Source organism: Dipteris shenzhenensis, chromosome 26 (genome assembly GCF_047967505.1).
Source record: "Dipteris shenzhenensis isolate YYH24624 ecotype China chromosome 26, Dip_SZ_1.0, whole genome shotgun sequence".
In the NCBI taxonomy this organism is placed as follows: domain Eukaryota; kingdom Viridiplantae; phylum Streptophyta; class Polypodiopsida; order Gleicheniales; family Dipteridaceae; genus Dipteris; species Dipteris shenzhenensis.
In genome coordinates, this window is record NC_141621.1 from 21,025,909 (window position 1) to 21,097,997 (window position 72,089).

At 42.2% G+C, this 72,089-nt stretch overlaps 1 protein-coding gene and 1 long non-coding RNA gene across 2 annotated transcripts; both read right to left on the reverse strand.

The window, feature by feature from the left end:
- Positions 1-22,688: 22,688 nt before the first annotated feature.
- LOC147884801 (uncharacterized) lies at positions 22,689-28,958 on the reverse strand. Its single transcript, XR_015543576.1, has 3 exons — positions 28,922-28,958; positions 28,620-28,831; positions 22,689-23,292 (listed from the first exon to the last, which is right to left on the reverse strand). It is a non-coding gene; the product is annotated as an uncharacterized LOC147884801 (long non-coding RNA).
- An 11,975-nt stretch (positions 28,959-40,933) lies between these two features.
- Positions 40,934-42,415, reverse strand: LOC147884802 (uncharacterized). Its single transcript, XM_087397948.1, has 2 exons — positions 41,879-42,415; positions 40,934-41,667 (listed from the first exon to the last, which is right to left on the reverse strand). The coding sequence occupies exons 1-2, from the start codon at positions 41,946-41,948 to the stop codon at positions 40,973-40,975; spliced, it is 765 nt and encodes a 254-aa protein (XP_087254074.1). The 5' UTR covers positions 41,949-42,415; the 3' UTR covers positions 40,934-40,972.
- Positions 42,416-72,089: the final 29,674 nt, after the last annotated feature.

Sequence of the window (72,089 nt, forward strand, 5' to 3'; positions counted from 1 at the left end):
TTGACAGGTAGACTCTGGATCGGTTGCAAGTATGATGGTGTGGTCATACATGCAGCATAGGTTTGAAAGGATCTTTGATAAAATGAAGTTTCAGGGAGTAGGTGCTTAAGCCCTGTGGGAGGATCGTGGTACTGCATTGACAGACGTACACTGCCTGCCTGCCTCCATTTTGAGAGAATCTAGGCCGTGTGCAGGTTGAAAAATGCTCCACTAACCCCTGGTACAGGTCTGTCTGTAGACTGTATAATTCAAGCATCTGCGAAATGTTTGCACAGCAGGACCATTTCGCCGCCTCCACCGTTCTTACAAGGCTTGCACGGGGAACAACCCTAGCTTGCAGTTCACCCAGCAAAATTTCAGCAGGGCAGTTGTAAGAAATCCTAGATTTACTATATCTAGAAATGTGCTAAGGAACAGAAAGGAGACTGAAATAGCAGAGAACAAGGAATAATTGTATTGCTTGAGTGTCTGTAGTGAAGCTGTAGTGTCATCCATACAGTTTGGCCTCTCTTATATAGAGAGTGAAGAGTCACACATGAAAAGGTGTGTACTCCAAAGTGTCTGTGCATGAAGAGGTGTGTACCCTTGTGAAGGGTATGACCCTTGATGAGAGGGTACATTACAATAGGAATGTCTCTTGTGAAGGGTTGTGCCTCATAGGAAGTGTCCCGTCGAAAGGGCATACCCTTCCACAAGTGTCGATTCATCAAACCATCCATAAGTCTAGAAATAGAGAAAGGAATATGTCACAGATTGTGACATCCCCTGCCACTCAAAAGAAGACCCTGGTGGAGATAATGAACTGATGTAGAAAATATCACAGTAGATTTTGAAAATATTGTTGTAAAATGTCAGGGTACTGCTGTAAGTCTTAATCAGATTGCCAAGTAGCGTCGGAGTTGTCCAGATCTCGCAAAAGAACAAGGAATTCCGCGATAAGTCGATGTCGAGTCTCTCGTTGTCGATGGTCCAAAGTACGCTCAGGAATAAGAACATAATTGTCTTCAATTTCCGGAACATAATCACCTGCAGGAGGAACTGCTTCATCGCTTGGACTGTACGTCTTTAGCCAAGAAATATGAAATGTCGGAGGGATTTTATCCCATGATGGTGGTAATTCTAATTTGTAACTTAAAGGTGAATTTTTCTTGACGATTCGGAAAGGTCCATAGTATCTTGGTCGCAATTTAGGAAACACAGACTTAACTGTCTTATAGCGATGTGGGGCTACAAATAATAGCACCATGTCACCAATGTCAAATTCCAGGTGACGTCTATGTTTGTTGGCAAACTGTTGATACCGCTCTTGCGCTTTTCGCATATGATCCATGACTTGGAGTAGAATGTCTTGCATTTCTTGAACCAGTTGATCAGTTAGGGCCACTCGATGTTGAAGTATAAAATTTGTTGGTACAATCGGAGTGTGTCCATAAGCTGCTTGAAATGGAGTCATGCTGATGGCACTATGGAAAGAGTTATTATAATCAAACTTAAGGAGTGATAGATACTCTTCCCAAGTTGTTAGGCATGATTGAATATAATGTCAAAGCATTTCTTCCAGAACTTGGTTGACTCTTTCAGTCTGGCCATCTGATTTTGGATGGTAGGTTGAACTGAACAGTAGAGTTGTACCCAAAGATTCAAATAGTGAAATCCAAAAGTGACTGATAAACTCAGGATCTCTGTCGGATATGATATTGGGTCTTGAAGAACTCTCTCTTCTTAATGTTGATGTAGAGAGAATTTGCGCGGAGAACTTCAAAAACTTGGTGAAGATGTTGTTTGTGCTCATGTAGGGATCTGCTGAAAATGAGGATGTCATCGAGGTAAACGATGACGAACTTATCGAGGAAAGGCCTGAAGATGTCGTTCATTAGTGTCATGAATGTGGTCGGGGCATTGTTTAGCCCAAAAGGCATGACCAAACATTCATAGTGGCCATACTTTGTTCGAAAAATTGTCTTGTACTCATCGCCTTCTCGTATGCGAATTTGATGATAACCTGATCGAAGATCAATCTTTGAGAATTGTGTTGCGTGTAGAAGTTGATCGAAGAGGTCATCGATACGAGGCAATGGATACTTGTTTTTGATAGTAAGCTTGTTGAGGGCAGAGGGGCATCGACGTATTCTTTTTTCCACAAGTAGTACAGAGATCTGAAAGGGCTACGACTGGGCCGAATGTGACCTTTGTCGAGTAGTTCGGTCACGTGGCTTTGGATTTCTTCATTTTGAGTGTAAGAAACCTGATAAGGAGGTTTTGACGGTGGGTTACTGTCGGGACTAAGTTCGATTGGGTGATCCACTGGTCATTGAGGTTGTAACTGCTTTGGCAATTCCTGTGGAAAATATCCAGGTAAGGTTGGAAAAAAGGTTGGTTGAGGTATTCAGGAGAATCCTTAGTTGGTGTCTCCTCTACTGCCATAACCAATAGAAGTGAAGTCTTTACTTGACGTTTACGAACCCACTCCTTTACTTATAGGGCAGAGGCAACTGGGGTCGAAGGAGAGTCCCTAGAACCAGTTAGCTCAATAAGTTTTTCCTGGTGGACAAACTGGATAGTATGGCTGCGAAAACTGATTGATGGATCATAGTCGTAGAGCCACTGTTCTCCGAGTATGACATCGTACCGAGAAAGAGGCATGATGTCGAAGTTCAACTTGTCCGTATAATGTTGGATGCAAAAAGACAAGTTTTTGATTTTGGTATTGCACAAGAAGGTAGTTCCATTTGCGAGTTCAATCTGATAGTCCATGAGACTAGGACTGGTGGTCAACCGAAGTTGGTCAACCATAGAACTAGCTAGGAAGTTATGAGAGTAGCCATTGTCGATGAGGATAGTGACCATTGTTCCATGAATCGATCCTTGAACACAAAGTACTTGAGTGGCCAGGGAAGGTTCGGGGTTGCTGGCAAGGCTCAGGTGGATAAAGTTTGATGTCAAGTCTTTTAGTTTTGGAAGCTTGGAGTAAACGGTAGAGGGCACGGAGTTTAATGTTTTCTACCTCAGGTGGGAATGAATCTGCATAGTCGTCTAGTTGCATCACGTCATCCTCTGTATGTGTGGTACTGCGAGAATCTTGGAGTTACTGGACTTTTTGGACCAAGTCGGAGATGCTGTCCTGAAGCTGGGAAATTTGAAGTTGCAGTAGTGTTTCACTTTGTATGTTGACTTCGGGGGTCTTTTTTGGACTTGAGTCTCTTATTTTCGGAGAGGCTGCACGCGAGCGTTGTGACATATTTGAGGTCCCTGTGAGAAATGCACGAACCTGCGCTCTAGTTTGTACCATTCTTGGAAGAAGATTCGGGCTGCTCCCTGAGGTTGCTCATGTTGGAAGGGAAAGGCGAGGCAGGATGGAACCACCTGTGGAAATCTGGTAAAGGAGGTCCTGTCTGAGGTAACACTGGTGATGCCGAAATGGGTGTTACCGCTCGTGAGAGTACAGGAGTACGTTGCAGAGTCCACGGATCTGAGAAGGGATAAGGAGCTGCTGTTGGAAGTGGAGCATATCCAGGAGGAGTGCCTTCAGAGTGTAAATACTGTCTTGGGGAAAGTACAACCTGTATAGGAGGATATCTGGGAGCTGAAGGAGGTGGAGAGTACCCTGGAGATGCCGAAGGTGAGGGGTAAAATTCTCTCCAAAGATGGATAGCAAACTCGTGAGGAATATCGGGTTCTGGGTATCTTCGTGTCTCGTGGAACACAACCTGGACTGTGCTGAGGAAGTAATGTAACTAAGGTGTCTCATGCAAAAGATATAAGATGTCCAAATCACTAGGAGGGCACGTGACACAGAAGACCCAAGATGCCAAAGCTCCGAAATGGGTTGGTTGTGCAATCTGAACACGATATTGTGTGGTAGATGATGCCTGAGGTGTCCTTGAAATGCCGAGTGAATTACCAGGGGTTTCATGCTTTAAGGAAGCGTCTTTCATTTGCTGAAATTTGTTAATGACAAGAGAATCCTTAGAAGTAGAATGGAAAGAATCCACCTGGCATTGATTTAATCTGCTAATTTGTTGCATAAAAAAGGCATGCAGATTTCTGTCCGGAGGTCCATGTTGTAGTGGGTTGCGAGGAGCAGATCGGGGCCTAGCTGGTCCAGATTGGAAAGCAGGAACAGGGCGCATTTAACAGGTAGTCTGAATCGCGTTAAAAAGGGGCTGTACCGCTGTTGATCTCACAGGTAAGGTGGCGAAACAAAGGGGGGGGAGGGCAGGCTGTCAATGGCGAAACAGGCTACTGGTATCCAATGCTGTATCGCGATAAAGGGCTTCCAAGGTTGCAGGGTGGATCACGATAGAGGCTGGCGAAACCAGGCTGTTGGTTTCCAAGGCCGATTTGCAGTAGCAATGGCAGGGACTGGCGCTGATCTAGCACTGCGGGCTGGCAGGGAACCAGCGCCTAAAACTGACGAGGGCAGGGAGCAAACCGGCGAGGGGCAGGGGCTGCATATGGCGAGGGACAGGGCAGCAAAATGGCGAGGGCAAGGGCTGCATAGGGAGGCAAGCCTCCTTGACGAAATCTATACGGGCATTGAAAATGGAGCGTCCCTTTTGTTTTTCATTTGTGGCTGCCTATGGTGGGTGGTTGCCCAAAAATATAAAGGGTGGGTTTATTTCTAGGTCCCCTTTTTATAAGGTGCTTAGTTCCAAAAGGTGTGCCTATTCGAAGGGGTGTGACCCTTGGAATAGGTGCACCTTTTCATGAAGGGGTGTGTCCCTGTTTTTAAAAGGGGTGTCCCCACATGAATAGGTGTGTCCTTTTTTCCACGATGGGGTGTGTCCCTTCGGTGAGGAGTCAAAACTCTTCATCAAAAGGTGTGTCTGATGGTGGAAAAGGTGCGTCCCTTGGTTTTGGGACAGAGCCCAAGGACATGAAAAGACACGATTTTTATCGTGTCCATTCACATCAACTCGTGATGTGTGGGAGATGGAGAGGCCATTGATGACTTTAGGCAGGATTGGCGCTAAAAATTTTTGCGCTCATTCTCTCTATCTCTTCCATGCACACTGTGCACGGATATCCTTCTAGCGGAAAGAGATGTATCAGATAGGCGCTAGAAGGTGGGGGGCATTTCCTACAGGCAGGAGCGAAATTTGCTCTGATACCACTGTAAGAAATCCTAGATTTACTATATTTAGAAATGTGCTAAGGAACAGAAAGGAGACTGAAATAGCAAAGAACAAGGAATAATTGTATTTCTTGAGTGTCTGTAGTGAAGCTGTAGTATCATCCATACAATTGGGCCTCTCTTATATAGAGAGTGAAGAGTCACACATGAAAAGGTGTGTACTCCAAAGTGTATGTGCATGAAGAGTTGTGTACCCCTTATGAAGGGTGTGACCCTTGATGAGAGGGTACATTACAATAGGAGTGTCTCTTCAATAGAATGTCTCTTGTGAAGGGTTGTGCCTCATAGGAAGTGTCCCGTCGAAAGGGCATACCCTTCCACAAGTGTCCATTCATTAAACCATCCATAAGTCTAGAAATAGAGAAAGGAATACATCACAGATCGTGACAGCAGTGAGCTGGGTACATTCTCTAATCCCAGCCCTCACCGCTCTGCACTAGTCCAGTAGTTCAGCTGCCTCTTCCAAGTTTCTATCATCATCCCCATCAAAAGAATTAAGCTCAACTAGTTTGAGAGACCCCTTTTCCTACGCAACGTTCAAGTACTCCCCTCCAACATGGGTCCATCATCCCTTTGGAGATCGATTTGTTAATAAGTGACAATCTGATGAAAGAAGAAAAAGTCCTTGGGATGGAGGAGACAAAGAGGAAAGCCACTATGATTCCACTAGATCTCTCTGTTCAGTTGTGTTAAGAGGTTCCTAGGCAGCTGCTTCAGCCAAGTCAAAGAGGTTTATTGAATTTGTTGACATTGGAGACAATACCGATGAAGACAGTGATCATGTTTAAAAGGAGGCACAAGAGAACAAAGTTTATATTGAGGATAGTAGATATACATAGAGGAAGATGACTGCGAGAACCTTCAATTATGAATATACATATTGCATGTACGGTGTGGTTAAGCTACTGTGTGGGAGCATTGGAGTGCCACATAAACAATTGTTCTTATTACATCAATAGTAAGAAATACAATATTTCTTTCTTTAAAGGATCTTTACTACATCTTGTGGTGCCACTGTCCTTTGCATGTGTTGATGGTTCGGTTAACTCACCCCTAGCTATCTTGAAAAGGTGTGTGGTGTTAACCCAGTGGTGTTAACCCAACCCGGTGTTGTGCTTGGTGAAGATGCCCTCTCTTGCAACCCAAAGGATGGCTTGCTCGGGTGTTAGAAAAGATCACAACATTCACACTCGGAGTTCGAGGTTGCAATTCATTAAGAGAGGCAAGTACATGGACAAACATCATCAAATTGCATTAAGGGGAAGAGAACTCGGCACATTGCTCAGTGCCCTCTTGTGCCCTTCTCTGCCTGTTACAACCGTATCATCTACCTAACTTAATTGCCTTATAAGTGTATACGTGCTCGGTGCAGCATGCCACAACTGTTGATTGGTGGTAACGTTGCAATCTTCTGTAGCTCTGTTGCAAAACAGTGCTTAATCAGGACTCCACCGCTTCCGAGGTTGGCACTCAGTGATCACACTTCACATGTGGTTCCATGTTAGCCTAATCTAAGGGCTAACATTTCACCTCGACTAACCTTAGCCGTGTCCTCATGGATTGGCAGGGACCAAGTTGCCGTTGCTTGAATGTGGAGGCTCTTGGGTTGAAGACACACAATCCTCGATGGAAGTGCCTTTGTCGTAGTGGGGGAGTGAATGAAGTGGTGGCTACGAAGGGCGATCTTCATCTACTATAGTGGTTCGGTGAGGGGAACTGAGCTTGGCTTCATAATTTCGTAGCTCTTTGGGTGGTCACGGATACAATGAACTAATATCGATGGGAATCCGTTGGGTTGATAAGCCAATCCACGGTCCACGCTTCGGTCACTGGGTCTTCAAAAGGATCAGTGATGTCCAGTGCCGTTGTAAAATTTGTAGTGTAGCATTGGACCTAGGTTACCCTCTCCTACCTCTCTGTGTCTGGATCTTTACATAGCTCTCGTATATTATTTCGCATTGCCGCTGCCTCAGTCACATGACTAGTATAATAAAAAGGGAGCTCAGGCATTGTGGGCTTAGGCAATTGGTGAATCCGAGCAACTATCAACTGATGCTCTGTTTTGAAGATGTTATGCTGGCATTAGGCGAGCTCTTCAACACAATGGTTGAAGCCTTGATTGCTCAGTGTATACTAAGGTTACGGGCATACTAGTTTAAGAACACCTTGATGCATAGAGTGTGAGGAAGCATGGAACTCCATTCCTTCCATCTGCTGATAGACGTGGTATCATATAGGCATCTCCTTTCGACGCGGAACTTGGCGCAAAACTTCCAAAGCTGGGATGGCTATAGGGAGATCGTATGTTAGCAAAATGGGCTCGACCTCCAAAATTTGTTCGGTTTGTACACCCATTTCACAAGTTTTCACCATAATTTTGACATGTACTACGGCATTCTGCTAAAGTGCTAGCATCCCCAAAATCGCAATACATTTGTGTGGCTATCTCCTTGCACTTTGCTCGACCTTCTAGATTGAGCATTAAGAGTGCCTGGGCCATGATTCCTCCCGCTACCTTCATTTGTGAGCCACCTCCGCTTTCAGTTGCTTTTTGTTCCGAGGTGCCTACCTAAACACTCGGCTATGATAGTCCACACACACCAACCTGACCATTCGAGCTATCATGGTCTGGTAGCTGTCTGTGAGGCATTTTGTTGGGGTGCTCGTGGAGGAGACGGACTAGTTGCTAGAGTTGGGTATACTGCTCCAAATTACACATGGGTTTTTAAAGAATGAGTCCTTGCATATTTTATCCTCTTTTTCTAGAGAGTAGTTATTGAATACAAACTAAGATTTAGCTAGCTCTGAAGCCAATGCCCAACCGAGATCTTAAGAGGTCCTCGTGGCAATCAAGGAGCCTAATGAGTCTTGCCCACTACAAAGATAGCACATGTCTCCCAAAAGGGCAAGGGCAAGGAGCCCATGGAGGAGAGTGGATTTTGTATAAAATTTAAGAGCAAGATGATCACAATTCACGGCTTCTGATAGTAGTCTGCCTTCGAAGGATGACTCCACTAGGATAGCATCAAAGAGTATGCAATGTCCATCGATACCAGTGGATCCTATTCCATGAACCCAAGTCCACTTAACCACTATTTGACATTTTGGATGTGTAGTATGCGTGGGGTGGCAAAACAACATCCTCTTGGCCCATGTTGCTATTTTCATATACACATATAGTCCTTTGTTCATTGCTTCCAAACCAATTGTATCCATCTTGAATCCCATTGTTGTAAGAGGTTCAATCTCTTCTTCTGTAAGGCATGTTCCTTCCTGCACATGCCCCACATTTGGGATGGCATCTAGTACAAAACTACTATTGGAATCAACATTCCATGCATACATGCATGTGGTATTGCAAAAGCTTATCATTTGAGATATTGGGCAACCATATGGATGTCTCCTTGTAGCAAAGAACCATGGTGCTGGTATTGCATGGCCAGTTTTGGAAATAATGGCATTGTAAATGTTATACCTTAGACCATAGACATGGTAAGAAAATGTGCTCTAGCCAACCACTCTTTTTGTGTGATCAAACATTTGTCTTGAGATCACGAGAACCATCTCAATTTATGCAATTAAATATATCAACCCTTCAACCTAGACCCCTTGTAGACGTTTTGAAAAAAAAACTTCTATCCTTCTCAAACCCTTGACTAGGGAATCGACTATAATGGAAGAACTCATACATGCATTTTTATTTGAGCTCCAAGATATTATCTAGTTCGCCACTTCCAAATAAACTAGATCTCTTTTCTTTGCCAACAATGTCTTGCAAGCTTATTAAAACAATAATAACAAAATCTTTAATCCTCAGCACCTTGCAAGCATCACTATATCTTAAGGGATTGCCTCTTGCATGTTTTTGTTAGGGACTCCAATTGTTCAAAGATGTTGCACAACTTAGCATCACCATAATTACTTAAGTCATTTTGCCTTCAATATTGTTTCTTTTATGAGTCTCTATGTCACATTCATGAACTTTTCTAGTTTTCACATTGTGATTTGATCGCACAGCTTCCTGCACCAGCAATGTGACCTTCATCAAGTACTTCCTTGATGTTCCAAGTTGTACTTTGTGTGCATGACTACTCGTATGTATCATTAATTGAGCACATCATGGGGCATCACATAATGAGTTGTACTATTACACACACTTATACACATGGGATAATACCTTTCAAAAATGACACCTCAAGGAGGTCCCTCTATCCTTACCAATAGCCTCTAGCCAATATCACTCTTTTTTCCTAGTAGACCTTTGAAGAGTGCATCATTCGTCATTCTAGTATTTAGTAGTCTACGGCACGATGCATTGCAATATTCAAACACACTTGCACATGAACTCTTGCAAATGGTGAACTCAAATGCAATACTGCATGGGTTCTATCCACCATAGATAGCCATCATATTTGAGCTCCATTCCCTCCCTTTGTTGCTCCCTCCTTGGGGGGGCTAGCTCAAAGATACAATCCCTATCATACTTTTGTGGGATCTTCTCCACTCTCACAACATGCTTGATCCTTCTCACTTAGGTGCCTAAACTTGTAATTGCACATTGAGAACATATGTAAGCTACAATACCCAAGAGATATTGCATTTCTTCTTTCTTTACCTCATACATTATGCACTTGAGGTCTGACAGAATCTTGTCTAGAGAGCCTGAGCTCCAGGTCAACATTTCGAACTACATGTCGCCCACCTCCCACCCTAATTTTGGTTTAGCTCGAATAGGGAATTCAATTCCCAACTCTCATTCAGTATTAGGGCCCCGCCATAGTGAGCCCTCCAATTCAGATGAGATCGAGAGCTTGAATGAGGAAATGCAAGAACCAATTGGCTTGAGATCATCTAAAGCCCCTCACACAAGCGTAGCTCTATCTCACTCTCCTGCTCCTTCCGTAGCCTTCCAATTAAGGAAAACTATATCCAACATGTTTGGATGATTAGGTCGGAACGGATTCAGTGGGAATGGAGAACCCTTTTGCCAGTATGCCCACGAAAAGGGAATGCCAGCAACAACCAGCCCTTACACCATAGACAAGGACTAAGGCCATTTTTGTTGACTCAAGACCCACAGCCTTCACGAGGCACCTAACCTAGAGCGCATGGAAGACAAGGACCCATGGATGAGGTACTTCACTAGACAAAACTTCGGGCTTGAAAACTCACAAAACTTCCAGGATGGCCCCCCTTATGGGCCCCTGACCTTCCAAGTGCCCCCAACATTTGCCACTAGGTCACGAGCCACAGGCTATGTGCCTTTTCAAGTCCCACCCTATAGCCAATGCAAGGGGTGCCCATGCAGATGCCTAGTGACCCGCTCCCTCAAGGGGTACGATAGTTTCACCCCACAATTACAACCCTAAATTTTGGGGGAGTTGGATTCATAACCCCAGCATCAGTATTGGCAAACCAATGGACCCCTGTACCTGGGCAGAGCATAAGGTTGCCTATACATCCTATTAGGCCCACAACAATGCAACCTACTCCAGCATCCCAGACAATGCTATCAGATGAGGCGATGCGTATCCTCATGGACACGCTAGGAAGGAGTCGACCCATAGCCATCTCCAAGCTGATATCTAAATTTCTGGGAGAAGGAGATCCAGTCTCCCACATGGAGTGGTTTGAGCAAATATGCAAAGCATTTGGTGCTCCTAGAGATCTAGAAATGGTTAGTGCCTTCAGCCTCAACCTAGATGGCAAGGCAAGACAGTGGTATAGCATCCTCAGCCCTAAGGAGGAAGTCAACTGGAAGACATTGTGAAAAGCCATCATCATCATAAGGTTTGCTCCCAATGGCCATAAGTGGAGTCCAATTAATAAGTTGTATGAGGTGAAACCTAATGGGAATGAGTCCTTTCACGACTACATTGCTAGGATCAAACACTTCAATTCCTGCTATGAACCACATGAGAGGATGAGTGACAAGCGGCTTTTGCCACACCTCCTCATCAGATTGGCGGATCCAAAGCTGCTGCATGACCATTTAATGGTTATGAATCTAACTTCTTTTGAACATTGTAGAAAGGTAGCCATCTATATAAGCGACGACATGATGGATAAGGACACCAAGGACAAAGATACAACCCCGTCCAAAGTGTCACATGCAGTAATGTCTTCTACCATGGAGCCTACCAAGAATGAGGATAAGGAGTCTAAGGGCTTAGACATGGGAGAGTTGGTTTCTAACCTACTGAATCAGCTAGGCCAGTAGTGGAGGGTAGGAACATCCAAGGAAACACCGAGTAACCCCCACTGACTCCCTAGAAGAGATAATGCTTGGTGTGGGGTATGCAATGGCAATCGTCCCTCAAATGAGTGCCCTCACAAGATAAAGCAAGACTAGTGCTCTATTGTGCACACTGCATTAGATGGGGGAGCCACTAGACCTACCAGTGCCGATTTCCAAAGGCCCTCTCCCAACCAGTCTACCAACCAAGGCCCCAATTGGCCTTAGCAACCCTACCCAACCCGATGAATGCACAAGGATCCTCGCTTGCCAATCAGGGACAATATAGGGCACAACATTCTCCATTACTACCACTTGTACTAGGCTCGCAACTGCCCCCCCTCGTATAGCTTCGATCAACCAAGAATTGGTGGTGTCGACTCACCTGGCACTTTCACAACAAAAATGAAAATTAGAACGATACATTTTTGTTATGGAAGCTAGGCTTCAATGCCAACATACAATTGTCATCCATGTCACTCTATCTAGATTAGCAATGAACAAATCTTGGCATTCATACATTTAATAAGTAATCATGGTTGGCATTTATAATGAAAATAATGAAGTACTATCTTATGCTTGAAATGCTCGATTCCCTATGCAGGGCAAATTTCAAAGATATGAAGATGAGCAAGAACACTCCAAGTAACTTCTCTTCGAGAACTAAACTTGTTCATATCCAGCTTGAAGAATGGCATCAAGCAAAGAAGTAAGAGGCATGAGATGTTACTTGACAATGAAACCATGATTACCAAAAAGAAATCCCAATTAGAAAACAATGTAAATACTCCAAGTGCCCATTCCCTTTTTCCATCCTTTTTTCTACAGCTGAGACAAAATCACCCTTCCTTGTTAAATAACTCTCTTCAAGAGATTGATAAATTACTAATCCAATATATATATGTGGGAAACCTTCAAGGATGAAGAACGATCCTACCTTTCCTATTAGTTATTCATTATATAAGGTAATAAAGTAGCATGAAAGATACAAACTACGTAGTTGGTGCCCATGATATCTCTTTTAACATTATCACAATATAGAAGGTTCCAAGTAATGAAGTCAAAATTTTCTATCTATATAGGTCCTCATACCCAAGTTCCTTCATTATGAAGGAAGACAAACCATCAATGGAATTTCAATACTAATCATCAATGAAGTTTCATTCCTCTATAGGAGTATCATGGAGCCCTCTTGGATGACCAAGCCCATGGGAGATGGCCATAAACTAGCGATCCAATCGTTGTCCAACTGTAGAACCAACTTGAGCTAATACTAAATAATGGACCATTGAACTCCATCAACCTCCACAAGCTAGAAAAAGGTACCTCCGCAAGCAGGAAATGTTTATCATGTACACAACCTACTATACTATAACAGAGGTATGGTAGACACCCCTATTATAGGGTATAGCCTACCATACTCCTAGCACAGACCTTCTTTAAAGAGTGGGGACAAGAATCATACCTAAACATCTAGTAATGGCACAAGTTCTTTAGTACTCACCAATCATCCTTCTAATTTGTTTATCATCAAAAAATTATTGACCAACCTAATCAATCTTTGTCAATGGAACCCATTGTTAACAATTATTTGGACTGAGTCCAAAATAGTTGCCTTAGCTTTGGAAGGTACACTGAATCGGTATGGAATTGGGAAAATTTGGGATAACATAATTTGGTAAGATTTCCCAATTGGTATATTTGATTCAAAATGAATCAATTTGAGCATTTTTAAGGGTGAATTTCTAGTCTATCATATTTTCTTATGATGCACTTTCCATTGTCCATAAGTTCCATATAGATATTCAATAAATTTGGTAGCTGCAATGAATCAGCCTGCAACAAATCAGTCCACATCATCATAAAGTAGGTTCTTAACCGGAGCTGGATATTGGCATTCTACATAATGGAGACCATCTTGCCACCTCTTAAAATCTTAGAGGGTCTTACCTGATAATCACAAGTATCTATGTGGACCAACTCTATGAGCTAGGTTGCCATTCAATTCTCCTTGATGATTGCTTGCTGCAAATTTCTACTTCTTCCATACCCAACCTCACCTCTTTCTTATAATTTACCCCTCTTTGATGAGTTTCTTGCTCTATGTTGCGGGTATCCTGTCCGCTTACTATCCTTTCACCATATGAGCATAATCTCAGGGAAGGTTGAAGGAGTAAAGGCAAAGATGGTTTGCATTATTTTATGACCTTGGGCATGCTTGAATTGGTTAGAGAACCCACATTTATGACTTACTTGGAGTTGAAAAAGGCACAGCTAGAAGGTACTTGGGTTAATATTGACAAACTAAAATTTTATGGCTTCTTATTTATATAGCACTTTGCTTTTTATAACCTTGAGCTACTACCTTAAAAAGAGTTTTCCTTAAAAAGAGTAGAATTTTGAAATTTCTTTAGAGTCCAAAATAGTTGCCCTAGCTTTGGAAGGTATACTACATCAGTATGGAATTGGGAAAATTTGGGATAAGATAATTTGGTACGATTTCCCAATTGGTATATTTGTTTCAAAATGAATTAATTTGAGCATTTTTAAGGGTGAATTTCTAGTCTATCATATTCTTATGATTCATTTTCCTTTGTCCATATGTTCCATATATATATTCAATAAAATTGGTAGCTGCAATGAATCAGCCTGCATCATCATACTTGCAATGAATCAGTCCACATCATCATAAAGTAGGTTCTTGATCGGAGTTGGATATTGGCATTCTACATAATGGAGACCATCTTGCCACCTCTTAAAATCTTAGAGGGTCTTACATGATAATCACAAGTATCTATGCGGACCAACTCTATGAGCTAGGTTGCCATTCAATTCTCCTTGATGATTGCCTGCTGCAAATTCCTACTTCTTCCATACCCAACCTCACCTCTTTCTTACAATTTACCCCTCTTTGATGAGTTTCCTGCTCTATGTTGCAGGTATCCTGTCCGCTTACTATCCTCTCACCATATGAGCAAAATCTCGAGGAAGGTTGAAGGAGTAAAGGCAAAGATGGTTTGCTTTCTAGATTTCTATGGCTATAAGTATCAATTCTTTGATGAACATGAAGGTAAAAAGCAATGTGGTCTACTTCCATATATCTTGGTAAGGATACCAAAGTTGTCCAAAAATGGTATAAAAGAGTTTTTATTTTTTTTAAAAGAAGTCTACTACTCCAAACATCTAACTCTTTGCTTTTCATGGAGATTAAGAGCAAGTCCTACTTAACAAAAAGATGATTTCTGCATAGAGTCTTTGAAAAGAGTGCGGTTCAAAAAAAATTCAAAGTCTATTGCTCCAAACATCTAACTCTTTGTTGTTCATGGAGATTAACAGCAAGTCCTATTTAGACAAAAAGATGATCTCTCAATGGAGTCCTTGCAAAAGGATCCCATTATATCATCACCCTTGGGGGCCAACATCCAGCTCATTGGTTGCTGGTGTCAAGTAACAAAACATCCTCATATACCAAAATGTTGAAAAAGGTGGTCGGAATCAACTGCATCAATCAAGATAAGACAAAAGTTAGAACCTTTACGATATACTTGTAACCTTAGGCTTCAACATCCAACCATGGGAGTTATCCCATGTCTATTTCAACATTTCAGCAAAAGGAAGGAGAAGCATCTGAGAGGAATCTTAAGAGAAGTATCCATCTTGAGTTCTCATTAAAATAAATCCAACTAATTTCAAGCAATCAGGGAAGGGTTTGGTAGGGGGTTCCCATCATCGAATGCTACTGTCTTTCTTATCTCTTATAACTGCCAATCATCATCCTTATTAGTTTCAGCATCAAATGTTAGTGCATAGTCCTAATAAAATCCTTTGTGAAGTTATAGTAATCACTACATCATCATACTCAAGGTATGAGGGTTTCTCCTGGGGCACTTGGTAATATCTCTCCAAAACCTCTCTCTCTCTCTCTCTCTCTCTCTCTCTCTCTCTCTCTCTCTCTCTTTCTCTCTCTCTCTCTCTCTCTCTCTCTATATATATATATATATATATATAAACTTCTAAGTTAATCCCATGTTCATGCAAAGGATTATTTCATCCCATACTCAAAGGGGAGGTTACACTGCATATGCTTTGGTCAATAGTCAAAATAAAACGGATCCAATAATTGGGTCTATCCTTAGGGTCCAACAGCCATAGCCAAACATTTAAAACAAACTCTTAGCACGGGTGGCCATAAGGGTCATCCCATTTTTAACTTTTGTAGTAGAATTTTTAGGGGCCATCATAGTTTGTGACTCCTTCTTTTGACCATGCACCATATTGAAGAACCAGAGTAATGTCCTCCATCACCTTCAACTTCAATGGAGGCATGGAGTGAGCGTGAGTACCCAAGGGGCTCTCCCATCCCCCGTAATGTTTCATCACTTTACTCGTAGACTGTTAACTGAGCTTTCAAATAGAGGGGGGGTCTTCTGCATAATGGAACAACATGCCAAACAATGGTGCATCGAACCATTAGCGTCTAGACAATAGGCGAGGCAAAATGTGCATCGCACATTACGTAAACATCTTCATGTGGCTAGCAGTCGTCGTGGCAGCTAATACGTTCCATGCTATATGCTTCACTTGCTAGGTGACTACTCAGTGGTTGTTTGCCTAAGATAGGGAGAAAAGGCCAAGGTATGAAGGTTGTGTAGTGTAGAACCTTGCCATCCCACTAGCCTTAAACTAAACATCGTGGATCTCAAACCCGTAGGCATGTATGCATCAACCCAGCATGAACCAAAACCATATGTAGTCTGAGTAACTTCATAATGAGCCAAGATATTGTATTGCCACAGTGAAACGTGAATAACAATTCTAACAGGTACAATAGCACCAAAAATCAAATATGCACAGAAACTCATGCAAGACGAGAGGCAATCATTGGGTACAATCTGCCCCCTCGAGGTATGTGTCTCATGATCCCACACCAAGAGTATTTATAATATTGAAATAAGAGCATGAGCCATTGATACAAAGTCACCTATTCATCATCCGTTTTCCATACTTTTCTCTTGAGCATCCTTTTACCATATTTTTCTCTTTGTCACTCCTTTACTCGCGTACTCATCCAAAATTTTCCAACCATACTTCGTAGGGGATACCAAGAAATTATCAAAACCAGTGTTCTTGTCGCAGTTACAAGGCTCCAAACATGCAAATGGCTACTAGGGGAGGAGGGTCAAGATAAGAAGAGGTTTCCAACTAGCAAGTCGTGTAAGAGTATACGCCTATAAGATCAAGCCGTGGTAGTTCTATAGGGAGGTCGATCATATCCAGTTCAAGTGTTTGCAACCGTGGGCTCTTAGTGCATGTAAGGATGAAACTACGAAGCTCATACAGCACATGTAGATCATTAAAATTCAAGGTTGGCTTGGAGAGACCACCATGCTGATTCTTAGCATAACAATGAGACACAATCTATCATTCTAGACACCACCATAGTGCAATCTCTAGCCTGCTGACCACCTGTCATCGTGCAACCTTTTGCCGTAGCTTTGCCACCTGTCACTGGGCAATGCATCCATGCAGATCATAAGTTGGATTGCATAAACCACCACGCTAGCTTTTGGCATAGTAATGAGATGCAATCTATCATTCTAAACATCGCCTCAACGTAGTCTTTGGCCTGATGACCTATCATCACCTAGAATTCAAGGTTGTCTTGGAGAGACCACCACGCTAGTTCTTGGAGTTATAGTTTCATTGCCTATTTTTACGTATTACAGGAGGAGGGCTATGACAACCACTGCGCTAGCCAATAGAATGATATCTATGATAGCCACCATGTTGGTTCTTAGAGTTATATATTTGTGTACCAAGGAAAATGCAATTGACGATATAGCCCTTGAGGGGTCCCTTTAGGGTCAAGGTCCTTATCCACATGCCATATCTGTCCAATGGCATCCTGGATATTGTATAATGCATGTGGATATGGCCCTTGCCCCTAGAGGGGACCCCTCAAGGGCCATATCGTCAATTGCATTTTCTAAAAGTTTAATTGTATTTTGCTAGATGTATCAGACAACTGGTCATGGGGAATGACAGTATACTGGATGATCTTGGCAGACCACTTGGTGCTTCACTCTACATGCAGTGGTCCAGATGGGAGAGGGGGCCTGCCTCATCTCTGGAGTCATGGAAAGCTTTCCGGAAGCTTCCAGAGGAGACTAAATCTCAGTTGTAGGACATCAAAGAGGGAGTGTAGGGAGGACCTTGCAGATTGAGGCAACCCTTCCAATGGATTGGGTAGACACAGATGATATCCCTCTCACTTGCTCCACTTGGGCAGGTGCTTTTACGAGAGGGGGTATTCCTCTTCAGGTTTTGGCCTTTCGAGATGCACATGGGGATGCCTTGGTTTTTGATGTGCATGATAGTGGCAGATTGTTCAGGTCCACAGAGCACATCTTGCTTGAGTATACCTTTCAGCCTGTCAGGGTTGTAGGTATTTTGGAGTAGGGATCAGATTCAAAGTGGTTCCTTGACCCAAACCCCCGACTTCTCTCCACTAAATCTTGGAGACTTTGGCTCTACGGGGGAGTTCCCATTAGGTATTTGCAGTGGGACCCTGGAGAGTGGGAGTGGATTGACGCAGGGCATCGAGAGAAGAGCATCCCCTTCTTTCGCTACATGGTCAGTGATGCCACGAGATTCCAACTTAGTAGTAGAGGTTGGAGACCTTCTAGAGTTCCTCATTGGGAGGCATTTGATATCACTTCGGATTTGCATAGGTGCTTCTGGAGGAGACTCTAGAAATCCCACAAGAATAGAAAGATCACTCTTTTCTTTTGGCTTTCTATCCATGGTGGGATTGCAATGAACCTTTGGAGATCCAAATTCGGAGCCGACCCTACTTGCCCTCGTTGCCTCTCTGCTTTAGAGATGATTCAGCATTGCTTATGGGATTGCAGACAGGTGAGGATGATTTGGATTGGGGTAGCCAGGATTTTCAATCACTTTGTGCACTCCCCATTCTTTATGACATGGGGCTCAATGGCTAGGCTTTCTCTTACTGGGCCTCAAGTCTTTTATGAGAGACATGACTCTTCTCGGGCCATTTTGATTCGACGTCATCAGGTTGAGTTCTATTCTTTGGATGTGGTACCACACCTTCCTTTTGCAACTGTACATGCCTATGTGGATACCTCTTGGGAAATACTGGTGAGCATAGCAACCTGGCATATCTAGAGAGCCAGATGCACAGAGGCATTGGAGGGAACTCAGGTTCATCCCTCGCACACATTGGCTAGTATCTGGACTAACACCATACATACTTTGATGGCCGTATGGACGAGCATGCAAGGAGACTCCCGTGCAGCCTCAACTAGGAGGGCTTCTTTCTTCAGGGAATGGAAAGATTCTCTTTTCTTCTCTAAGACTCTTACAAGGTTGAGGTGGCACTTTCAGCCTCAGTCTTGGTTGTTTTCTACCTCATTTTGAGGGGGTTTATTTATCCTCATGGTTTCATGATGTATTCCGCTTTGAGCTTGCTCTCACAGGTTTTTTCTCTTACTTAATCGCAGTCTCTTTCTTGAAAAAAAAAAAGCCCACTACGGATGCAATGTTGGGAATTGAATCGTTATTGATGGTTCTCAGAGTCGAGCGTAATAAGGAATTTTTCAACTATCTCTTCTCTCGGTTGATTTGAGTTTTCATTGTTCAATTGATTGGATCTTCTATTACATGCATGTATCAACTCTAAAACCTAACAGTGGTATCAGAGCCTGGTTTGTGAGGATTCTGAGTCTCTGAATTTGCATGCCAAGGAGTAAGAATTGTTGTAGAAGAAGGTTGTCAATCGACATATTGGCTGAAGCTTGCTTCCAAGCATTCTTGATTTACTCTTCATTTACGTGATCATTATGGATTCTCTCAAGAAGAATAAGGGAGAGGCTAGTGTTGTGACGTTCAACGGAAAAAACTTCTCCAATTGGCAACTATCAGCTAAGTTGTGGTTCATGCACAAGAATCTCTTGGGCGTAGTATCAAGAATGGAGAAGAAACCCAAGAGTAGTGGTCACGAGGCAAAAAAGATCCCTGTGTGGGAACATATTTCTTTTATCATTTGGATACTACGAAGACAACTACAGAGAATTGGGTGATACTCGAGACCCTATTTGAAGTCCGGATGAAGCACTTGAAGGTTGCTCTAAAGCAAGAGCTATATGATTTGCTGATGGGCGAGACCGAAAGTCTGGGAGTGTTTCTAAATCGGATGTAGGCTCTATTTCGACAGCCCAACAAACTTGGTCCAAGATTGAAGAGGAAGATCAGAAGGCGATTTTGATAAAGAGCTTGCCTCCTAAGTATGTTGACACCGTACGAATCCTTCGTTTGGATGATGAGGTAGATTTTTTAGATTGTGTGGCGCTTTTGTTGAGTGAAGAGAAAACAGAGGAGTCTCTTCAACCAGCCATACAACTGGCTTATGGTGTGAAAGCTTCAAATAGTACCAAGAAAGATAAGTCTTGCAATTATTGCAGCAAGCTTGGACACGTTGAACATTGCTGGAAACGACGTAAGGATGAGAAAGCAAAATCATGCATGACTAAAGAAACTCCTTTAAGTGAGAGTGCTCATTTTGCTGCACTCATGGACGATGACTGGGCATTTTAGATTCTTGGTGACCACCTGTTTTGAATCAAGGTAGCTAGGTCATCGAAGTTTGGAGTTATCTGTAGCAATGTGTGCCTTTTGGTTATCTTCTACAATGTTTTCCATGAATTAGATGATGCAGCATGTGATTGTTCTTAATCCTAGTCTCCTCTCTGTTCTGTTTTTGAGGGGATCATTGGAGAAAAACTTTCGCGAGGTCTTGCTGGAGGGGGGTCTCATGACATGGCAAATGAGAGATGGGTCCATCCAACGTAGGCAAAGTCGATTGGCTTGAACATGTGTATGGCTGGTGGTTTGTTTACATGAATGACACATGGAGCTTGCTATGGGAGGTGTCTCTACATCCTTCGGATGTTGCGCATGGTTCAATGTCAAGGCAATCAATCTTTTTGTTCAGGCTTCGTGCCTTTAGTCTAGTCTGTCTACAGCTGCTCTTAGGGTCCATAGTATCATTGATCCTTTGGATCATTTTGAGGTTGTAACACAACAAAAAACCCAATATGGATGCACTGTTGTCGATTGAGTCGTCATTGATAGTTCTCAAAGTCGAGCATAATAATGAATTTTTCAACTATCTCTTCTCTCGGTAGATTTGATTTTTCATTACGCACTTTGCTTGGATCTTCTATTGCAAACATTGTCCAAACTTGATATATAAACTCTAAAATCTAACAAGTGTGAGTTCCATTTATTACCAACATATAATGATAAAGCACAACAGTATCATCAAAAGGAAATCCTTTTACTGCAAAAGCATCCAAGAAGTGAACACAATCCTTGTCTTTGAAATCCATGGGAAAACAGCTTGACCTTTCCAACGAATGTCAAGCTCAGCACATAAATTGTTCCTGCATATTAAGGTAGTCATTCTTTTAAGCCAATCCATGTCTCCTACTACATTGTATGCCAGATTTAGTCGTTTATGCTAGCTATAGGGCGTGCGTGTTGCTTCCCTGTGCCTCGTCAGGCACTCACCTAGTCCCCAGGATTTTGGGTATGCGTCTCTGTACAAACCTAGTCCCCAGGATTTTGGGGGGGGGGGGGGGGGGGGGAGGGGGGAAGAGGGAGAGCAGGGAGAGAAGCTTACGTGAGAGGGAAGGGAGAGAAGCTTACGTGGGGGACCACATGAAGGGAATTAAAGAGGGGGAAGGGATGAGGGACCATTATATAATATTACAGGTTACGTGATATTTCTTTAGAGCTTAGTGGTAGGGCTCACACGTGAGAAGAGGAAGGTATAAGCTAATCAAAGCAAAAATAAATTAAGCCTTCGATAAACATAGCTTAATTAATCCTCTAAACTAGCTTATTAATTGGTAGGGAGCATAGACAGCAGGAGCGAATTGTGAACTTTATTTCAGAGTATTAATCGTGGTTTTTGGTCAGTCAGACCAGCTTTTCGTCCAAGCTTGCAAAGCGTTTTAGCATCAATTGACAACCGCTCAAGGAGTGAAGGTCTGGGATCCTCTTATGCCAGTTTCGCTGCTTGCTAGCACTTCCACGAGTGTTTATCGTTGTCATTTCAGAGCCATAGACCTGGTGCACATGCTAGTAACGTGCGGCTTCCCAATGCTACTTCCAACACTCGGCCATCTCTAGCCACGGGCTCATCAACGCTTCTGTAGCAATTTTGTGAATTTCAAGTGATATCGGGTATCGAGGGGAGAAAACTCCATGCAAGAACGTTGTTGTCTATCGTGTGTGCTCTCTTTAGTGAGCATCATTGAGCTTGTGCATAGGGATCCTCTTACAGCATAAGCAGCGCTCGGCCCGCCTACCTATCACAAAGGTCTCGGGACGTATTTAGTTGTATATCCCCTTCATGCAGACAAGGTAACAATTATGCTATAAACTTCAGGCTCGCACAACTCTGAGTAGCAGACGATGTATCTGGTGAAAAAAGGAAGAACCACAAGATACAAGTACTTGTTCGTTCCTACGGACGATAGCAGTTGCTCCTGGGGCGCATCGCGCCCCCCCGGATGTTGTAATGTGATCTATAGACACGGTGTAGCTTTGTCTGCTACCTAACCGGTTTCTCTACCATCTATGCCACAAAGTAGAGTGCTTCCCTTGCTTCATCATATAAATATGTGTCCTACACACACACACGGACGTTTTGAACTTTGGCAACCCTCAGCAACGACACATTTTGGCAACGATTGGATTGGAACAACATCTCGACACATCTCAATATGGTGAAAAAACTTTTGCATGACACGTGGCTATTCCCATCTCCTAGCTTCCACGTGTCATGCTTTTGTCAATTGTTACTAAGTAGTAGGGATATGCATTACTTCTCTTTGGTTTTCCTAAGGGAAACAATAGCAAGCCTAATTTCTCTACATCATAAGCACATAACCTGACCATCCAAGCTTTGACTTTACCTCTTGATCTTAGCCTCTGACTTCATAATCTGTTAATTGAGACTCTGAACAAGCATAAAAGCCCCGCCCTTTGTGTCATGCGCTACACTTCGGAGTCAATTTGCACCCCCTTCACGTTGTTTTATTGAGCTTTCGTTATTTTGAGTTTGGCGCTACCTCTACTGTTCTGCAGTTACACTATTTGTTACTGCCTCTGAAGCCTTCCTAGTAATTTCTCTAACTCACAATATCCGGGCAATACATCATACCTTAGGCCATTGTTCAACATTGAGATAAAAAATGAAAGACCTTCAAGTGGATATTCATGTATCTCCCCGTTTACAATGCACTTCGGTAGCCTTAAATCTGTGTCTTTGAAAGCGATTATTTGAAATGAAGTTTTTCTACCACCTCTTGAATCTTCCTTGCCACATCAATAATGATGAAGGGTTAAAGCACACTGGCCATAAAGACCAGGCTTTATTCCTAGCAAATTTGGACGACTCAGTTGTCTATTTCACAAAGAATCCAGCATCATTAACCCAAGCAGCTCTATTTCTCACCATTGACCGTGTAGAACTTTATATGTTTTCTCCAAATTGCCATTGAAGATGCCTTCAGACACACACCTTGCTTCCTTTCTTCCATATTTTAACTTACTTTTTCTATATTGGTTTCATTGGTGAACCATCACGTGTGCATGCATGTCTATTACAATATATTGCATCATTTTTGTAAATATATTACAGCTTGCTGTACTATCTTTGACAGAGACCACTGTTCATTCCTTTCCAAGCATTTAATCCCATTCTGTTGGCCAGTCAATTGCAATCTATCCTCTGACACTCTTGTACCAACCGTTCAAGATGTTGCCACCAGATCATTCCCATGCATGACTCAATCCGCAGCATGTTTTTCGATATTTAAGCTGCCATTATCTCCTTGTGAATCCATCAAACCAAAAAGAAACTTCAATCCTTCTCTTATTGTAGAACTGGACAATTAAGCTTTGTACTGTGTTTACAAATCATCCATCAATGTGATGCATTTGAAAGAAATCCTAGTTCATTTAAAAGAAATACAACTAGCAGTACATGAAATCAATTCAATGAGAACTAAACACTCAAGTGAACACAGACCGTAGAGAGAGAATTAGATTCAAAAATGGTGCAAAGAGACACTCAGAAGTAGTTTGTCACTTGCTTAGGCAAAGATTCGAGACTTTCAACTAGGCAATGGGTGGTAATCCCTCAGGCAGTCGTAGGAAACTTCCACTCAAGCAGACCTTGTAAACTTTAGCTCAGACAATGGTTGTAGAGAGATGGAGTAGTTTGATGTTTTCTCAATAATATTTCAATAAGAAAAGCTTCCCGGATTTTCTAAGAGCATTGGAGGTTTGCTACTGCAAGCATGTCAGTGCCTACATTCCTGCAAACTTTGTGATAATAGAACTAAGAGAAGCCAGCAACATGATTATACTTTTTTTTAAAACACGGGCTCTTTGTCCAGAATGCATATTATTCATGGCTACCTAACCAATGGTACAAGCCCTCACATTCCGAGCATTGCCGTGACCCGACAATTGGCAGAAGAGTATATCAGATCAACGTAATGTGTCCCACACCTGCTCCCTTTTCCGCTAGGTAGTTCAACGTAATGTGTCCCCCACCTGGTCCCTTTTCCGCTAGGTAGTTCAAAGGGCCTACATTTATTGGGACAGGATTTCCAATTTGATAGAAGGCCCACAAACTTCAAAAAAGTGTCAAACAAGCAGAAGAAGCACCCTTGCACAAGAGATGCAGATGCCTTGTAAGTTTTGAAGACGAGGTGCTTTCAATTTCAAGAAAAAAGGCGCTCATCCAAAAGTGGCACAAGAAGCAGGCCCACACAATAGAAGCAATGCCTTTAAGAACGGCTGCATGTGTAGCTTTTTTGTTAAGATAAGTTACCTATGACCTCAGGCCGCCTCTATCCCATACATCCAAATGAACCACGCTGATGTCTACTCACCTTACACAAGGTGATAAGATGAGAAGTCAATCACTGATATGACTACTATCCCACTACTTGGGATGCTTGTCTACACACTTGGTCAACGTGGTGGATGGTTTTCCATTAAATCTCTTCACTTGTCCATTGCATTAGTTAGCTGTTTTCAACCTATACATGATGTCAACAAGTATGTGGAAGAGTTTCATTGTTTCAACCTGTGGTCTTCATTTTTTAAACAGTATGTTATTTCTTATCTTTGCATGCAATATACAAAAGGACATGTCCTCAAGTGTTGTGTCTATTTTGCATGAAGAAAAGTGTTCTGCATCCCTAATCTATCTATGCATGTGGCATGTCTGTAGAAGTTGGCTCAAGCAACTTGTTGCCGAAGTCAGAGATTGGCCAACCTGGCCGCCATGTTCAAGGCACTAGGAGACATCATGAATATGCAAGAAATCCCGAGACCCTGAGACAAACAGTAGAGAAGATATTTCAAGATGCAAAGGGCTTTCAAGAGAAAATGTGCTACTCGGAGCCCAGAAGCATGCCTGAACTCATCATGTAAGGCTTCCACCTTATGATAACCACTCACAATGTTAAAAACCACTTATGATCAGAGCCCAAAAGAGAACAAAACAGAAAATATCTGCTCTCCACAGAACATAGCACTAAAAATCACCCATAAAAGCCCCGGTAGGTCTTCCTTCAGTGTCATCAAAACAGCCAGCATGGGAATTTTATGTAACAGCATTAAATCTATTTCTCATTTAAAAAAGAGCAAGCACATGCACACTTCACAGCACTCAGCTTTCAAAGATACTAAAGCTTCACAATCAGGCCAACATCGACAACAAAATAGATCATATGATGTGTCAGGTCTCTACAAAGAAGCATGCACTCAACCATGCATAAAATGGCTCAATAGGTCCCATGATGTATGCACTCACAAGAAGCTCTGAGAGAGCTTAAAAGCAGATAAAAGATTTTAGCATATATGGCACACAACACAATATTCAAAACGGGCAGGAAGACATCTATTTGTGAGAGACAACAAATGCACACTTCACAGCACTCCACTTTCAAAGATTAAGTCCTCCATTTTCCCATGCATATTGCACATTACAAGTTAGGAACCACAAACATATTTTGAAAGTCTAGGTTGAATAGACGAGTAGAACAGTCCCAAATATCAAGTGCAGAGCACTGAGCCAAACATAGGGATGTGATAGGGGATATGAGGTCTGTGGCCAGGGTAGCTTTATGAAGGGCAGGACTTGTTTTCAGTTATGTTCCCGTGCAGAAAATGCTACTCCCGAGTCACTTTCCCATTAAATAAGCCTGTAAGTGCATGCTCAAGGTCCATACACTTGAGATATCTATAAAACAATAACATAGTTCTAGATTCACTACAATAACATAGTTCTAGATTCAAAAACAATAACATAACTTCCAGATTCTAGACCAAGACTTGTTCGCCACAGGGCAGCACAGCTAGGATGAAGGGCTTTGGTATGTGACGCAAGTCTGGAGTTTGAGGCTGGCTAGCTCTCGTGTCCAGGTGGTTTAGACCTCTAGCTCGGGGGTGGCTCGAAAGGGCCTACAGCTGGGAGGTGAGCTGCTAGTGCCAACCCTTATGGGTTTGGTCGAAGATGGATACCTGACCTGGATGGGTTGTTTGCAGGTTTGGCCTGTGTTCTGATAGGGATCCTACCAAGGTCTACATCATAGATGACCCTGGGTGGTCTGCAGTAGTATGGGATGCTGTAGATGCCATTGAGAATTCCTTAGTGGCAGGGAATTCAAAACCTCTACCATTGGGCCCGCACTTGGTAGATGAAGGTTCATTCTCTGGTGATGAGGATCACCTGAGAAGTCCAGGGTTGTGACTCCTAGTTGCCAGATACCATGGTCTATCAGGCATTCAGCCATTGGTGAGTGGGTGTGGCCAAACCTACCCAATGGGTTACCCTAAGGGAACTGGGTGACGGATGACCCCAGACTTGCTGACGAGCGAGTGGGTCACTGCGGCGGATGGAAGGTTGAGGGCTGTAAATTGGTTAAGGCTCGAGTTCCTTTTCCTATCCTGACTTATACCAGTAAATGTCTTATTTTAAGGGAAGGAAAATGTTACATCCACACTAGGATGTAACCAGCTATGAGTTCGCAAACCCTAAACTGAGACTGACATGGTCTTGGACTAGACGTGGGGAGTCAGCGTAGGGTCTAGCTAGCTAAGCGTTAGGACTAACCTAGGACTAAGACCTAACTAGCAGAAGAGGTCTAGAAGAGCTGGCTTAGTTCAGGTGTGACTAAACTTAGGTAGAGTATTCCCCAAGCTAGGGCAGAGCCAAATATAGCCTAGGTAGCCCTAAGTAAAAGTTGCTGGCTATAGATGGAAGTCACATAAAGCAGGGGGCCTAGCCTATAAGTATAGGCTACGGGCTCAATTGAGGCGGTCCTGAGGATGCTTTCCTCAGTGACCAGGACCTGCTGGCCAAAGGGCAGCAGCTAGGGTGAAGGGCTTGTGGTATGGGATGCAAGTCTGGAGTCTGAGGCTGGCTGGCTCTTGTATCCAGGTGGTTTAGACCTCTAGCTCGGGGGTGGCTCAGAAGAGCCTACAGCTGGGACAGCTGGGAGGTGAGCTGCTAGTCCCAACCCTTACAAGTTTCGTCTAAGATGGATACCTGACCTGGATGTGTATTCTGATAGGGTTTCTGGTTATGGAGCTGACGTGGATACCCCACCAGGGTCTAGGGTTGACTAAACCTGATGGGGTTGTTACACATGGTGTGCTGCAATGCTAGGTGCTGTCTGGCTGCTTCATCAGGGTGGCTGCTTTTACACCATAATGCTGGTTGCCCTAGGGTGACAAGTAGTGATGCCGCATTGACCGCCCGGCAGGTCCACGGGCAGGAGCTTGAAGTGGCCCACCAACCTCCTGAGCAACTCATTCATCTGGGGAGAGCCCAATGGTGGGAGGTCCACTGAACCTCCGCCAAGATGGGGTGCCTCCGCCTTGCAAGCACCGGGCAACGTATTCAAGTTTTCCATCCCTGCAACCACCTCCTTCATGCTGCCACCCAGGCTGGAACCCATAGGTATACTTGGTCTCTTGTCATGGATATCCTATTTTGGCGTGGTTTGCAGGCTGGCACATTTGCTAGTCATTGACCTGGGGCCGGCCTTATCCTTACCATGCATAGATTGCATGATTAACTCTCACATTTCTTGTGTGTGTTTGTGGCAATGCCACAAACTGAGGTTGGCCTCTATCAAGTCAATCATCTCCCGTCTGGGTGGGGACCCGCTATGACGCCTTGCACAAGCAAGCGAGTGGGAATGCAATATCTGTGCATGAGTATGGCATGCAGGCTTGCCAAAGAAGGGAAGAGAAGCACCTGCAATCAGGTATCTGAGGCTGCAGAAATGAATGACAAGTAATGATTCAAGCACATGCAATACGCGGAAGACATCCCATGTGAATTTACCTTTGGCCCGAGACCTGAACCTGGATCTGTTGGTCCATTTTGCTGCCGAATTAGGAGGCTTTTGGTGACACCTTAGGTGTCAATGGCGAGTCACAGGGGTCTAAGGGATCCATCTCTGCAAGCAACTCTCACACTCAAGATGCCGGGAAGTGTTTCACATAAAGATATACTATTGGAAATAAAGAAGACAAATATGTTCACCCAGTGCTCTCTTTACCAGCCACATTCCCTAGGATAATGCAGACATTGAGGTTATCCATGTCCTTATGCATGTTTCTCCATGGCCTTATGCACATAGACAAGTTGAAATGTACGATAGTAATGTAGGGCTTACCCTGTGTGACCCTGGACGAAGCAAATTGATCATTTCTGCCACCTTTCCTGCTATCCACTCTTGAACCCCTTTGTCAATGCAAAGAATGCAACATCACAGGTAATAAATACTTTGAAAAGACATGCACTTGTCTAGAGACGGGAAAGATGGACCTTTTCCTTTGTCTCGTGCGGTGAAGCAAATGACAGGTCGGTTGTGCTGAAGCAAATGTGGGCAAAGTGGCACACAATGGACATACATGTGGACATTTGAGCACATGCTGATTTCACATTAGGAAAAGCAAATGTAAGATACTAAGGAAGTCATCATCATGCACATGCTCATGCTTGCACATGTGGACATTTGGAAACATTGGACGTTTTGGCAGGCTGCATGCACCTCTTGTCTGACTATGTGTTTCTCAGAACAATCAATGGAAAGAAGCTACAAATGCACAGAATTAATGAAAGCACACATTTTACATCCAAAGTGGAGAAACAAATCTTGCCCTGCTTCAAATGAGGAGTAGATTCTGTGAGAAGTTCTGAATTGCAGCCACCATTGCCTCAAGGGATTTCTGCAGCTTCGTCCTCTCCTTCAAGTAGCCTGGCAAGGCATCTTTATCCAAGGATACTTCATTCGTCCTTGAAACCGCTTCAAGCAAGACTTGGGGGGAGTGTCTGCCCACTGGAGCAAATGCCAAGTTGTTGCAAATCCAAATGTCAATGACGTAGAAGCTGCCTATCTAAGGGACATGTCCCAAAGTCACATACATACCTGGAGAGGAGAGTCCGGGCTTGTCACTGGCACCTCCATGTTCTAGATTTCTATGATCTACTGCTGCAGTGCTACCCTTGGTTTCTGCACAGGTACCTGCAGCTGTTGATGGCTCTCAAAGAAGGGTCTGTACATCTCCATTCCGAGCTCCAAAAAGCCTTGTATAAAGGCTCTCTTCTCGGCAACAACCAGCAAAGCCAGACATGGGAGGCTTTCCCTCCCTTTTGCCGACGCGGAGAGCCATCCGTGGTTGCAAGGACAGAATTTTATCCAGTCCATGGCACCACATTTTGTGACTATCTAAAGCAGTCTTAGTCCTAGCAAGCAGACAATTTCTGACTTTGCAAAAGAATTGGCGGCCCAGGGGCCCAAACACATGCTCCACAAACTGCAAGGACATGGAAACACGACCAGACTTTCCAAAGCTCCTACAGCCCCGAAGAACAGCCCACCAATACTTGAACTTGACTTTTCTAGGAATTTCACGCGTAGCTACGTAGCCGCGCAAGGCAGATGGGGATGGTAAGGAAGAAATGCTAAACAAAAACATTTCAAAGTTGCTGGAAGCTGAAAATTTGCAAAAGAAATCGATACTTCCCGTCTGGTCCTACCGACCCCCAAGTGCTGCTCCATCAAAGACAAGAACACAATCGGGGTGGTTAGGGACATCCGTGATCTTTATTATGGGTTGGTGGAGTTCATGGAAGACCAGCAACAATAGACAAAGGTCGAGTTAGTGAGTTTGAAGGCATCAAACGATGACCTATATAGGTCGAGTATGTACCATTGTCATGTTAGTATCAGGAAGCAAGGGGTCTGCTCTACACTTCTCAAAGTCAAAGTGCATGTAGAAAATGTCGCAACAGCCGACAAGTGAAGGAGAAGGATGCAAAACTGTCGATCCTTTAGTCTAAGCTTGATGAATTGAGATTAGAGCTTGATAAGCTCCACCAGCATATACACTCAATGAAGAAATTGATTAGTAGCATGAAGTTTGTTTCGGATATATCAAACGTTGAACATAGTGTTGTATCAAAATATAGATACTTCTTATTGTTGGTATTGAACTTTGCACGTATTGAATCGAAGTCAATTTTTGAATACTAAATCGTGCTACTTTTCAGGTGGAAGGGGGTTAGCGAAGCGCTTGAGGCAATTCCCCCATAGAAAGCACTGGGTGGATTTTCCTCTTAAGGTCTCTATATAGAAACCGTTGCTCTTTGTTGTGTATGTCAGTTCAAGCAACTCTGGGTACCTCTCACTAGTATGATTACACAATCCCCTCGGATTTTGCCATCTCAGACCGTCACCTTGAATGACAGCCTTGACAGAAAGACATGACATGAGCTGATGCACATATGGCCCTAGGTTACAAATTGTGGGGGAAGGGGGTGAGGACAAACTAGGGTGGAAAATAAAGGCACTGGAATCCCATTTTGGATGCAGTATTTTAGCACACATCTAAATGTGGGTCCAAAGAGCCCTTGTTTTGAGGTTATTACAGTGGATAATGGCATGTTTTGGAACACATGCAAATATGGTTCCAAAGAGCCCCTCTTTTGAGGAAACTATGCATGTTTTTGCACACATCCAAAGGTGGCTTGGAAGAGGGGTGGAAAATAGGGGCTATCCAAAGTCCACTTTGGATGTGCACTGGTGCACATCAAAATGGGGCTTTAAAGAGCCCCCATTTTGAAAAAAATGATTTTGAATAACGCACATCAAAATGGAGCTCCAAAGATCCCCCGTTATGAGGCCCAGTTTTAAAAAATACATTTTTGAATAAAGCATTTCAACGCATTAGACTAATCTATGCAAATTGTAATCTACAACATACAAGAATTTTCAATGTGCGAGGGCCCTTGATTTCTACATATAATATTAGCATTGCATATCATATTAATGCTACATATATGACCATACATTATGTAAATTAACGCTACCTATTTATATTAACAAACTTTACTATCTACAAGTTTTGACTTCAAGCCCCCCACATATTTTACAAGCTCACATATTCTCCAAGCTTCCCACTATTCCATTAACTTCTCTATAACAAGCACTCACCAAATCTATAGGTCACTTTCCAACATCGTCGCAAATCTCATCACAAACTCTTTACACCAACTTCTTGCTATTCTCTTGTTCCTTGTACTGCATAAGTAACTTCTCCTTACAGGCCTCATTTCCTCGTCTGTCTTTGTGATCAATACAACTTTGAGCTTCCTCCCCTCATTGACACAGGAAAACAATTCTATTCAAGCAAGGATCAAATGTCAAATCCAAAAAGGGAAATGATATAGAGTGGAATACCCTCTCTGCCTATTGTAGGTCCAACAAGCATAGTCAAAGAATGTCCTCCTTGTACCTTAACTCATCTACCTTTTCCCTCATCAATTCTACTATGAGCTCTTAAAAAAGCACTTTCAAACAAAGCATTAATTCTTGGAAGGCTCGAGGGTAGGTTCTTTGAACCCAGCCTTCTCCTCTATCTTGTCACCTAAGCTTTGAAGTCCTACTCCTAATGGTGTCAATTGCAGAGCTTTCGGCTCAAGTGGATATCCCATTTCTATTTTCTAGAGCTTTTAGCTGCTCCTCCCAAAAGTTTCGTTTTAGTTGGAAGCATTGCATCTAGTGTGTCCCAAAGTTTTGAGCATCTTATCTAGTGTGTACTTGGTCCATTTAATCCAAAACAAGGACTCTTCGCAACCCTATTTTGATGTGCACTAGTACACATCCAAAATGGACTTTGGAGAGCCCTTTTTTCTACCCCCTTTGAGCCCCATCGCCCCTATGCTCAAGACCCAAGGCGAAACAATCCAAGGCCCCCTTGAATCCAAGCTACTTTAAAATGGGACTCTCAAAACCCATATCTCGTTGTGTTTGAGGCTCAAGGGGGAACAATCCATAGTCCTATAGGGCTAAAGTTGCCTTAAATTAAAGCCCCATTTTGGTGTGCACTAGCACACATCCAAAATAGGCTTTGGAGAGTCCCTATTTTCCAACCCCCTTTGAGCCCCGTTTCCCCCTGCGTTTGAGGCCCAAGGGGGAGCAATGTAGGGTATCCTTGGGTTCAATTTGCCTCAAAAAATGACTCTTTCAACTTGTGTTTGAGGTACAAGGAGGACTAATCGAGCATCCTCTCAGGCCGATGTTGCCTCAAGATAAGACTCTTTGAACCCATAGCCCCTTGTGTTTAATGCCCAAGGAAGAACAATCTAGGGTCCTCTACCAAAGTTGCCTCAAAATGGGACTCTTTGAAGCCTTGATTTGATGTGCACTCGTGCACATGCAAAATGGGCTTTGAAGAGCCTCTATTTTCCACCCCCTTCAAACCCTTTAGCCCTTGTGTTCAAGGAACAAGGGGGAACAATGCAAGGGGCCCAAGTTGCCTCAATGTGGGACTCTTTGAACCTGTATCCCCCTTTGTTCAAGGCCCAAGGGGGACCAATCTAGGGTCCAATCCAACTGAAGCACGTGGAGGAACCATTTGGTGGTTTGATGTCATTGGGGTATGTTATTATGTGGGACTTGACATAAAGCATGATTTGGCTATTTCAAAATCTATCCACGAAAATATGAGCTTTAATCTATTTCAAAATCTATCCATGAAAGTTTGAGCTTTAATCTATTTCAAAATCTATCCATGAAAATATGATCTTTACTCATCACGTTCAAAACATCCCTCATGAGAATGGGGTTAGAAGACGTTTACAAGATTAGCTTGTCATTCCTGTGAGTCCTAGGACTTGTACTATCATCTTATGGATATGGTGCATTGGTATGATTACACAATCCCCCCTGGGATTTCTCCATCTCAAACGAGCCATCTCAGACCGTCACCATGAATTACCGACACCCCTTTGAATGACAGCCTTGTTAGAAAGGCATAATGTGAGTTCATGTACATATGACCATAGGTTACCAATTGTGAGGGACGGAACAACTTAGGGTGGAAAATAGGGGCTCTTGAAGCCTGTTTTGGATGAAGTTGCACTTCCCCTTAGCAAAATTGTATGAGCGACGTTTTATGAGCGATTTAAGGTACACTCAAAGAGTGTTTAGTAGAGAAACTACCTTGGAAATTCATTCTATCTATTCTATCTGTTCATTTTCATTATGGAGTGTTTAGTAGACCGCAGCTATTCCTAGAGTGTTTAGGGGCATTTGTAGAATGAATTTTACAGATTGTCTCTTCTATCAAGTATGTACAATTAGGAAGCATGAAAAACCAAGACAAAAACAATGACCCAATAATGAAATACACTGCTTCCATCAAACCATAGTTTATTATACAAAGTTTTCTTATCTCTTTTTGTGGCTCTCGTTAGAGGCTTCATCAATAGTGAAAAATCTACTAAGACTAATTATGTATTATTTAAGACTCTAAATGGTATTATTTTATAACTTATAGCCTTGTAGATGTGCCTTTTTTGTTCAATTTGAATGGCTAAATGACTATATATTGGACATTGGATGTGAACGTTATGACATTTTAAAAAATCTTATCCTACAAATGGCTTTCTTTGGAGAAACCCCCATGAAGAGGCAACGAAGGTGTTTCTTCAAAGTCTAAGGGAGTTTCACGACGAAACTGCTTTCTTCAAATGAGTTTCTTTGGAGAAACCCCCATGAAGAGGGGTTATGAGAGGTTTTCTTTAAATAAACTCCCCTATCAAATAGGAGTTATGAGGGGATTTTCTATGAGAAACCCACTCTACACGTGGGTTTTTTCAAAATCCTTTCCATCCCAGTATCCGTGATGCCTAACATCATTGTCATTGTAAGATTAAGTTCTCCATCTTTGTGCCAAGATCTATGGACATAATAGACATTCTCATTTGAAGTGGAAATGTGCTTTGTTTGTAATTAACTATAAACATATAGTTTCTCTAAGAAACATTGTTTTAGTGACATACCCTAATATGGCTTTTTTTCAACTAGAAATGTGAAATTGTTGTCCTTCGCTTGAACGCTTGGAGGTTTTTGCTTAGAAAAGGGCCACCCCTGTTTTAGATGCACCCGTTTAGTGCACATCCAAATGTGGGTCCAAAGGGCCCTTGTTTTAAGGCAATTATCCCTGTTTTAGCACATAGTGGCTCGTTTTGGTGCACATCCAAATGTGGCTCCAAAGAGCCTCTGTTTTGAGGTGGATGTGCCCATTTTAAAGGTCTACACATGCACTTTTCAATGAAAACCTAGGTGCATGCACTAGGACACTTGTGGACTTGCAAGGATGGCTTTCCAAGCACAAGTTGGGCATCAATGGTCGAAACAAGACAAAAATGGTGGGCTTCTAAATAATGACAATATGAAGATTCTTGCTTGGTGTTATTGCATTTGGAAAAGCGTGAGGGCAGGGTGCGTAACCCTTTTTTTTATGCATCCTGAAGTGATGAATTTTTTATAGATAAGGTTATATCCAAAGCTCTATGTCTCATAATGGCCCAAGACCTGGTACATCTTTAGGCCACTATGGGCCCAAGCACCGTACAAAATCTTGTTCCATATCAATTTGAATGCATGCACTTTTCAATGGAGAACCCTAGGTGCATACACTAGGACGTGTGTGGGTTTGCAATGTTGGTTTTTCATACCCATGTCGAGCATCGGTGATCGAAACAAGACCAAAAAATTTGGGCCTCTAAGTAATGAAATCATGAAGATTCATGCTAGGTATTATTGCATTTGGAGGAGCATGAGGCCTTGTTTTAGGGTGTGTAACTCTTTTTTTACCTCACCTTGAACTCATAAATTTTTGATGTGGTAAGGTTTAATCCATGGCTCTATGTTTCATAATGGGACGAGAGTTGGTACATCTCTAGGCCACTACAGGCCCAAGCTTTCAACAAAACCTTGTCCCATGTAAATGTATACCCATGCACTTTTCAATGAAAAACCCTAGGTGCATGCACTAGGACACATGTGGGTTTGCAACGTTGGTTTTTTATACCCGTGTCAGGCATCGACGATCGAAACAAGACCAGAGTTGGTGGGCCTCTAAATAATGATGCTATGAAGATTTGTGCTAGATATTATTGCATTTAGAGGGGCATGAGTCCTTGTTTTTGGGTGCATAATCCTTTTTTTACTACACCTTCACTTGGTAAATTTTTTATAGGGTAATGTTAAATCCACAACTCTCTGTCGTAATGGGACAAGACATGGTATACCTCTAGGTCACTGTGGGCCCAAGCTCTGAAGTGATCATTTTTTTATAGGGTAAGGTTAAATCCATGGCTCTATGTCTCATAATAGGACCAAACATTATTTGTCTCTAGGCCACTATGGGCCTAATCACTGAACAACATTTTGTCCCATATAAAGGTCTACACATGCACTTTTGAATTAAAAACCTAGTTGCATGCACTAGGACACGTGGGTTTACAATGTTGGTTTTCCATATCCATGTTGGGCATCGATGTTGAAATCAGACTAAAATTGGTGGGCCTCTAAATAATGATTATATCAAGATTCTTGGTAGGTGTTGTTGCATTTGGAGGAGCATGAGGCCTTGTTTTAGGGTGGGCAACCCTTTTGTACCACACATTGAACTGATACATTTTTTATATGGGAAGGTTAAATCCATGGCTCTATGTTTCGTAATGGGACAAGACCTTGAATGTCTCTAGGCCACTAGCAGCCCAAGCACCATACAAAACCTTGTCCCACATAAAGGTCTAGATATGAACTTTTCAATGAAAAACCCTAGGTGCATGTGCTAGGGCATGTGTTCACTTGCGACATTGTTTTTCATACTCATATCGAGCATCGATGGTTGAAACAAGACCGGCCTCTAAAACTTGATAGTATAAAGAAAAATATTGCATTTCAAGGAGTGTGAGGTCTTGTTTTGGGGTGCGTAATCGTCTCTTCTACCCTTCCTTGAACTAATAAATTTTTGATAGGGTAAGGTCAAATATACGGCTCTATGTCTCATAATGGGACAAGACCTTGTATGTCCCTAGGCCACCATGGGCAGAGCACCATACAAAATCTTGTACCGTGTAAAGGTCTACACATGCACTTTAGAATAAAAAACCCTAGGTGCATGGACTAGGACAGGTGTGGGTTTGCGATATTTGTTTTTCATATCCACATTGGGCATCGATGGTCCAAACAAGACCAAAATTGATGGGCCTCTAAATAATGATGATATGAAGATTCATGCTAGTTTTTTTTTGCATTTGGGGGAGCTTGAGTCCTTGTTTTAGGTACCTAACCCTTTTTTTACCACACCTTTACCTCATAAAGTAAGGTTAAATCCATGGCTCTATGTCTCATAAGGGAACAATACCTCTAGGCCATTCTATGCCCAAGCACTGTACAAAATCTTATCCAATATAAAGATCTATACATTCACATTTCAATGAAGCCTTCTAGATGCATCCACTAAGACAATTGTGGGTTTGCGATGTTTTTCATACCCATGTTGAGCATCGATGGTTCAAACAAGACTGGGCCTCTACAAAATGATGGTATGAAGATGCATTTTTTGCATTTCGAGGACTCTAAGGCCTTGTTTTAGGGTGAGTAACCCTTTTTTACCGCATCTTTAACTGATAAACTTTTGATAAGGTTAAATCCACGATTCTATGTCTTGTAATGGGAAAAGACCTGGTATTTCTCTAGGCCACTGTGGGCCCAAGCACCACACAAAATATTTTCCATATAAAGCTCTACACATGTGCTTTTCAATGAAAATTCATACCCGCCTGCACTAGGACACTGATAAATTTCTGATACGGCAAGGGTAAATGTCACGGGGACGTGAAGTTATGAACCGTGACTAACTTTGGCTTAGGGGGCTAGCCTAGGGGAAGCGACACTTCCCAGAAGTCCCTAGGTGCACACACTAGGCCTACTTGCTAGGGGCAAGGCAAGGTTTATAGGGGTCATAAAGTTAGGCCCAAGGAAACCAATGTTTCATTGGTTAGAAGGGTTAGGACTTTAATGTGAGGGGCAAACCAATGTTCCATTGGTTTGGGAGGGTTAGAGCATTAATGAGGGGCCATGTGGCAATCCCCCATGCATGCATCTCCCCCTTTCATTCCTCTCTCACGAATCTTGAGGTGCCATTAATGCTTGTACAGGCTTTTTGACGTTGCTAGTTTTCTCTCCCTTTTTGCACGCAGCCTAAGGTCCTCTCTCTCTCTCTCTCTCTCTCTCTCTCAGGCTTCCGTATGGCTATACGGAAGCATTAATCACGAAATGTACGAGCTGTTGCACGGGATTCAATATGGGATGTACGGAATCCTCTTGCTGGCTATACAGAGGAAACACGCATCGCAAGGCTAATTGCATGGACCCTTAATCGCTGATGTTTGGATTGTTTCACGACTCCCAAGGCTGGCTGTATAGGCTTAAGCAGACACTCAATTATAGAGGGTGTGCCTGGGAGAGTGCCAGAGGGGGAGTGTGTTGCATTTGGATGCCTTGAGGCCGCTTGAGCATTTTGGGAAGTGTATGGATGCCTTGTCATTAACAGTTGGTTACAGTCTTTGTGGAATGCTTGGTCACCTTTACAGTTGGTCATGGACAATGGTGAGTGCCTTAGCCTTGCCTTGGCAATTGGGTACCAGTGTGTGCACTAGGATGGAATGCAGGTTATAGCCAAGGTTTGGCTTGCACAGTGGAATTGCCCGTGGGTCAGAGCACAAGGGTGAGCCCTTGTTGTATGTACCAATTTCATTCCTAAAGAAATAAATAAATACCGGAAGGGGCGCCAAGTGTTTGGGGCCAGTGTGGTGTCTTGTACTTGGTTTCATTGAGCAGGGGCACTCTAGCCTCCATCCAGTTATTTCTACAGTTGTTTCTAGGTGGTATTTTTTAAAGTTAAGTGGTTGGAAATGATGCAATGTGGCTCTGAATAATGAATATGCAATGCAAGTTATGGTCTATTGCCCTTTAGGAAACTGAAGGCCGGGATGGTGCTTAAAACACTATCCGACTCAAAGATGAAGTATTCAAGAATCATGTTGAAGCAAGAACTCTTTGACTTACACATGGGAGAAGCAAATAACCATCACATCTCAACAGGAGGCAATCAATTATGAAGCGATTGCAAGCTCTAGGATCAAGGGTTGATGACAATCACTCCAAAAGCAATCCTATTGTCGAGTTTGCCACCAAAGTATGAAAAGTTAGTGACCATTAGCAAGGTCGGTTCTGAAAGTGAGGAGCGTAGACCATTCGCAAGGTCGGTTCTGAAAGTGAAGAACCGAGAAACTAGTACCAGAGCTTTCCTATGTCGTGAACAAAGGGTAGAAGAAAGGCATCAAGAACATAAAGATTCAAGGGAATAAAGACATACTGGTGTGCAAATACTATGGGAAAGGACATATGGTGAAGTTTTGCTAAAGAAAGGCATTTGATGCTCAACACAAAGGAGAGAAGGCATGTTGATCAAGGATATTCCACCGACACAAGAGTTTGTGGGGTTAGATGTAGCTGATGGAGGACCAAGCATTGACCATGATTGAGCGTTATGAGATCAATAGGCCTTTCCCTGTATGGGGTAGAGAGAGAGAGAGAGAGAGAGAGAGAGACCTCATCCTCCTCCACATCCTCTTTGCTTGACATCATCTTCTTTCCCTTGCAAAACTCTTTTCCCTGCTACTTCTGGTTCCCATGTAGAACTATTCCCTAGTTGATATGATACAAACAAAAGTCATATTCAAACAATACCCTCTATCATTTGTCCCATTTACCATGTCAAGGGTTACCAGCTGGGGAAAGGGTGAAATTGAAAGTTTCTGGTCCAACAGTATAGCCAAGAATCAACCAGGTGATATAGAAGGAACTCCGCCCGGCACTCCACCTCCTGCCGAAGTAGCAATAGAGGTGCTCATGATGAGGCATCCTGCATGTGTCTTTATCTGATTCTTCAACCCTTCAATTACTATCAAAGTCTACCTTTGACAGAAAATAATCCACCTCCAATATGTCTGAGCTGCTGAATCGCGCAATTGCAATGGCAGGACTGTTCTAAGCTCCCCCCGCTCCTCAAGCCGTGGCCTTGCAGCCGTCAAGAATAGGCCTGCGGCTGCCACAACTCCCCCTTCAAGTGACCCATGTGCGGATCCTAGGTGCTGGATCCTGCCAAGCAGTCCTCCCATGCAGCTAATCCTGATTCCCTACTCACTGTGGAGCACACCCTCTTGATGCGAGTGACCTGCTCATACTACATTCCCTCTTCTTTTCAATCCTGTTGCTCCCTGGAACAACCAAACAAGGTCTTCTCTACTTCACCCAAGTTCACACCCACACTCAACCATCACCAATGCTTTTTAAATACAATACTCAATCAGAAAACTAAGAACTGGATACTGTATGCCTTCAGCTATGAGATAGCTCCAATACCACTGTCATCACAACCCACTCAGGGTTGACCCTCTGTACTACCCTGCATCGCTAGGTGTCGAAAGCCTTCACACGCAGTACTAACGTAAAAGAGACGCAAGGGCTAATTCGCCTCCCAGCCATGACAGTCCATCCAAGGGATCACCTGAACAAGCTAGGTTCTGGCAGCTCTGACAATAGTCCTAGATCATGAGCGGACGCGCTCCTGATATCACTGATGGCCATGTGGATGGTCAAGGCTAAGCTTGGATGAGCGGGGCGGTGGTGAAGGCATAAAAACCAAGCATGTAATTTGTATACAACACATGCAATGTACTGTGATTTCTCTTTCATGAACTACGCTTCTCTCCAACGTACTCAATGCAATGCAACTTGGGAAGGACCAGCTTGAAAAAATTTACAATGACTGGCCTTGTGGATGTAAAGAATATACTGAAGCAGTGGTGGGGTTATGCAGATAACCACAGCTTACGCGTATGCATACCATCTATGATATCACACAAAAGGTAAGAAGGCAGATCACCTTCAACATCTACAGCCTGATACATGACTTAATGACATCAAAGCCTTTTCTTTATCAAATGATCTACCAAATGAATACAGGCGGTGGCAATACTAACTGCCAAAAGTATCTTTTGAAACCCATCTTGGGAGTGCACTCAAGTAGCTTAGCTGAGCCTGTGATAATCTACAAAAATGGGGTTACTTTTACTCGAGCTTTTATTCTCTGTTTGTCTTCAAGAACCACAGATACAATTGCCACAGCCTCAATCTCGCAAGGCAACAGCATATATTAATCCAGCTTGAATGTGGGATCATTACTCTTTCTTACTAATGAGACCTCTATCCAAATGCAAAGTGCTTTTAACCGCCGAAAAACAATCTTTTTTTAGTCAAGGCAGCTCCTTATTCAGATTACAACTCCTTATTTGACTACACTATGTGTGACATTTCATCAAATACGGCAGTACCTACACTTTGGATAATACATTTGGCAGCAGTAATTCGATTTCCAAGGTAGGAGTGGTCAATTAGAGTTCTTTGGACTTAAAGGGAAAGGACTCGATCTTACAAACTTAGTAGCAAGTCAAAGAGTTGATTAAGTGTCTCTGTCAAGAAAAAGTTTTTCATAAAAATCAACAAAGAATAAACCTTCAAGGTTTTTTGTGTGCATGCATGCATAAACACTACCTTGCAATTTCTAGTCTTGAAGCTCGGCCCAACAGCAATAGGCACACCTCCCACAAGCAATCGTCATAGCATTTGTGTATAAGGAAAAAGACAATGTTAACCCATTTTTTCAAGTTGATTCTCTCTCTCTCTCTCTCTCTCTCTCATATATGGATGAAACCCCTTTATCTAATTGGTGCCAATCATATTTCTTTACTCTGCAATACCTACATATTTTTACTCCATAAAAGAGGAACAAATCATATATTCAAAAAGTGTAACTGTTGCAATGTAAGTAGTTCAAAGTTCCCGTGCCTCCTCTGCACACCTGCACTTCTGTTCTCAATAGTTTGCTCACTCTACATTTTGCAACATATTCAGATGAATACTCTACATATTCAAAAAATGAAGTAACAATTGTAATACTAAGCAGAAACAAAGAGATTGTTTTTCCCAAAACAAATACTTCTGTTACCTATATTAGATTCTCTTTATCCCACTCAAACTAAGAGCTACCCTTCAAGTTGCTGTAACTGATGGACTGAATTGTGCAGTGATTGCCTCAAAGCAAAGTGCCGAGCCAGTGCTGAGATCTACCAACCGAGGCGCTGGGCTTTGGAGGGAAGGTTGGAGCATCCAAGCCATTCGGTTGGCTGTGAAATGATGCCACTGCAAGCCATGGTTTACCATGAGCTGCACTCTATATTTCTGTGGACAAGTCTTCAGATCACAGTACAGTTTTGAAGCTTGTGACCACCATCTCCTTTTTTTTCTTATGGCAAATTCCCCAAGGTCCCTCTGAAGACTTACCTCATGCGTTTCAATTGCATTTCCAAATAAGATGAACGAGCCCTCCACGTGAAGACTTGCAGATCTGCCTCTAGAATCCTTGATTAAAGATCCTTCTTCAAGTTTTGGATCAATCATGTACGTTGACAACGAAGGCGAGTGCTCCGCTGTATAGCTCATCAATTCTAGATAAGCTCGACTTGTATTAGATACGATAAACCGAGAGTTCAAAAGAACCTCTCTACCTTCCACTACCGAAGTTTCATTTAACTGCTTTGAGATTTTCTGCCCTTTGAGGCCTACTTTAGCTGCAACAGGAAACTTACGTCCTGTTCCTAATTCTGCTTGGATCGCCCCCAATTTGCCCTTCAAAGAGGAGTCCTTCTCTCCCAACGTCAACGGCATCCCTCCCAAGCATTTGCTGCCTGACCAATGCCATAGCAGATACTTTCAAACAACTATACTCGACTGACAAATTATCATGATAAGTTCCTACACTAAGATCATTCCGTGAAATCTTACCCTCTAGCTCAAAACCTGAGTGAACTCCAACAGTGAGCTCTTTATACGTGCTAAATCTTTTCTGAGAAAAGTGGAGTTCCAAAGAGGCACCTAAGTGGCATTGGTTATGCTTACTTTTTGCCAACAGCAAGGACGAAGTGTCCGCAAGCCCTGTCCGAACACAAGGCTGCCGAATTAGAATCATCAGATCCTTTTTACCTTCGGCGTCTTCACATACCCAGCTAGCATCAGCTTCAATCTCCCATCACCTTCAATCTCATCAGGCTCTTCATCTCCAGCACCGGCTCCGTCCTTGCCTCACCTTCTTCCTGATTTCCATTACCTTGATGCTGCCCTGCATCCTCGCCTTCTTGACTCTGGTCTCCAGAATCTGCTGTTCCTACACCACCTCTCTGCCCATCACCGACATCACCCTCAGTGTCTCCATCACATGCCTCAACTTCTCCCTGATTTTCATTACCTTGATGCTGCCCTGCATCCTGGCCCCATACCAACCCTGCGTTGTTTTTATATTTCAGGAGATCACTATTGAGGAGTACTTATTCAGCTTCAAAGGTGCAATTATAAGACCATGGGCAGGTTTGCCATGTGGAAAAGAGGTAAGGCACTCAAAATCATCTTTGAAAGCCGAGTGGACATGGCTGCGTTGTGTGTGGTGGAGTCCCACATTCGGTGTTAAGCATAACAAAGAAATTTGCCCCCGTCTTGATTATCTTGGACGCTGTTGAATGGCGACATATTTGGCATGCTGTTGACAAGAAATGTGTTTCAGAAATTTGGAATTCTATGTGATGGAGACACTGAGGGTGATGTAGGTGATGGGCAGAGAGGTTGTGTAGGAACAGGAGATTCTGAAGACCAGAGTCAAGAAGGCAAGTATGCAAGGCAGCATCAAGGTAATGGAAATCGGGGAGAAGGTGAGCCATGTGATAGACACACTGAGGGTGATGTAGGTGATGGGCAAAGAGGTGGTGTAGGAACATGAGATTCTGGAGATCAGGGTAGTTCTACAATAGGAATAAGAACTATTGGTCAAACCTTTGAAGAATAGGTGGAAGGTGAATGTTGGAAGGTGCAGCGAGAAGATCTAAGAAATGCGGACTAGAAGGAAAAATATCTACAAGGGGTCCTTGGAAGATCATGTTGTCGTGGATCCTACATAGTTAAGCTATGGCTGGCGCTTAGCGATTCTTCAATCGGGCCAATGAGCTGCGGAGCCTCATAATGGTGGGAGGGCCTCAAACATTGGGCCAAGCCAGTTCTTCTAAGAGAACGAGAGGGCCTCAAACATTGGGGCCAGCCAGTTCTTCTAAGAAAACTTGTAGATTGGCACTGGAAGATGGATACCGGCTGCAGCCAGTTTGAAGACCATAGATTGATTATATGCTTGGTATATGTAAATTGTTGTGGGAGCGTTTTGTGTCACAGTCTGTAGGAATTAAGAGCCGTGTAAAGAATTCAATGCAGGAAATAACAAACAAACCTCAAACTCCAGGTACCAAAGGGGAATCGATGTCGATCTTTTGCTTTATAGGAAGGCCACGTCCTTAAGCCTTGGGTCGAAATCTCTTCAGACTGGTATCGTTATCCACTCAGGCTTCAGTGATGAACGAATTAGGAGTCTCAAAAGCTCTTCAAGCAGTCTCAAAAGCTCTTAAAGCAGTCTCAAAATCTCTTTAAGCTCCACATGGGACTCAACATGAAACCTTGTATGATTTAACCCACCAGGACATGGCATGCCCCATCTTTTATGGCTTTTTTATAAAATAGAAAGCCACATCACTTGTTACCCCATCTTTTATGGCTTTTTTATGAAATAGAAAGCCACAACACTTGTATATTAAGTTTTATTTGTCCATATGCACACAAAACGAGGAGGACATCCTATCAAGGGCCGAGGTTGGTGGAAGTGAGATCTCCATTGTCCGATCAAAGGCCCTTCTAAACCAAATGAAGGGTAGCATGGTAAAAGCTTGATCAGAAAACTCAAACTCAACGAAGCAACAAAGGCCAAAACTCGATCTCAACACAGTCTGATCAAGCCACCCTACCATGCCACGCCACTATCTCTCTTGGTCACCACACAGTCTAAACAATGCTATCTCACAATGCCACGTCAATTCTGGCTGTGCACATCATCCCACATGCACCATGTCAACTCTGACTGTGTGCATCAAAGCATGCCAAAATTGCAATAATGTTGCATGCTGGCACACAGACCACTAGAACACCTCCATGTGCCACGTCAACTCCTAGTAGTCTGATTGTGGAAACCAGAGCAAGGAAACAAGCAAACAGATGGTGACATGGTGCTTCCATTATGGTGTGACACAAGGTGATGATTGTAGTGGCGCGGCAATAGCAAGTGGCAGAGGCTGGGCACGTCAACACATAGTAAAACTCGAATTAATTGCCCATAAAAGCCTCGATCCCTCCTCCCTCAAGCCCTCAACGACCGGGAAAGGTCTTGGGAGGCCCTTTCTGATTGAGAAGCCCCCAAAAAAGGTGGCTCATGGCTTATTGACCGCTTGCCACCTTCTCAGGGCTTCCTTTCGAGAAAAGGCTCCCCAGGCCCTTTCCCTCCAACCATACATGTGGATGGTGGAGTCACTTCATTATCTGATCTTGTTTTTTTAAAGCTATACTAACCGCTAACTTTGTAGTGTCAAAGAGAACCCTCCTCTACTAGTAATCTAGCCTACTACATTTGACCCTCACGTGAATAGTCTCTCTTTTGTTTAATCCTGGATGCATAGAGTTTCCCTATGCATGCTAGAAGGGCTATGCCAACCCCACTAGCAGAAAATTTTTTTTAATAGTTTTAGGCTACTAGCCCAACAAGGCTATTTGTAGGCATGCTAGTTCAGCATTCCAATGCCTAAAGTCTTTGATTCGACGAGATCCTTCTATCCTCCATGCCATTTGTTAAACTAGTCTACAAAACTTTCGTCTCACTTTTGTCAAGGTGCATTTAATATCCAGCAGCATCATGTGGGGATGGAGATCATGCTAAAGGCCTCACTTACTGAATCGGTAGCCTACCTAGCCTCAATAACAACACAAGGAGGCCCTCCAAGGGCCATGCCATGGAAGTATTCATGTTAGGTTGTTTACACATTGAGAGAGCCTGCAATGGATGCTCGTTTGAACCCATAGCATGCGTAGCCCTCTCTAGAAATCTCCTTTGAGCCCAACACATGCCAAGTGGCTTTTTCATAGTGCCACATGTCCCACCAAAGACCTCACCATTCTAGCCCTCTCACAAGCTTCCCTTTGCTCCTCTTCATTAGTGCCTAGGCTTAGGAATAAACCTAGCCCCAATTCTCAAAGCCCCTTTAATTGCAAGTGCTATCAAGCCCTCTTGGTCTCCCGCCTTACCATAACCAGGCCCTGATTAATGGTTTACATCCTCGAAAACAAAATTGGGAAACCTCCTCTGGAGATTGCTTACCCTTTCCCATGTTGAACTCTCTTCAGGTCTACCTTTCCACTTAACCAGACATTCTTGCCATATTGTATGTCGTGTTATTTTTTCTTGTCTATCTAAAATTCTCTCTAGTTCATGTCGTAAAGATGCAGGTTCAATGAGTTCAACTAGGACTTCTTTTCCAATGAGATTATCATCATCTCCTAACTTCCTTTTTAGCCTATTAACATGAAAAACTGGATGTACTCTACATCCCTTGGGTAACGCTAATTTTTAAGCAAGTGATCCAATTCTCTTAAGTATTATGAATGGTCCATGATACCTAGGAGACAACTTCGGATGTTTACCTATCTTTAGGAATTTTGAAAATTCAGGTACCTTAAGGTAGACTTTCTCATTTACTTCAAACTCCAACCTTCTATGGTGAGCTTCATGTTCTATCTTGAGCTCTTCTTATGCTATCTTTAACTAACTTAAGCATTTGATTCATATCTTCAAGAAAGTCTTTGGCCACTTGAACCTTCTCTTTTTCAAGTCCCATTGCCTTTGGGGCTCTTGGTTGAAATCCATACATCATCATGAATGGACTAAAACATGTAGCAGAATGTTTGGCACTCTTATATGCAAATTCTAATATGGGAAGAAGAAGTGTGGTCTCAAATTCTCAATGGTTGCCGGTCATCGGTTGTTTAGGCCTTGCTCCATGTGGAAAACCATGCTGTCTGTAACACCATTTCTTTTATTTATTTATTTATTTTAAAAAGGTAAAATTTTCACGAACCCTCCATGAGAACTCATGTCCTCCTAGAGGGGAGAGTTCCAAAAACTGATTGGACAGGGGAGAGTTGAGCAACTGGTTCAAAACCTCTATAATCTTTGCACCTTTTACTGTAATTGTGCATAACTAAGGATAGATAAGGTCCATTCATCTGGAATGCAATCTTTATTGGTTGGACAAGATCCTTTTACCCTTCATGCCATTTTTTGAACTAGTCTACAAAACTTTCGTCTCAATTTTGTCAAGGTGGATTTAATATCCAGCAACATCATGTGGGGATGGAGATCAGGCTAAAGGCATCATTTGCTAAATCAGTAGCCTCCCTAGCCTTAGCAATAACATAGGGAGGCCCTCCAAGGGCCATGTCATAGAAGTATTCATGTTAGGTCTTTTACACATTGAGAGAGCCTGCAGTGGGTGCTCGTTTGAACCCATAGCACGTGAGTTTTTAATGATGTGAGCAGGCATCTTGTTACACACACACACACACACACACACCACCCATGACCAAACCTTCTAGTCCCATGTGGACTCCACCCTCTTTGAGCCCCAATGATGGGCACCCTTCAAATCTACCAATCACCTATGTTTTTAGGGTCTCGCAACTTACAAAACCATTATTGGGCGGCCATTGGGCGGTGTGTGAAGGGGATGCCCATGGGTGGGCACTCAATATTTTAAAACTCATGATGGGTAGCTATTGTGCAATGGGGTGCACCCATTCTAGATTGTGCAAGACTCCTTTTGGGGATCGACACGTTGGGTTGTACTTGGGCTGTAACTTCAAAGAGGGCTTCAATCTTCAATTTTCACCCGACCACGATTCCTAGTGAGCTCTCCTACTCATCATACGTGAACTTCAATTTCCTTTTCAGCCTATTAACATGAAAAATTGGATGTACTCTACATCCCTCGAGTAAGGCTATTTTGTAAGCAAGTTCTCCAATTCTCTTAAGTATTGTGGATGGTCCACAATACCTAGGAGACAACTTCGAACATTTACCTATCTTTAGGGATTCTAAAGATTCAAGTACCTTAAGGTAGACTTTTTCATTTACTTCAAAGTCCAGCCTTCCATGGTGAACTTCGTGCTCTATCCTGAGCTCTTCTTATGCTGTCTTTAGCCAACTTAATGATTTGATTCATACCTTCAAGAAAGTCTTTGATTGCTTGAACCTTCTCTTTTTCGAGTCCCACTGCCATTGGGGCTCTTGGTTGAAATCCATATATCATCATGAATGGACTAAGACCTGTAGTGAAATGTTTGACACTCTTATATGCAAATTCGAATATGGGCAAATATTGTTCCCAATTAGTTTGCCATTTACTTACATGTGCTCGAAGCATATCTTCAATGATGTGAGTGTGACCATCACTTTGTGGATGATTCCTGGTGCTCATATTTAATGAAGTTTTTAACCTCATAAGCACAGCCCTCCAAAAATTTGCTATCCAAGTCACTAACAATACCGACCAGTAGCCCATACAATTTATAAATATGCTCCACAAATAGCCTAGCTAGTTCTAGAGTTTTAGCATCTTCATTGATAGCAATAAAATGAGCCATCTTGGTCAACCGATCCAAAATTACCCACACACAGTTGTGCCCCCTCTGTGTCATAGGTAATCCCACAATAAAATCCATGGACATGCTTTCCCATTTTCCAAGTGGTGTAGGAGACCTCCTACCTTAAGGCGTTCAACCTTATTGACCTAGCATTTTTGACACTTAAATACATAGTCTTGGATGTCCTTACCTATTCTAGGCCAAAAGAATTGTCTTTTCAGAAGCACATAAGTCTTCTAAGTTCTCGGGTGTCCAACACTCAGACTATCATGACACTCAAAAAGAATTTGGTGCCTAATGTCATTATTATCTGGAACACATACTCTACCCTTGTAGAGCAGGTAGCCATCCTCAATAGTATATTTTTTCTACTTGAGTCCTTTATCACCAACCTGTGGTGTGTCATCATTTCCACACGACTCCTTAGTGAAAGCCTCTTGATTAGTTGAATCCCTATTTCTAATTTCTTTCCATATTTTAGAAAAGTGATGATTAAACTCACATTTCCCTTTTAAGGGCTCTAGGAGATCATTCTGAAATTGAGTAAAACTCAATTCATTAATAATTGGCATTTGGGTAAGAGAGTTTGCTACCACATTGAACTTCCCCTTTTGATATGTCAATTGTATATCAAACTCTTGCATTAATTCAGCCCATCTAGCTTTTCTACCTTTAACCTCTGGCTGATTGCAAATCCACTTAATGCTCTCTTGATCAAAGATGATCTCGAATTTGGCACCATACAAATAGTGCCTCCACTTCTTCAAAGCATAGAATATAGCATACAATTCCTTCTCATATGCCAAGTAATTCCATTGGGTACGATCTAGCTTTTTATTTTCAAAAGTCATTGGTCGGCCTTTTTGTAAAAGTACCACCCCAATAGCAAAAGCACTTGCATTTGTCTCAACCACGAATGGTTCATTGGGATCCACTACCTTTAATTTTTAAAATTTCAAAACCTCTCTTTTGAGGTTCATCACATATGAACATGCTTCCCTTCCCCTTAACGTGGTCTGTCATCGGAACATCAATTTTAGTGTAATCTTGGATGAATCTTCTATAGAATCTAGACAAACCCAAGAATATCTGAAATTCTTCTAGATTTGTAGGATGTGGCCATTCCAATATGGGCTTTTCTTTTTTAGGATCCATATGAACCCCTTCTTGGGATATTATATGTCCCCAGTACTTCAATTCTTTTGCAAAGAATTCACATTTGGATTCTTTAGCAAAGAGAGAATTATCTCCAAGTAGCTGGAACACTTTTCACAAATGTTCCAAAAGCTTTTTTCTGGTTTGATGCAATGGCAAAAGGCAAGATGCTAGGGCAAGATGGACTCCCAGTAGAATTCTACCAAGTTTTTGGGAATCGATGGGCCCCTATCGAATGAAGCTCTAGCCAGAATCACAAGATAAAGGGTTCTATGATCCAAGAATTAACACAGACATGATAAAGCTAATTCTGAAAGGAGGCCCTAAAGATGAGATTAAAAACTGGAGACCATTGACTATGCTGAACACTAGCTATAAAATCTTTACCAAGGCATTGGCCATTAGGATTAGGATTAAGATGCAGAAGTGTGGATAAGAGAAGAGTAGAAAGGTTTTATTCAAGGATGGCATATCCTTGAGGAAATTCTTACCCTATGGGAAAGTCTGGAACTAGCTAATCCAACCCAGTAAGATACGTCCATGCCAAGGGAAAGATAGAGATAAACACTACATTTTATCCACACTTTGTGCTAAAGAGATCTATCAAACAAGGATGCCTGCTAGCCCCACTACTTTTTGCAACAATGGCTGATGCCCTTGGTTGGCTTATTCACAAAAAGGCAGATAATGGCACTTTAAAAGGTATCCAGATAGAAGGGGGAAGATAGATCATATGACAACAATTTGTAGACGATACTAATCTTACTTCGCATAATGATGAGCAATTGGTGTGACTGGCATTCTTGAATGCTTAAATGTGTTTTTCTTGGCCTCTGGATCCAAAATCAACCATGAAAAAATAGGTATCTATAGAACCAGGAACCCACCACCCTAGTTTCTTATAAACAAAGGTTGCAAAATCATATGCGAGAGAGAGGTCTTTAGACTGCTAGGAATTCCAATGGTGTTCAGATGCTCAATAAATGATTGATGGGACTGGGTAGTTGACAGAATCAGGGACAAAAAACACCAAATGGTAAGGCCTTCAACCAACTCTCACCAAGAGGAAGTTTGTCTTAAACAGTACATCTACCCTTCAATTCTATACTTTATTTCCTACTAGGTGCTGAGTAAAAAGAGTTTGGGGAAGATTAACAACCTTTTCCAGTATTTTCGATGGGGTGGGGATGCCGACCACCACAAAATGGCCAAGGTCAAATTTCAATTCTATATGCTTCCCAAAGAGATAGGAGGGCTAGGGATTGTAGATGTAGAAAGGTCTTCTGCAAGATTCATGGGCCAATGTGGATAATAAAAGCAATTCTAGGACTAGACTAAACATGGGCTACATTGATATGTCGAAACATAAACAAAGTCAAGTTCAAAAGATGCAAGCACTGAAAATAGATCCCGTTTGAGGTAGATCTCTTAGACAAGGAACCATGTGTCACCAAAGGCTCTGAACTATGGAAGGGAATGTGGTAGGCCTAGGAGTCAATGAGAACTTATATCGCCCGAAAGGGTTTCTCAAGAAAGAAGGCCATGTTTTGTAGTGAAGATTCAATTTGGTTCCTCTTAATCTAGCCAAACTCACAGGTGCGGGCTTGAAAGGAGTGCTTTGCCTCAACAAGAAGGGAATAAGAGTTTGGGGTGATCTCTGGAATCAAGAACGTTGTAAGTGGCAAGACGATGAAATGTCAATAGCCAGATTTCAACGCAAAAGGTTTGAATTGAGACTGATACAAGAGCATCAAAATATATGGTCCAAGGGCAATCTTCCTTGGATGGGAGGTCACCTCTAGCCTTCCCTAAAGGAATTTAGAAGGGCGAGATAAACTCAATTAACTCCCATACCCATTTGGATAGAAGACTAGGAAGAGGTAATCAATCTCCTCAACTTGAAATGGCACAAGAGAGACTCGGATAGAGTTTGAGCAAAGAGATTTGAAAAAGTCTCGGATAGGAACATCACAGAGAAAAAATATTACCTTCTCTAGCTAATTCTTCACAAAGGAGTTTGGACATCCAGTCGAGCTCGAAAGATAAGCTAGGGTGATGGATGGTGTAAGAGATGTTAATGTGCGTAGGAAGACATTCCTCACCTATTCCTAAACTGTAGGCTATCCAAAACTCTATGGGATATTGGATAGGTTAAGAGACAAAATTAGTAGGTGGCAAGGCCTTCAACCACAGGAGGAAATTCGTTCTCAATCACTACATCTTCCCTTCCACCTTGTATTTTATAGCATGCTAGTTCCCGTAAAAAAAGCACCTTAACTGGTGAGGTTCAAGGACTTTTGTGTATATGGGTATCTTGCATGACCCATAACTTATGCATTGCTCAACGAAATTTGGCAAACTTTATCTTCAAGTTGTAGTACACATTCCAAACTTGAATATGAGAGCAAAAATTATGGAATAAGGATTTGGAACGAGATTGTTAAAGCATTATAAGTGCTATGTTGCATGTGAAGCATGCATCTTGAAGACTATAAGATATATCAATTTATTCAAAAACATTAAAATTTTATTCTACATATACATGCAGCCAAGTAATCATTCTAAAGTACACTACGTGAGCTTTTTATCAACCCAAGGACACACCTAAATGAGATCATAGTGGATGGGTTAATGGGCCTACAATGTTGTGCTAAAGTGATGCATACCCATTTGAGGGTACGCTCCATAACTTTCTTTAGATTTATTGAAAACCAAAATGGATTGAAAATTTGGAATCCAAACTATTGGGACTACTGCATTGGTCTTAAAACATTGATAGTTGTTAGTATTGGTATCTAGATTCACCCTAAAATGGAAGAAGTTGGAAAAGTGCAATTTTTGCATGTGCAAAGATATTTTAATAAATCCAACACTATTTACAATTTTGAATTGTTTCTTTTTCCATGCACTTGCTTGCTATATGGCTCATAAGCATGCCAAAGGTCATTGGATTTAATAATGCACAGCATCAAACCCGATAGTGTGCCCTTTGGCCTATTTGTGTTTTGAAGCATTTTAGGCCACATTGCACTTTTGGGATATCCAATTCTATTGATGTGTATCATCGGAGGGGGAAAAAATGGCGACTGAAAGTTTGCTATTCCCTCGAATTTTAAATTTTCACAACTCCTGCCATCAAATCTTGGAAGATTTAAGTACCTGCAACTTGCCCCCACCCTGCAAATGCCCTGCAACCCGCACGCACCTCGATGTGACCTTGTGCAGACTTTGGTTCAGACTTTGGTCTACCATTGTCTTCTTTCAGGTAAGTTGTCTTCTATTCTTTTCTTGCCTCACCAACTAGCTTCTTTGGGTCTACTGATCATGGCTATGGAGTCAATGGCAACATGCAGCTCGCCATGGCTTGCAAGAGATGCAGATAGAGGCTACAAGACAGGGAAGCCAAAAAGCTAGGTCAAGGCACAAGGAATTTTCAGGTCGAGGAAAGCACTAGCACTGTATAGAATCGGAAATGGAAGACACTTTTGCAAGATCTGTGAAGGGAGAAACAACAAGAACAAAGAAGACTCCTTGCAGAGCAGCAGCAACAAGTGGTTGCAAATGCACACATTCGATCATTGCCATCGAAGCAAAAAACACGAGCTGTGGTGTCATGATTGGTGGGAGCATTCAAGGAAGCAACATCAGGCCATTCAGGCAATTACCAGTCTCAAGTCTTCACAAGCTTTAGCCTGCACCCTAAAGTTCGTAGAGTAACAACCATCAATATTAGAGCATGGTTGAAAGGAGGGAGTGGATCAGCCACTTGTCACTTGCATGGTTGGCTGCATGGAGTACCTTGAGAGAGAGATTAAGGACCATAGTCTCTGTTGTAATCATGGGTTGTTGGTGGCATAGTTGTCTCTGGAGTTGGTGCACTTGATTATGCCTTGGAAGCTGATCGTGATGAGCATGGCGACAGTCTCCCATATAGTTCATGGCTCGATGCCTTTGTCAATTAGTCGTTGTAGCTAAGTGTGTGTGAGTTGTAACTCCAACAAGCTCGGTTGAGTTGAGGAGATGAATAAAGTTGTCACCTTTGAATAAACAAGACTGTTTTTCATATCTTTCACTATTATTTCATGCACTGTTTCATGCACTAGTTGCTCAGCTCTTGGAATAGATAGCGATCTCCATTTTTCTTACTGCATGCAATAGTTTTATACGAGCTGAGATCCATCAGTGGTATCAGAGCCAGAGAAGATGGAGAATAAATCTGAACATGCGGCGAAGCTGGTTACTTACAATGGCACTAACTTCTCGATTTGGCAGCTCATGCTTCGATTGTATTTGATGGAGAAGGGCTTTTGGTCAATAGTCTCAGGTACTGAGAAGAAACTGACCGAGAAAAAGGCACATGACTCCCCCGAATTGGTGGATCGATGGGAAGAAAGGAATGAGAAGACTCTAGGAATTCTCTGGCGAGAACTTGGTGGAAGGTATAGCCACCATCTTAATCTCTCCATGACGGCATGCGAGAACTGGACTGCAGTAGAAACTTTGTTTGGATTGAGGCTTCAAAACTCAAAGGTATTACTGAAGCAACAATTTTTTGGTTTGAAGATGATGGAAAATTAGACTCTTGGAGAGCATTTAAATTGAATGTGCACTATCCTTAGGTAGCTTACTGACCTTGATGTTCATATGGAAGATCATGATCCTAAGGCTGTACTTCTTTCTAGTCTTATACTAGCTTATGAAGATCTTGTCAAGATCCTAAGAGTTAACAATGATGCAAGTTTCTCAAAAATGATTTCAATGCTATTGGATGAAGAAAGGCACAAGATACTAACCATCGATCATGAACAAGCATTCGTAAGCAAGTTATCTAAAGCAACGAACAAGGACAGCTCAAGACTTTCATGTAAATCCAAGTGTATCTTTGCATTCAGTTGGTGCCGTATTACTACAAAAAGGAGAGGCAGGTAGAATGCAACCCATCTATTATCCCAGCCGATAGCTTACAGAGGTGGAAATAAGGTATGAAGAAATGGAGCAACAAGCTCTCTCTTTGGTGTTTTCAATTAGAAAGTTTCGCTCCTATTTATTACCTCGACCATTTTTCTTCCTTACCTCTCAGTTTGTATTAGCATATCTAGTTCGCAAGCCTAATCTTGGGGGGAGATTTACAAAATGGTTATCACAGCTTCAAGAGCTTTTTTCTCTTTTGTCAGTGAAAATACCACTAGGTCCACTATGGCAGATTTTCTCACAGGACAAGAGGATCTAGGGATGAAAAGAAATATAAGGAGAACATTAAAGTCGAAAGGGATACACCACCAACAGCTCTTGTTTTGTATTTTGATGGGGCTTTTAGTCCTTCACGCCAACAAGGAGCCAGGGGGATAGTTTTGATGAATTTTAAAAGTCAAGAGGTGTGGGCAAGAGGACAAGAGCTTCCAGGTATCACAACTAACAATGCAGCTGAGTATAATGCTTTGATTCTTGGTTTGGAGGGTTGTCTTCAAAGTCAAGTTAAAGAATTGGAAGTAAGAGGAGATTCTCAGCTTATTATAAAGCAAATGTAAGGGCATTACAAGACAAAAAGTCCTCATTTGAAGGAGATTAATCAAAAGGCTATGGCACTATGTAGTCAATTTGATTTTTGCAAGTTTGTTCATATAAATAGAAAAGAAAATCAAAGGGTAGATCAGTTGGCTACTCAAGCCATTGTAGTAAAGGACTGGGGGTGGTTTCTTTAGTAGACATTGGATAGCGTGAACCGCAAGATGTTCACCAATATGTGAAAGAAGCCATGTTTCCTCGAGGGTTGACTCCACAACAGAAGCAAAGATTGGTTACTTTTGGCCACGCCTCCATAAGGATGTATATGAATGTCACCAATGGAATCTATCAGCTTGAGAATGTTGATGGCATCGTGATACCCAGACACACCAATGAGTATCATCTTAAATTCTTTTATGCGTGACCACCTTGAGGGCCAGTAGACCCTCTCTATCACTAGAGAGGATCTATTGGGGGGGGGGGGGAAGATGTGATGCCAAATTTTGATATTTTTTTTGGCATTGGTATTGTTTTCTTCTATGTTTAATAAGAGTTTGAGTATCAAGTGATAGCCTAGTGGGTCTCACTTATTTCTATTTTCTAAGATATTTATGGGATTGAGAGGATGAGTGGAATGGATCTTTGTAAATACCATAGGTATGAATTATAGATACCTTGGTATGGGGTGAGAGTTATTTGTGTATGGGATATTATGGGGTTTTTAGAAAATAGGAAGAGTGAGTCATATAAAGAGGTGGGCTCATGTCCATGTGTTCCAATAATATAAGAGAGGCCACATGCCAAGCATGTGAAAGGCATGTGGAGGAGTATGGAGTCAATAGGAATGTTTCTAGAATCCCCATGTGGAATAAGGAGGATGTGGACATATGGAAAAGAGAATGTCCCTATGGGCTCCATGTGGGGAGACTCTTGACTTTCTCAATATTTTAAGAGTCTTGAGCATCTTTTGATGGGACACATGGCAAGAGTAGCCAAAAAGGACATGGATGGTGACATACGGGCTTATGTGATTGATCGGGAAGAGTAGCCAAAAAGGACATGGATGGTGACATACGAGCTTATGTGATTGATCGGGAAAGGGATCTACAGGCAGTAGCTGTAAATGGGTGAAGGAGGGTGACAAAATTTCTATAAAAGGAGCCCTCCTCTCCCTTGTTTATCATTATATCTTTCACCCTTAGGCCACATGTTTCTGTAGCTCTAGTCTCCTCAAGCCTCTTCCATGAGCCTTCTCTCCCTCTTGTAGATATTCTCTTATGTAGACTCTTGAGTCCATCTCTCTCTAGTTCATTCTCTCTCTATGAGTAGTCTTGGAGCTTTCGCTCCCTCTTGTACATATGAAACCTCTTCTTCTCCCTTCTGTTTGTAGTATTTTGAGTTGCATTGGAGTGGAGTCTCACTCTATTGACAATGAAGATCACTTCGTATTCCCTCTCTTGAGTCTCTCTTCCCTTTTCTTCCTTTCAAAGCCTTAAAAGTTCTCTCTATTCAGCCGCTCATTGCACACACATGGTCCATCCATTTCCTGAGTGACCAAGGGAGTTACTTACCCTATTCTAGGCAAAATCTATGAGTGGTGGATCATTGATGAAGGTGGAGTCTTGAGGGAGCATCCTACTCAGACGAAATTAGCATGGTAGTTTTCATGATAGTTTGACCCCCTGTTAGTGTTTTGCTCATAACTTTTCGCTTGTTAGTACGATTTTAAGGAAACTTATATCAGCATAAAGCTCTCTTAAGGTGCATATTTCTATGTTAATAGACCTTGAATCAAATACTACAACAAAAAGTTATGAGTCACTGTGTTTGATAGTCTATTTTCATAACAGTTTTTATCACCATCTAGTAACCGCCCATAACTTTTTGGCCGCTTCTTTGTTTCTTACGAAATGTATATCAGTGCAAAGCCCACCTCAAGGCGCATCTCTATATGTATTTGAATATTTGGTATCATGTCTCTATTGAAAGTTATAGGCCTTTGTGTCTAATGACAGTTTGCAGAGTGTTTTGAGCTAAGTGTAAAGGTATCTATGAAGGAGGTACAATGTTTCCTCGGAACCTACCCATCCGACTCAATGAGCCCCTTCAAACTCCTTGATATATATCATTTCATGTCATGTTAAGCCGCAAGATCTTCTTTCAACAACGTATCACTCTTCTCTTTAGTGCAAACCGGCTTGCTGAGATTATGGCCTCTGCTGATCATTTCCTTCTCCCTATGCTTGAGTACAACATCACTTGGGATGTTACCATATTCATTATCATCTAAGGGAGGAAAGTATGGTGTGGTATCTTGGTATAAAAGCTTCTTTTTAATATACCTTTCCCAGTGATGAATATCTCTATCACTCAATTTGAAAGTAGTAAGAAGTGAAGAGGTGCGTGAAGTTTATTACCCCCAACTTCATGTCACAGTACGACCACTATCTCTTAGGTGTCTCTTCCTCTTCGGTGGTGGAAATTGGTCCTATGGCTACTTTGTCAACCATCCCATAGTTGCTGCTATAGCATATGGTAGAGCACTGGCATATAGAGCATGGGGTTAGCGAGGACTTTGCCGTGCGTCTTGAGGTCCTCTGCATCTAGGTGCAGAAGTAGTCCACCCAGTTGGTGACCTGTGGCACTGCCAATCATGCGAGGATGCTGGGCATGATGGATTAGTAGTGGGCCATATGCTTGACCTAGGAGTGCATGTGCCGATTTCTCTAACTCTGACTTGGTGATCTTGGAGAAGTGGATGTGGCCCTTGCTTTTTTTCTGATCATAGTTGCAGATCTGGATGAGGGCTTCATGCAGCTATTTCTTCTTAGAGTACTTCTCTCCGATGATGGGGAGGCTAAAGACAGCGTGCACCACATCCACATTGAGGTGGTAGAAGTGGGGGGTGCTTGATGTGTCGTGTAGGATGCCGATGTTGGTGTTCGAGTTGTAGGCCTGAAGAAATTCCCCAAGCAGCTTCATGTCTAGGTGACAAGGGAGGTGGTCTACCACATAGATCCAAGACCTATCAGTGCTAGGGAGGCTTGAACCTCTGGCTCCTTGAGGGCTTGATACATAGCCACATTGTGGTAGTGGAGGGTGTAGTCACACCACTCATAGGCATATCAAGAGTGGATGGCACATCCATTGAGTTACTACTGCAAGCAAGCTTCTCCAAGCGGCGAGTGCATCTGGGACCATACAATCTTGTACTTCCCTTGCATTGGAGCTGGAGTACGCTTTTTGGATGTCTTGGAGGGAGTAGTTGTAGCTATTTTTTACAGATCTCGAGTGGCCTACTATGTTGAGATCTCTTTCTCCATTGGCAAGTGCTGGAATGTAAGAGGGCATTTGGATTGTCCTTGAGGGTGTACTCTAGGATTTGGAGGGGTGATGGGCTATGGGTTTGGGGGGTGGAGGCCAAGCTCTATCTCAAATTTGCAAAATTCATTCTCGAGATCCATGGGAAAAAAGGAGGGCAGTTGCATGAGAAGAGAGTCGGTGGAGGAGTATGAGGCTGAGGACATTCAATGGGGGTTGGAATGTAGGCTACAAGAGGATAGAGGGCTGGGTAATGTCTCACAAAAATTTGATAGAGTTTTGATGTTTTTGCTAAGGCGACAGCCCGAGGGGATAGGGGGGGCTTTTAAAGTTTTGGTATCCCTACAGCCAAGGGGATAGCATAAGGTGATGGGTCGTTGGGATAGGAGCTATGAATGGTGATGGTTGGTGGGATAACAAAAAGGTGACGGGCATGGGGATAACAAAAAGGCAACGGCTATGGGGATAACGATAAGGCAATGGCTACGGGGATAAAGAAAGGCGATGGCCTTGGGAATAACAAAAAGGCAATGTCAATAGGGATAACAGTAAGGTGACGGCCGTGGGGACAACAGAAAGACAATGGCCGTGGGGATAACATTTTAGAGAGAGAGAGAGAGGCAGGGGGGGAAGAGGGAGAGAGAGGAAAAAGGGTAGAGTGGGAAAGAAGGGAAAAAAGGAAAAAAGAAAAAGGAGGGGGCCGTGGATGTTCAGGGCATCGTGTGAAGGGAAAAATGAGGTGAACGGACTAGGTGTCGCATAGAGTGCTGAGATCAGTGTGTAAGGATGCAAAACGTGAACATAATGCATAAGAGATGCACTAGCCATATTCACCTAATGTTGCTCATGAATGTGAGTGGGTGCATTGGACTACCAGGGACTTATGAGCTACTGGTGTGCATGGTGGTGATATGCCTACCGTACAGACTCACCTAAATAAGGACTTAATGATTATGTGGAATGCAATGGAGACAAATTATTAGCATAGCATGCCACATCATCAGCCAAGTAGAGCACGTGTTGAGTTTGTTCTTCATCTTGGTTGTCAAAGGTGTATTGGTGCTGTGACGTTCCCTCTGATGGAACTCTTTTGAGGTAAGGTGCGTGGATTCTTGTGGGGTTGTAATCAGTGCAAAAATAAGTTCTTGTGGTACTACAACCCTTGATGTAGTAGGCAAGCTATGTTCAAGTAGCACTGCGGGTGCTCTAATGAGTAAGGCGTCCTTTGATGGCATGTGCACAGGCCTAGACACAACTGTCCAAAAACATGCTCTAAGGTGTGTTATTCAAATGTGCACATATCTAATGGTCACAATACTTTGCACATACATCAATACCATCTATCTTGAGAGTCTCTCAAAGTATCTTGTGCATCAAATATGGTTTGCATGGTCGAAGTCACATTAAACTCATTTTTCACCAAGTCTCATGCACAATGGTCAAAAACATGCTCGGAGGTGTGTTATTTGATGCCCACATATCTGATGGGCATGATACTTTGCATGCACATAAATCCCTTATAATTTGAGTCATGTGAAAATTATAGCTCCCATTGTATATGCTTTGCATTGTCGAAGATGCATTAAAGTGTGTTTTCCACCAAGTGTCATGAAGAACCGTTAAAAATATGCTTTGAGGTGTGTTATTCAAATGTGCAGACCTCCGATGGGAACAATACTTTTCACACACATCAATACCACCTATTTACAATTTCATGCAAAGTATCATGCACATAGGATATGTTTTTCATGGTCGAAGTCACATGAAAGCATGTTTTTCACCAAGTGTCGCACACAATCATCAAAAAACATGCTCAAAGGTGTGTTATTCGAATGTGCACCTGTCTGATCAGCACGATACTTTGCACATGCATCAATATCACCTACCTTGAGATGTTCTCATAGTGTCGGATATGGTTTTAATGGTCAAAGTTGCATTACACAACATCTTTCACAAAGTCTCATGCACAACTGTTAAAGAACACGCTATGTGGTGTATTATTTAAACGTGCACATATCCGATGGGCACGATAATTTTCATGCATATCAATCCCACCTATGTTGAGGCATGTGAAACATATATTGCCTAATCGATATGGTTTTTATGGTCAAAGTTGCATTAAAGCATGTTTTCCACCAAATGTCATGCATAACTCTCAAAAAACACACTTTGAGGTGTGTTATTCAAACGCGCACATGTCCGATGGAGATGATAATTTGCACACCATACAACCATAAAAAAACATGCTCTGAGGTGTGTTATTCAAACACTTGCATATTTGATGGGAACAATACTTTGCAAACACATAAAACCCATATATCTTGAGAGTCTTGCAAAGTATCATGCCCTTTATATATTTTTTGCATCGTCAAAGTGACATTAAACCCCATTTTTCATCAAGTCTCATGCACAACAATCAAAAAATACTTGGAGGTGTGTTTTTTGAACATCCACATATTTGATGGGCATGATACTTTGCATGCATGTCAATACCACATATTTCAAGGCATGTACAAATTATAGTTCCCATTGTATATGCTTTGTATGATCAAAGTCACATTTAAGAGTGTTTTTCACCAAGTGTCATGCAGAACTATCAAAAAACATGCTTTGAGCTATGTTATTCAAATGCACACATATCAGATGGGAATGATATTTTGAGCTTGCATCAATATAAACTATTTTGAGGTGATGCAAAGTATTATTACCATCAGATATGGTTTTCATGGTGGTCAAAGTCTCATCAAAGCATGTTTTTCACCAAGTCTCATGCACAACCGTCAAAAAACATGCTCTGAGATGTGTTTTTCAAAGTGTAATTCAAAGGCGCACATACTTGTTGGGTACAATACTTTGTAATCACATAATTATTACCTATTTTAATGCAAATACAAATTATCTTGACCATTGGATATGGTTTGTATGGTCGCAAAGCCGCATTAAAGCGTGTTTTTCACCAAGTGTCATGTGCAACCATCAAAAAACACCCTCAGAGGTGTGTTATTTGAATGTACACATGTCTGATGGGCACAATACTTTGCACACACATCAATCCCATCTACCTTGATAGGCTTGCAAGGTATCTTGTCCATTGCATGGTCAAAGTCGTATTGAATCTTGTTTTTAACCGTCTCAAGCACAATAGTAAAAAAAGCACGCTAAAAGGTGTATGATTTGAACACGCACATATCCGATGGGAATGATACTTTGTATGCACATAAATCCCATCTATTTTGAGACATGTGCAAAGTATACTTTGTCTAATAAGGGGATATTTACTTGATTACCTGTGTAAGGACATGATTAACAAATTAGTTCTATGTAAGGGGATTATTGACTTGATTAACTTTCTACCTCCTGTGCTCCACCCCTTCACATAGTGCCCTCTCCCTTAAGCCTCTCTTGTCATGATGCTCTCTTTGATTGCATCTCCCTGTACTCATGTTACTCTCTCCCTCTGCTCAGCCCTCTCCCTCCCTTACACCCTCCTTCCCCGTCTTTCCCTCCACTCAACTGCCTCTCCCTCCACTCATCCCCCCTCTCCCTCTCCCTCTCTTTTGGGATTGCTTGGTTGCTCAGTCAATTTGGCAATATCTCCTCAGGTGGTTGGCTAGCTGCTAAAGCAAAACTCATAATTCCATTCAAATGTAAGGTTGCGTTATTGGGTAAGGGAAGGACATAGGAGCCTCAAATTCTTCTATGGAACCTCATTAGAGCAGTGGTTATTCAATTCATTTCACATAATCATAATTCTCTTATATTTTGCCACATTCCCATTCCGCCAGGTCTATTGTGTCTATTTTGGATCGGGATTCTTCAAGTGCTACAATATTTTGGACTGGTATTCTTTTGGATTGGGATTCTTCAAGTGCTATAGTATTTTGAGCCCTTAGATCTTTGATTTAGCTTTTTTTGAACTCTTTTTTATCTTTTAAAACGTTTTATTAATAACAAAATTTCCTTTTTTCTCATGCCCAAAAAAACTTATGTTAATCACATATAAATCATACATAGGGTGGACCCTAAATTTGCTAGGGGACATATAAATTAATAAACTTTAACTACATTGCAGCCCACATGTCATGGATTTTCCAAACTCCCACTATCCAATTGACCTTTGTATGGTAAGTGGCTAATAGATCTCATGGCCATTCTACTGCACTATCACACTCATTACCAACTCTAATGACCAACTGCTTACACTCTTTTGTTGCCTTATATGCCTACAACAACAACTCTTTACACTCCTTGATTTCCTCATTCTCATCCTCTTTTTTTTCACTCAATACACCTTCTAGTGAGTTTGCCATCTCCTACACAAAAACTTATATCAAATGCATAATAGGTGCATGATTCAATTGGACCAAGAAAAGCATAATAGGTACATGATTCAATTGGACTAAGAAAAGCATAAACAAGGGAAGGAATATTCACCCTCTTTTCCTTATTCATGTTGAACAAACAATTACATAATATATCCACCTTGTAGCTATTTTCTAGCCTCTTCTTGAGCTCATCCAAAAGGGTTTGTAGATAGAAATATAGTTCCTAGAAGGTTTGTGGATAGTAGGCCATCTCTAGGAATTTTCAGGGTAGAGAGGTAGAAAAAGAGGACAGCAAGGGAAGGTTCAAGCTAGAGAAATAGAAAAAGAGGATAGAAAGGGAAGGTTTGAGCCTTAGAGGTTGAACAAGGGAATAGTGAGGGAAGGTTCAAGGTAGAGAGGTAGAAAAAGAGGATAGCGAGACAAGTGGCATCGTGAGTTCAAGTGTTTGGTTTGTCATAGAGAGTGAGAGAGTTTCTAGTTTCTATAGTATCTATGGTTAGTCTCTCCTTTGCACTTATTGAATACGAAGAGAGTTCAAAGAATCCAACCTTCTCATTCTATTTTCACATAGTTGACCCAATGGTGTCACATTCAATTTTAGCTGAGAGGGCATTCCCATATTGTGAGGAGCGGCTGTGCAAAGTATAGACTCTATTAGATAGCACCTCTCAACATGCTCCTTTAAGTTAATTTTTGCTAATAAAACATTGATTCTTTAGGGTGTGTCATGTTCTATCCCCCTGATAAAAGGTGCTCGACAAACCCAAGCTCTTATCTCCCTACAAATCTCATGGTGAATGGAATCATACCATTGATTTACATTTGATGTTTACCAAAAGCTAGAGTAATGCTTAAGCGAGCAAAGAGCATGTGGGCTTCTTATGGGTCAGAACCCATGAGATCTAAGTGATGTGAAGAGAGTGGGAGAGAAGTAAGGAGTCTCACTTGCAGCTTTCTCACATACACAATGGGGGAATACACACAAAGGTGGAGGCTAAAAACAGTTTTCCTCTTCTTAGTTGTGAAATCCAAAAGAACTCTCTCTTAGTACAAAAGGAATAGATGAACCCTATATGTGGTTCTCAAACCAAACTCAGGTAACCTAGGTGGCATACTAACTAAGCCACTAACTAGAGTACATAAAGATAGCTGTCATCCAGCTATTATTCACGGGCGGTGTACCAACCGCATCTGCAGCTAACAAGTTGGTGACATAAATGCACAATGGTCACCTTGGCATATCACGAGTGGAGCTCGATATCTCAACACTCCCCCTCGAGCTCAATCCCAATTCTTGCACACCAAGTAGGTCTCTGAACTTGCGCAGCTTCTCTGTGCCCAATGCCTTCATGAATATGTCAGCTACTTGATCCTCTGTGCTGACATAAACTAGATCAATAAAACCTACTAGAACCTTCTCCCACATGTAGTGATAATGTACCTCAATGTGCTTTGTTCTAACATGATAGACTGGGTTATTTGCCAAGTGTATACTATTCATGTTGTCACAAAAGATGACAATTGGCCCATCTATAGACTAATGCATATCATAAAGTAGCTTATGTAATCAAGCTGCCTCACATGCGACCATTGTTGCACCCCTGTACTTAGCCTCTATGCTCGACAAGGCAATTATAGGTTGTTTCTTACTGCTCCAAGTGACTGCAGCACTCCCAAAAGAGAACACATATCCACTAGTAGATTGTCTATTAGAAATACTACCAGCCCAATCAGCATCATGTATCCATGCAATTGTATCTGAACCCTAGTCTCATAAAATAGTCCATACTACAATGTGGACTTCACATACGTCAGTATGCATTAGCCACATCCAAATGCGGTTTCCTTGGAGCCTGCATAAACTAACTTACCAACCCAATAGCATAGCTCAAATCTGGCTTGGTAATAGTCATATAAATCAAACTTCCTACTATGCATCTGTACATAGTAGGGTCTTCCAGAAGCTCACATGCATCTATGCTCAGCTTCACATTCTGCTCCAAAGGGGCCGAAATAGGCTTACAGCTTGTCATCCCATATTTGGACAGAATGTCCAATCCATATTGCCTCTGTAAGAGCTATATCCCACTTATGGATCTAATCACCTCAATGCCCAAGAAGTAACGCAGCTCTCCCAAATCCTTCATCTCAAACTTCTGCTTCAATAGCATTTTCACATGAAGGATATCTTCATCACTATCACCTGTGATGATCAAATCATCAACATAAATAGCAAGCATCATAATGCCTTTATCTATTTTTCTCACATAAAGTGAGAAATCTGCCTTGGAAATCTGAAAGCCAATAGTGACAAGATACTATCCTATCTTGTCAGAATATGCTCTGGGTGCTTGCTTCAAGCCATACAAGGCTTTCTTCAACCTACAAACAAACTCAAGATGAACAGCATGCACATAACCTAGTGGCTGCTCCATATAGACCTCTTCTTGCAAATCACCATGCAAGAAGGCATTCTTTACATCCATCTGATGTAAAGACCATCCCTTTGATGCAGCCATAGCAATGATTGCTCTTATAGTTGCCATCCTTGCAACTTGATTGAATGTTTCTTCATAATCAATGCCATATGTCTGTGTATACCCCTTGACAACTAATCTTGCCTTGTATCTGCTCATAGAACCATCTGCATTGTGCTTCACCTTATAAACCCACTTGCATCCAATTGCATTCTTGTCTATAGGCAAAGGCACCAATTCTTGTGTAGCATTTGCTTCCAAGGCATCCATTTCTTTACCCATGGCTTTCTCCCATTTTTCTTTTCCCATGGCTTGCTCAAAAGAAGTGGGTTCTGGTTCATGTATCACTTTGACCATATAGGCATAGTGAGTGGCTGCAAATCCATCATATTCGAACCTATCCATAGGATACTTAACTTTGGTAGACCTACAGAAAATAGGCTCACTACCAAGTGCTCTCAAAACATCCCTTGTCTTCCTTACTCCAGGTGTAACAACAGAAGGAATACCCCACTCATCATCAAGGCTATGTTCTGAGCCACTGGATTCACCATCTACATAAGAGTGACCTGCATTCACATCAACCATGGGTTGATCTAATTTCTCTTTTCCCTTTCGTGATACTTGCATACCACTATCTGCATTGCTTTGAGGAGATTCTCTTGATCTCAATCTGCCTGTCCATGGCGAAGTATGTGAGCCACTGCTAGAGGACACTACAGGTCCACTAATATTTTGTGATTACTATTGTGAATTTTGTGTAGCATTACCATTTTTTGCATCTACATCGTCAATCACATTTACTGGTTTATACTAGCTACTCATCTCATCAAAAACAACGTCTTTGCTCACTGTAAACTTACGAGTAGAAGGGTTATAGCATCTATACCCTTTCTGCTACAGAGAATAACCAATAAAGATGCACTTCTCAGCTTTTGGATCCAACTTGGAGCTCAACTCATCTGGCACATAAACATACGCAATGCAACCAAAAACTTTCAAATGAGAAATATCTGGTTTCCTACCAATATACCTCTCCTCTAGTGTCACGCCATGTATTGTTGTAGTGGGAGTCCTGTTCATTATGTAGACTGCTATAGCAACTGCTTCAGCCCAATAATAATGTGGCAGGTCTTGTTCATTGAGCATGGCACGAGATACCTCTCCAATATGCCTACTTTTCCTTTCTACAATTCCATTTTGATGTGGGGCATGATTGCATGAATATTGCTGCTTTCTGCCATGCTCCTGTAGGGACCTTGCATACTTATTTGAGAGGTACTCTCCCCCTCCATCTAACCTTAGGCATTTTATTTGTAGGCCTATTTCTTTCTCAACCATAGCTTTAAAAGCTTTGAAATGCCCATACACTTCACGTTTCTTTTTCATAAAATACATCCAAACTTTTCTGCTGTAGTCATCAATAAAAGTGACAAAATAATGACAGCCTCCAATAGATGTAACTTTAGTAGTCCACACATTAGAGTAGATTAATTCCAATGGCCTCTTACTCTCTTGAACATGTCTAGGAAATGGTTTCCTTGCCTATTTTCCAAATTGACAGGCTTCACATACCTTATGCATTTCTGCAACCTTGAACTTAGGCAATCCTACAACAATATTTTGGACTTGCATTAATTTAAGTCGCTGTACATTAACATGACCAATGCATTTATGCCAGATATCAATATTTGCAACTACACCGGTCCCATGTGCAAACATTGCTGCACTCAATTCAGGCATTTCTGCATCCAATGTAAACATCCTGCCCTTCTTCTTCCCTTTTGCTATCAAGCAACCTTTATTTTTCATATCCTCAACAAAGCATCCATGAGGATTAAATCTGACCTACAAGCCCTGCTCAACCATTTGATCAATAGAAACCAGGTTCTTAGTGATATTCAGGACATGAAATACATCAAACAGGTATTTCTTTTTCCCATCCTGGTCTTTCCATTTTCCTTGCATCCTGCATCCATTCTACATGACTTGTCATGTGGTTTGATGCACCTGAGTCAACGTACCACACATCATTGCTTTCTTTTGCACTTGTCACAAAATTGGTCATGTGCTGCACCATAAACAAATGCTCATTTTTGTCATCACCCTGTCTACTAGAGGATGCATAATTGCCTTGCTGCAATTTTTCATTCATGATGTCATTCTGCTTTTTGTAGCAGTCTTTAGCCATATGACCCATTTTACCACAGTAGTAGCATTCAACATTGCTGTTTACATTTTGGCCTCTCTGCCATCCACCATGACCTCTTTGGCTCCCGCTACCTCTAAAGTTACCACGTCCTCCTCCATAAGGTTTTCTTGAATTTGCTGCATATTCGGATTTTTGCCATGGCCTCTAGATCGCGGCCTACTCTACCTTTGCCTCTACCTCTTCTAGCATTTGAGTAGAAGATAGTTTCTTTTGAAGTTCCTCTTGAAGACGATGCACCACCATTTCTCTGTTCTTTAGAAATTAGGAGAGCAATCAACTCCTCAAAATTAGGAAATTTTTCACGGACGGCAATGGATGTCCAAAATTGTGCATAATCCTTTCCTAGACCATTCAAGGTCACAGAAACTAAATCACCATCTTCCACTGGCGACCCAATGGAAGCAAGTGCATCTGCAATCTTCTTCACTTTCATGTGGTAGTCATTGATGCTCATATTTTCTCTCTGCACATTATGCAACTCCTACTTGAGCTGCATTTTCCTAGCTTGTGTATTTGTGCTATACATTTTTGTCAAAGTATCCCATGCCTCCTTCGGCATGCTTGCATCCTAAGTATGCACAATCACAGAATCTGAAATACTGATAGATAGCTAGCACATAACTTTTTTGGCTCTCTCATGCCATCCTTTAAATGCCTGCAACTCCTATTGATTGGGAACATTAGGAATAATTGGTTCTTGTTTAGCTCTAGTTATGAACTCCTAATAGCCTTTTCCCTTAAGGAAACTCGTCATTCTAAACTTCCATGCTTGGAAGTTGTTCTTGTCAAGCTTTTCAGTGACTATCTGTGAAAGATCATCAGACACCATTATAGAACACTGCAAAAATATTTTGAAACTGCAAAAAACACAACTTCTGCCTCACAAGGGCAACTCTACAAAACTGACGAAAGTGGTATTTGACCACACAGTCACTTCCTAGTGACGATTTTGCATCAATAGGCAATAAGAATGATTCTGTCATTCCCAATATCTCTACACATAGCATATGATGCAATTTCTGTGGCAACTTTTCATCGACCTGCAGAACAGTGGTCGCACAGCAAAAACAGGGCACCTTTCTGAGTGCTTGCAGAAAACTTCCACCACCAAAACGGGCCCCGAAATGGCCTCAAATCAAAAAAATAATGTCACCAAGGGCTTCACTCTTTCCCACAGCATATACTACCCTCTTGCCACACTGCAAAGGGCATCCCAATCCTGCAGAGATTTGCTTTCAAACTCGAAAAAGGAAAGCAACACTGATCCTCTTACCAAGACACTGCAAACTTGGTTTGCTTTCTTGAGCTCCTTAGCACGAACCAAGCTTTGATACCATGTGAAGAGAGTGGGAGAGAAGTAAGGAGTCTCACTTGCAGCTTTCTCACATACAACATGGGGGAATACACACAAAGGTGGAGGCTGAAAATAGTTTTCCTCTTCTTAGTTGTGAAAGCCAAAAGAACTCTCTCTTAGTACAAAAGGAATAGGTGAACCATATATGTGGGTCTCAAACCAAACTCAGCTAACTAAGGTGGCATACTAATGAGCCACTAACTAGAGTACGTAAAGATAGTTGTCATCAAGCTATTAATAATTCATGGGCGGTGTACCAACCCCATCTGCAGCCAACAAGTCAGTGACATAAATGCACAACAGTCACCCTGGCATATCACGAGTGGAGCATTTGAGAGGTACTCTTCCCCTCCATCTGACATTAGGCATTTTATTTGCAGGCCTGTTTCTTTTTCAACCATAGCTTTGAAAGCTTTGAAGTGCCCAAACACTTCACTTTTCTTTTTCATAAAATACACCCAAAGTTTTCTGCGGAAGTCATCAATAAATGTGACAAAGTAGTGACAGCCTCCAATAGATGCAGCTTTAGTAGTCCACACATCAGAGTGGATTAATTCCAATGGCTTTTTACTCTCTTGAACATGCCTAGGAAAAGGTTTCCTTGCCTGTTTCCCAAATTGACAGGCTTCACAAACCTTGTGCATTTCTGCAACCTTGAATTTAGGCAATCCTACAAGAATATTTTGGGCTTGCATTGATTTATGTCGCTGTATATTAACATGACCAATGTGTTTGTGCCAGATATCAATATCTGCAACTACACCGGTCCCATGTGCAAACATTGCTGCACTCAATTCAGGCATGTCCGCATCCAACGTAAACATCCTGCCCTTCTTCTTTCCTTTTGCTATCAAGCGACCGTTATTTTTCATATCCTCAACAAAGCATCCATGAGGATTAAATCTAACCTGCAAGCCCTGCTCAACCATCTGACCAACAGAAACCAGGTTCTTGGTGATGTTCGGAACATGAAATACATCAGACAAGTATTTCTTTTTCCCATCCTGCATAGACAAAGGAATTTTGCCAATCTGCACAATAGGATGTGCAGTATCGTCACCAGTCTCCACAAATCCTGGTTTTTCCATTTTTCTTGCATCCTGCATCCATTCAGCGTGACCTGTCATGTGGTTTGACGCACCTGAATCAACATACCACACATCATTGCTTTCTTCTGCACTTGTTACAGAATTTGTCATATGCTGAACCATAAACAAATGCTCATTTCTGTCATCACCCTGTCTACTAGAGGATGCATAATTGCCTTGCTGCAATTTTCCATTCATAATGTCATTTTGCTTTTTGTAGCAGTCTTTAGCCATATGCCCCATTTTACCACAGTAGTAGCATTCAACATTGCTGTTTGCATTTTGGCCTCTCTGCCATCCACCACGGACTCTTTGGCTGCCCCTGCCTCTAGAGTTACCACGTCCTCCTGCATAGGACTGGTTTTCTTGCGTTTGCTGCATATTCTGATTCCTACCATGGCCTGGAGATCGGCCTCCTCTACCTCTGTCTCTACCTCTGCTAGCATTTGAGTAGAAGACAGTTTCTTTTGAAGTCCCTGCTGAAGAAGATGCACCACCATTTCTCTGCTCTTCAGAAATCAGAAGAGCAATCAACTCCTCAAAATCAGGAAATTTTTCACGGACGGCAATGGATGTCCGGAACTGTGCATAATCCTTTCCTAGACCATTCAAGGTCACAGAAACCAAATCGTCATCATCCACTGGCGACCCAATGGAAGCAAGTGCATCTGCAATTTTCTTCACTTTCATGTGGTAGTCATTTATGCTCAAATTTTCTCTCTGCACATTGTGCAACTCCTGTTTGAGTTGCATTTTTTTGGCTTGCGTATTTGTGCTGTACATTTTTGCCAAAGTATCCCATGCCTCCTTTGGCATATTTGCATCCTGAATATGCACAATCATGGAGTCCGAAATACTGATAGACAGCTAGTACATAACTTTCCTGGCTCTCTCATGCCATCCTTTAAATGCCTGCATTTCCTGTTGACTGGGAACATTAGGAAGAATAGGTTCTTCTTCATTTCCTGTAATGAACTCCCAATAGCCTTTTCCCATCAAGAAATTTGTCATTCTAAACTTCCATGCCTGGAAGTTGTTCTTGTCAAGCTTTTGAGTGACAATCTGTGAAAGAGAATCAGATGCCATTACAGAACAGTGCAAAATATTCTGTCACTGCAAAGAACACAGTTTTTGCCTCACACGGGCAGATCTGCAAAACTGACGAAAGTGGTATTTCACCACACAGTCACTTCCTAGTGACGATTTTGCATCAACAGGCAACAAGCAGGAATCTGCAACTCCCAATATCTCTGCACATAGGCATACGATGCAATTTTTACGGCAACTTTTCACTGACTAGCCGTGCAGTAGTCGCACAGCCAAAACAGGGCCTTTTTCTGAGTGCCTGCGAAGAACTTCTGCCTTCAAAACGGGCCCCGAAATGGCCTCGAATCAGATAAATAAAGTCACTGAGGGCTTCACCCAATCTCGCAGCATATATTGCGCTCTCGCCACACCGCGAAGGGCGTCTCAATCTGAGATAGTGCACTCTTGCACTTCTGGCTGTGCTACCTGCAGAGATTTGCTCCCAAACTCGAAATAGGAAAGCAACACTAGTCCTCTTACCAGGACACCACGAACTTGGCTTGCTTTCTTGAGCTCCTTACCATGAACAAGGCTCTGATACCATGTGAAGATAGTGGGAGAGAGGGAAGGAGTCTCACTTGCAACTTTCTCACATGCACAAATGGGGGAATACACACAAAGGTGGAGGTTGAAAATAGTTTTCCTCTTCTTAGTTGTGTAAGCCAAAAGAACTCAAGTACAAAGAAAATAGAAGAACCCTATATGTGGGTCTCAAACCAAGTCGGTGACATAAATGCGCAACAGTCAAACTCAACTAACTAAGGTGGCATACTAATTGAGCCACAAACTAGAGTAGATAAGGATAGCTGTCATCCAGCTATTATTCGTGGGCGGTGTACCAACCGCATCTCCAGCTAACAAGTCGGTGACATAAATGCGCAACAGTCACCCTGGCATATCGCAAGTATTTCTTTTTCCCATCCTGCATAGACAAAGGAATTTTGCCAATTTGCACAATAGGATGTGCAGTATCGTCACCAGTCTCCACAAATCCTGGTTTTTCCATTTTTCTTGCATCCTGCATCCATTCAGCGTGACCTGTCATGTGGTTTGACGCACCTGAATCAACATACCACACATCATTGCTTTCTTCTGCACTTGTTACAGAATTTGTCATATGCTGAACCATAAACAAATGCTCATTTCTGTCATCACCCTGTCTACTAGAGGATGCATAATTGCCTTGCTACAATTTTCCATTCATAATGTCATTCTGCTTTTTGTAGCAGTCTTTAGCCATATGCCCCATTTTACCACAGTAGTAGCATTCAACATTGCTGTTTGCATTTTGGCCTCTCTGCCATCCACCACGGACTCTTTGGCTCCCCCTGCCTCTAGAGTTACCACATCCTCCTGCATAGGACTGGTTTTCTTGCGTTTGCTGCATATTCTGATTCCTACCACGGCCTGGAGATCGGCCTCCTCTACCTCTGCCTCTACCTCTGCCAGCATTTGAGTAGAAGACAGTTTCTTTTAAAGTCCCTGCTGAAGAAGATGCACCACCATTTCTCTGCTCTTCAGAAATCAGAAGAGCAATCAACTCCTCAAAATCAGGAAATTTTTCACGGACGGCAATGGATGTCCGGAACTGTGCATAATCCTTTCCTAGACCATTCAAGGTCACAGAAACCAAATCGTCATCATCCACTGGTGACCCAATGGAAGCAAGTGCATCTGCAATTTTCTTCACTTTCATGTGGTAGTCATTTATGCTCAAATTTTCTCTCTGCACATTGTGCAACTCCTGTTTGAGTTGCATTTTCTTGGCTTGCATATTTGTGCTGTACATTTTTGCCAAAGTATCCCATGCCTCCTTTGGCATATTTGCATCCTGAATATGCACAATCATGGAGTCCGAAATACTGATAGACAGCTAGTACATAACTTTCCTGGCTCTCTCATGCCATGCTTTAAATGCTTGCATTTCCTGTTGACTGGGAACATTAGGAAGAACAAGTTCTTCTTCATTTCCTGTAATGAACTCCCAATAGCCTTTTCCCATCAAGAAATTCATCATTCTAAACTTCCAT

Bases quoted from the DNA above. Each gene is read 5' to 3' on its own strand.
- LOC147884802 (XM_087397948.1), bottom strand. From the start codon at position 41,948: ATGATTCTAATTCGGCAGCCTTGTGTTCGGACAGGGCTTGCGGACACT. The intron at 41,668-41,878 runs GTAAGCATAACC...GGCATTGGTCAG, and splicing joins GTCCTTGCTGTTGGCAAAAA to GCAGCAAATGCTTGGGAGGG.